The 72,089-nt window shown below is 43.8% G+C and overlaps 1 protein-coding gene across 7 annotated transcripts; it reads left to right on the forward strand.

Moving 5' to 3' along the window:
- The first annotated feature begins 1,482 nt into the window (after positions 1 to 1,482).
- Positions 1,483 to 50,435, forward strand: GABRG2 (gamma-aminobutyric acid type A receptor subunit gamma2). Of its 7 annotated transcripts, none has more exons than XM_066613360.1 (10): positions 1,483 to 1,657; positions 3,260 to 3,327; positions 4,911 to 5,131; positions 7,495 to 7,577; positions 9,990 to 10,127; positions 27,485 to 27,500; positions 41,712 to 41,905; positions 46,412 to 46,617; positions 48,720 to 48,743; positions 50,160 to 50,435. In XM_066613360.1, exons 2-10 carry the CDS (start codon positions 3,286 to 3,288, stop codon positions 50,433 to 50,435), a joined length of 1,200 nt encoding a protein of 399 aa, XP_066469457.1. In that variant the 5' UTR covers positions 1,483 to 1,657; positions 3,260 to 3,285. The 7 variants fall into 7 exon arrangements, with proteins under 7 accessions (XP_066469457.1, XP_066469458.1, XP_066469459.1 ...); XM_066613361.1 differs by lacking the exon at positions 27,485 to 27,500 and adding an exon at positions 49,631 to 49,681 and having other exon boundaries at positions 41,753 to 41,905; XM_066613362.1 differs by lacking the exon at positions 27,485 to 27,500 and having other exon boundaries at positions 41,753 to 41,905.
- Positions 50,436 to 72,089: the final 21,654 nt, after the last annotated feature.

Raw genomic sequence — 72,089 nt, forward strand, 5'->3', positions numbered from 1 at the left:
TGACACTCCTTTGCACAGTATCAAATCTGGGAGGAAACCCACCTGCTGCAGTAGTTCTTTGCTGTGTGGAACCCCCTACCATGAAGGAGTGTATAGGAGCTTGGGGACACAGCTGTGAGACTACATCTGCTGCGGAAGTAAGTTTTGATACCCAGAAATTTCTTGGAATCTCAGCTGGCCTTGTGTGAGTCAAAGATCAACACTGGACTGACTGGGAGACTTTTCTGCCTGTCGCCACGCTCCTTGAACCCTGCAGATCACCATGCAGAAGAGGCCCATGTGCTGATGTGAATCAGAAGAGGATGGGTGGAGCATCTGGACAGATGGTGGGCTGGGGAAAGCAGTCACAGGGTACAAGACATCCCTCTACTAGTGTGCCATCTCCCCCAACCTTCTGCTCAAAGCAGCCACCTCACCCTGTCTCATAGATAGGTTGACCCTGACTGGTAGGGAAAGTAAGGTTACACAAAAACCAAAAACACTGGCATTCTAATGGCTTTTTGGTTCCTCAGTTATTCCACTGATTTTAAGTTATCACTGAGATAATTTGGTTATAGGTTATAATGGAAGACAGGCATTTATAATTGTGTTGATTTTGTAAAGCAGAAGTCCCATACCAAAGCAATGTGAATTCAATGAAGAGCATCGCACTGAGGCACCCAGGTTGACTCAGGTTCACACACTCATTTTAATTACTGTATGTCAGGTATTCATCATGCCACAAGTTGCTCTGCAACACTTCAAGAACAATACTTTTTAAATAGTTAATACATTTGACTATAAAGTGATCATGTGAGAACGTGTTAATAATATATTCTGAGTGATGGGCAGGAATGTGTGAATCAGTCCTTGACTCAACAGAGTCCTGGGGCATGTCATCTTTTGTTTTCTGTCTGTAAAATGATGTTGTAGACAGGTCAAACAGGGTTGTTGTGAATAAAAATACCTCATGAATCAAAGGCACATTAGAAATTAATGATATTTAATCCAGAGTTTTCCAACACATTGAATACAGTACTACACAACAAATTAAGGCTAAACAGTTCCATTTTCTACAAAGCAGTAGAACATTCTTGGTTGTGAACGTAAGGCATTTAACTTTATAGTATTTTCTCTTTGGCAAGGGCTGTTCTAAACATCTTTCTGTTCTAACGCACTACCATATTGGTGATGTTCTGCTTTTCTTTGAAATCTTTAATTTGAACCAGCAAAACAAATAGCTATGTTTAAAAGAGTCACTGACTCATCACACAGAAGAGAGAATATATGTCTATTCAGCTACCTTGAAAACTCACTAAAATGAAGCTGTAAACATCAGTCAATAAATAATATTTCCCCCATCATTTCTTTCTCTAAAGCCATTTCAGTGTTTTCTACAGAACTATCATTATTTTAAAGGGGGTTATCCAGCCATCATGTTCTCTAATGGAGCTGTCTCTGAATGTAATTGCCACATTGACCAGCCATTTTATGACTCTGTTGCTCTCTGCTTTTTCTTTTTCAAACAGTTCTAGCCAAAAAAGTGATGATGATTATGAAGATTACACAACCAACAAAACCTGGGTTCTGACCCCCAAAGTCCATGAGAGTGATGTTACACTAATTTTAAATGGCCTGCTGGAGGGATATGACAACAAACTAAGGCCAGATATAGGAGGTGAGGTTGTTTTCTTATGTTTTTCATAGAAAGCAGCTGGAAGGGGAAAATAGCATCCCATTATTTCACTTAATGGAAAGAAAAAGCCACATGAACAAAGTGTGATGTATACTGTACTTAACCATCAGGGATTAGAATTTCTCTATTAACTATCTTTAAACAGTGAAAGGTTTAAAGGTTTACCTTTCACTGTTTACCTTCTACAATATTCTTAATAAACACACCATATTGAAAAAAGCAAACTATCTTTAAAGGAAGTTTTCTGAAGGTTTTAAAAAGGGATAGTTCACTCATAATAGTTATTAAAATATATCATAGTTTCTTTAAAATGATGACGATGATGACGATTATTCTATCAGTGTACATGATGCTTTACACAGAGTAAAGATGAGCCCTGCCTTAAGGCACTTACAGTCTAGTTATTGACACACCAGTCCTATCCAAATGGAATTGGATGAACTGTTTCTACTTGATAATGACAGGAATTATAAAATAACATGAGTCCTAGTTATTCTCTCTCTCTCTCTCTGCTCCTGCTTGCACAGTTTATACAGTATAGGCCTATTAATGGCATCATGGATCATGGCTGCGGCCACACAGACCCACAAAGTATGGAATGCATCAGTTCCATTGTGGGTCCACCAAGTGCACCTGGATTGAAAATAGAAGCCATGTAGTTGTATACACTTGCTAGCAACTTGGGTCACTTGTGGGAATCCTAAGAAACTGATCTAATATTAAAAGAGGATAGTCTTTTTAATATTCTGGTATGTATTATCAGAATACATGGTATCGCGCTTTCAGAGCGCGATACCATAGTCTTTCGAGACTGAAGGTTGCCAATACAAAAAATTATCAGAAGTACCTTGTGCCATTTTATCAAACGCACACCTATTTGTGTATGTAAATATGGAAGCAAGATTTCAAGATCAATCAAGCTCAGAATTTTTTTAGCTTGTGCACAGTAGTCCTTCAAATGTTACTGCTGTTATTGTAAGCTCCTGAAATGGGAACATTATACATCTCAGTTCCTCCTTCAGACAGTGTCTCTTGTTTGCATTCATCATTATAATATGACATAGCTGATACAACATATTACGAGACTTTAAAAACACAAGACAGTATCCTTTAAAAAACACAATGCTAGTTTTATTACCTACACCTCCTCACACAAAAACAGGCTTGGTTCTAGACGAGACCTTAATAATACAGAAGTTAAAAATAGGTTCAAATACAGCCCTTTGTCTAATGCAGTAATTCAAGCAGCGGTGCAAGTTTAAGCCATTTCTGCCCAACGTTGCATATATGCAACAGGGACCAAATGTGTACACCTGTGGGCCGGGCAAAAAAGGGTTAACTTTGTGATTTGCTTATAGCAAACAAGATCATGTACCCTTCCTTCCTTCAAAAATAAGCATGGGACCTTTTCTAGATTTCTAGATCACTTCTGATCCCTCTGACTTTAGAGCAACTGAAGGCTCTATCCAACAGAAAGTGAAATAAGGCTTTCTATACAATATATGCTGTAAATGTGGAGTTTTATTTCAGTTCAAGATGTTTTCCTTCGGTAATATTAGCAGTGATTATTTGTTTCTGTTACAGTGCAACCAACAGTGATTCACACTGACATGTATGTCAATAGCATTGGTCCAGTGAATGCTATCAATATGGTACGTAATACCTATAATGCCATTGTTGGATGCCATTGCCGAAAACTTATATATTACCATTTTTTTTTTAAAAAAGTTTTAGTATCCATTCTATAACAGACAGTAGTAAAGGCCTGGTATTCTAACAAAGATATGCAATATCTTTTAAACCTGTTCTGTGCCAGAGGACTGGAAAGGAGCAAACTAAACACCAATAATTAAAAAGGGATTCAGGGGGATCTGGGAAATTACAGATCAGTTGATTTGACATCTCTTCTGGGTAAACAGGTAGAAAGCATAATTAGAGATAAAGTTAATGTATTGAAGAAGGGGAACCCATCCCTATCCTCCACCAGCCTTCAGGACTCCTAATGACCCCAAACATGGAATTCGCATTCTTCACAGCTGCAAACATTGGGTTAATATTTCCAGTGAACTACCCACCGCGAGTGTAAGATTGCAAACAGCTTGGATCCTAACAGCATACATATGAAGTTGGGATTTTTTTTTTTTACGAGATGCAATGGCACCAGCAGAGTGCACCCTGCCTGCTTTGGTGGTGGTGGGGGCAACCAGATGGCATGGGAGAGGTAAGGAAAAAGCATTTTTACTTCTCTGTAAGCCTCAAGGTCAACAACAGGTCTCTTGAACCTATGCTAGCTATTTAGCTGGTGTAAGTTTGAGGACCCTCAGAGGCATGTTGGGCCAGGAAAAGGGGTTAGAATCTTGGTGTGAGTGACCAGAGACCCCTCAAACATGCCAACAATACACCCAGACTGTTGGAACAGGTAAGGTGGCCACAGGGGCAGATCATGAGTGATTTGGGGAAGGATCAGGATGGCGAGTGGACTAGGCAGGAGGCAGTTCAGGGTAGTACGGGTTGGATCTTGGCAGCAGTTGTGAATGCTGGGATCCTATTTCAGTTTCCTGGCCCAGACCTGTCCTCTGATGTAAGAGGCCAGGAGGACTAACTGGAGATAAATTAAAAAAAATTTCCTTACCTCTCCCAGGCTTTGTGGTCACACTATAGGATGCAGGGCAGTGCTACATTGTATGACATGGTGGTGGGGGAATAGAATTGGGGCCTAAATGATCACCTCAAGTTTGTGAGTACTAAACTCTTAATTCTTCATTTTGCTATGAAACTCTTCCATCAGTAATATTCTTCTTTTGTATATACCAGAGAGGATACAACAGGTGTTAAGTTTGAGTAGCCCCAATAACAGTTATGGAGACACTGACCAGGCAGCTTGATCCACAGTCCAGTTAAGGGAAAATATTTTGATTTGTAGCCCAGTGCTGAGAGTTGATGCCCCAAAACACGAATGTATAGGGAAACAGTGTACCAAGAGCTAAGTCAATCAGATCATTATGTATGGCATTTTGTTAGCATTGTAGGCATGTCTCAATAACACACAGGCAAAGACACCCGATAATATCAGAAGCCCAGTACTAGTGTGGAGCAGCTTACTAATGTGACTTGTTCAGCCTTCTGTGTGAAATGGCCATGAAATTGTTGTCAGGCAAAATTGCAAAGATGATGAAAATGAGACCTGCTCAAGATCTTATAGAGATCTGATTGATGTATTTTCTTTACACTGCAGGAATATACAATAGACATATTTTTTGCCCAAACCTGGTATGACAGGCGGCTAAGATTCAACAGCACTATTAAAGTGCTGAGGCTGAACAGCAACATGGTTGGGAAGATCTGGATACCGGACACATTCTTCCGCAACTCCAAAAAAGCTGATGCTCACTGGATAACGACACCTAATCGAATGCTTCGGATCTGGAATGATGGCCGGGTACTATATACATTAAGGTACTTATACCTCTCCTTTGTAGAAGTGAAATGCAATCTATGCCTACTGTAAATAAAACAGGTATCTTAGAGCACAATCCTGGAGTTGTGCTGGGCCTGCAAAAGTCCCCTGCGCCAGCCCTAGAGTGTTACAAATGTGATGTAAAGCTCATTTGTGACTATTCTTTAGCCAGGGCTACGACTTGCACTGGCTTCCCTGCACCAGATTCAGATATGGAGGGGTTAAGTAAGCACTGGCCGAAGCAGGCCAGCACAGGGGGTGGGAGAGGATGGCAGAAGGGTGGCAGGTAGGGTAGTTCAAGAGGCAAATTGGGCTCAGGAGAGGGGCAGGATCAGTCATGGCACTGTAGGCCGAATCCTAATCCCCACTCCCAGCCCAGTCAGTCTTACACAGGCTGCTCAAATGTGCCCACAGAATGACTGCTGCAGATCCGGGTAATCCGTAAGAGTGGCTGGGGCGCGACATGAGGCAAGGGGGAAAATATGTGCTCCAGAAGGCACCTACCTTGCACTGGAGTGCAGGCCTGCCTGTTCCAGTGCAAGTTAGGATTGGGTTGCCTGGTCTATCTAACTCCGTTTTGTTGGCTATGACTGGAAGCAGCTCTCCAAGGGATTTTTTCTGACCGTCCAGCCACTTCAGGTGGATGGGCTGGTCCTGAAAGGAGTTGTCATTTTTTTGGGAAGCTGCTAGCGGTTCATTGAATGAGGAATGCAATCCCAAAATAACTTCAGAAGATAACCAAGTCAACTTAGGGCCCAATACAGTACTATGCATGCTGGCTTACCGCTGGTGTGCACTGTCACAAACATGTGACTTACCGCAGGCCCAGAGCTGGAGCTAGCCCTGTGCAAGTCTGCACTGGGCCAGCTCTGGCACTGGGCCTGCAGTCTGCTGCTTGGTGTTCTGTGCAAAGCACTGGGCAGCAGGGTGATAAGACAGGGCAAAGGGGGAGGCAGGGGAGGTGTTTCAGGGTGGGGGAGGGCAGGGAGGAGGCAGGGTGGGGGAGAGAGCAGGGCGGGACTGGTAGAGCTCAGCTCCACCTTATCCAGAACGCCATGTTGTTCCTCGCTGCCTGACACAAGGCTTCCTGATTCTGTGCCGGCTAAAGAGTAGCCCCATTGCAGCCCCATTGCCTTACTTGAGGGAAGGGGACAAATGCCCCCTTCTCCCGAGGAGCTGCCACCAGCTGCCTGGCGCAGTCAGGATGTTGCAGCAGCCATTTTGCTGCCGTGGTAACCTTGCTCAGGCAGCTCAGAATTGGGCTGCTAGCTGGTGTAAGCTGTGGGTCTTCTTTGGCTCACTTTTGTGGGTCTAAGACAGTGGTTCCCAAATTGTGAGCTGTGGCTCCCCGGGGAGCTGCAGAAAGCAGCTAGGGGAACTGCTGAGTCCTCGTGAAAAATCTGCCACACTATACAGTGTAAAGAATTGTAGCCATAATGGGGAACCGCAGCCAATGGCCCAGTAGGTCAAGGGAACCGAAAAAGTTCAGCCGGAAAAGTTTGGGAACCACTGCTCTAAGACAATATGACAAAGGGGCGGGGGCAGGCAAAACCATGACACTTTTAAGGTATTTCATTGTAAAGATCCCAGAAACTGATACAGATATTTTTATAGACCCCTAATGTTGGAGGAATCTCTTACAACCGTTTTCCTCCGTTAAGGGGGGGATCAGAGTCGCTACAGCAGCAGAACCCCCCCTTGCTGGGAATCAACCCGAGGAGCCTCCCACACCCGGCTGACTGCTAGTCAATAAAACACAAACAACATTGGCTGGTTGAAGTTGCAAAGTAGTTTGATTTTCTCACGGTTCCTTTGGAGCATGGTTACAACATCTGATTGAGATCAGAGGTACTCTAACTTTGACAACAAGGCCCTATAGCTGCCTCGTCCTGCATGCCATGTGCTCTCAAAATGACGTCGCCAGCAGAGCCCTGCTGCGAGCCATGTCCGATCAGTGAAGGAAGGAAGAGGTAAGAGAGAGGGAGGAGAGCGTGCTCAGGAGTTATATAGGGTCTGGGTCACGCCCCTCCCACATAGGTCATTAGAAGTGGACAGGTAGAGGTCGCCTGGGTTTAACCCTTTTTTTAGGACAGTCTCCTGCCACCCTTTGAGAGCATACGGAGTTGCACCAATTCCAACACCTAACGCTAGCAGCAAGGAACACCACAACACAAGGAAGATAGCACACACAGGAACATTAGAGTACGTTGCCATTTTGCCTCACGTCCTGATCAAGAAGAGAAGCAGAAGAATTTTGTGCATTCTCTGGGAACGCATACTTAGCCCTTTCACAGCTGCAGATTTAGAGTGATGAATATTACAACTTTCAATTGAAATCATGTTAATCTTTGTTATTTCTTAGATTGACAATAGATGCTGAGTGTCAGCTACAGCTACACAACTTTCCAATGGATGAACATTCTTGTCCACTGGCATTTTCAAGCTGTAAGTAGTAATCTCTTAACAATGGGCTTCTTTTAGAAAGAAATAAAGAATATACAATTAAAAATAAACTGATCAAAAGATGTACTGCACTCAGCCAACGTGAGTTTGCTGAGGCAGTACTGGAATAGTAATACTGGGAAAGTGTGCCAATAACAGGCAATACTGATGGATAGATATTTAACTTGGATCAATCATTGCTTCACAGATTCATTTACAATTGTTTATGAGCTGTCCTAATATCATAATGCATATATTGTGGGTTGTGACAGGTAAATCCGCAAGAGGGAATTCCTGGTATGCAGAGGTGGGCAAGAGGCCAGATTCAACCAGTATTGTCCTGTGATTCATACTTGCCTTTTAGAGTATATTTATAGAACTTGGTGCTCAGTTCTCACTCAATCTGCATTGTTGCACAAGTCTATCATTATTGAAAAATCCTGAGGATGGAAACTGAAGGAAAAGCCACTAGAAAAACCCAGGTTTGCTTTGATTTTCTCTAAAAATCTGCCATTAGAGCAAACTGCTTTACTTTTAACATAAAGAATTCAATAATAATTATATTATTATTATTCAGATGTATAGCAATAGGTTGTGATATGGCAAACAACTCCACGCTAATGCTCTTGCACAGTGGATCTCAAAGTTTTTAGCACCAGGACCCACTTTTTAGCATGAAAATCCATTGGGATCCACCAGAAGTGATGCCATTAACCTGGAAGTGATATCACAGCCGGAAGTGAAATTATTAGTTTAGGCTTCAACCCTAAGCTGCGATCAGCCTAAGGTCCCATTACACAGTGCGCTCATGCTGTTATTTTGCATAGCTCAGAATTAAAACAGTCCAGCTTGGGAGTCAAAGCAGAATGCAGACTTAGACCGTTCTCCAATCACAGCCCTCCCCCTTTCTAGCATCCCATCTTCCCACCTATTCAGGGCAAAGCACCATGCCTCTCTCCCATCAGGAGCCTGACCTGTCCAGCAGCTCTGTACACTATATTTTCAGTTCTGTATTTTCAATTGCAGCTGAACTAGGTGCTATGTGACTAAAGGTGCAATCCTAACCCACTTTCTAGCACCGACATAAGGGTAATGCAACCCCTAAGTAAGGGAACAAACATTCTCTTACTTTGAGGAGGCCTCCATGAGTACCACCCAACTGCAGGGTGCAACACACTTCCCATTGGCCCAGCTATGCCAGTGCTGGAAAGTTGGTTAGGATTTGGGCCTAACCTAGTGGGTCCTGACCCACAATTTGAGAAACGCTGCTCTTGTGGATATATATGGCTTAGGCAGGCATTTTGTTTTGCTCGTGGTTTGCAGGAGGAATCTAGTGCATTTCTCACTAACAGCCCAATCCTACGCACATCTACTCAGAAGTGAGTTCCTTTATAGACAATGGGGCTTATTCCCAGGAAAGTATGCACAGGATTGCAGCCCAAGTATACAGTGCCAGCTAAATTATAGCTAATTTGGAAAAAGAGAAGGTTCCAGGAGGTATCTGCACAATGAGAATAGAGAATAGCCTATTGACCCAGAATTGGTGTATCATTGATTGCATTTGAATCCCAACCTGCTCCTAAACAGAGCATGGTACACGGAGGATTATCCCAGTTTATTCTAACAACCCATGAAATGAATTAGACAGGGATAGTAACTTGTCCAAGGTGACTCAGGCTGCAATCCTGTCCACACTTACCTGGGAGTAAGCTCCATCGACTATAATGGGACTTTCATCTGAGTAGAAATGCTTAGGATTGGGCTGTCAGTGAGCTTCATGGCTGCCTGGGGAAGTATTTCCCCATTCCAAATGTCATATTCTGTCCATTACGCCACAGCTGTACTTTTTTACTTACTTCTGCATAGGACTTTAGGCTGCCTAGTGTTCTCCTTAGACCCACACCAGCTATAAATGATGTGAGTCTGAAGAGAAGAAGGAAACGGGACGAAGTGAGAAAGACGGGATAGGATTTTAGCTCAAGTCACTAGAGCTGGGATCCACCCCTTCCCTCCCCCAAACTTCCCCTCCCCTTCCCTTCTCACCTTGAAACTGCCTCTGTCCCCCATCTCCACGTATGATGCCCCTGATGCAAACAGCCTAGAATCTGTGGTGGTAGGTGTGTGGGAGCTGCCACCTCCTTGTGGCAGTGGTTACCCAGGGTAAGGGGTAGAGTTTCCCTTTGCCTCTGGCTGAGCCAATTCAGGCCCCAGTCTAATGCTGAATACAGCACAGGCCTCCTGGGCTGCCTGTTCCTGCGTAAGATAGGATTGCGCTGCAATTTATATTAAAACAATAATGACAGCTTCTTGCTTTTCAAGAAGGAAACTCAAACCATAACAAAAGTGCAGGGCTACAATCTGTCATCCTAATGTGCCAACTTTCTTAATCAAAGTGTGATCTCTGTTGTTTTAAAGATGGCTACCCAAAGGAAGAAATTATCTACATGTGGAAGCGCAGTTCAGTGGAAGTGGGAGACACGAGGTCCTGGAGGCTCTATCAGTTTTCATTTATTGGTCTCAGAAATACAACTGAAGTGGTGCCAACAACTTCTGGTGGGTGAAGCTCGTTTAATTCATTGTCTCACTGTGTCATAAAGGCTCCTATCAAACGTTGAAGCCAATATAGTACTTGCTGTGGAACTGGAACACACAATCATCAATCCCCTGAGGTACCATCTATGGGAAGCTAGGCTGTAGCATTACAGACATGGAACAAATGTGCAGCTGCGCTTTCATATTCACAACTCCCAAAACATTCAAAAATATGGCTAGCCTGCTCCCTGATATTATAGTTTTGTACATGTGTATGTGGGAATTATGATTATTATTAACTTATATACCACTATTAATGTACATGGCACTGGGCCTCCATGCTTGTTGAAGAGGCCCTAGGAGCTGACAACAGTGAGTTTGCTGCTGAGCAGCATGGAGGCGTTCCAGGGTGGGGGAAGGTGGGGAAGGGGTGAAATTGGAGGGGGGAGATTGACACAGGTGTAGGGGCTGGGCAGACCAGGCCTGGGAGAGGATGGGGATGGCAGCAGAGGCTTTCCCCTCCAGGCCTGAAAGCCCTACATGGGGCTACTTGGGGCTAATCAACCAGTAATTTAGCTGGTGTGGATCAGAGAAGACACCATAGCGGCTGCTGGGGTGTGACATATTTACCTCGACATAGGTACCGCCAGCTGCCCCTATGCTCATGTGGGATACAATGGCAGCCTTTTCTGCACTGCTGTATCATGGCATGGGCAGTCCAGTTAGGATTGGACTGCAGCATTATGCCAGAAGCTTCACAGAGTAGGTGAGTATTAAGAAGGGATTTGAAGGAAGTAAGGAGTCGTTGCACAGGTGTTCTGGAAGGCAGTTTCAGGAGTACTGGGCAGAAAGAGAGGAAGGGTGGAGTTGTTTGAGACAGCAGGAGAACATTGGATGACAGAGGGTTGCCAAGCTGAAGAAGCAAAGGATATTGCAGGATGCTGCAGGGTATGTGACACATGGGATCAAGAAGAATAAGGCCATGTATATGGGGAAGCAGTCAAACCTTTATTCCTCCACCGATAGTCTGAAATGGTATAGTTCAGCCACAGGTGTGTCGTTCAGGCTGTTTACCATGCTGACTAAAGCATGGATGGGCAGGACTAAAGGGAGGTACATTCATGGTCTTGGCTGCTGTGTCATCAGATATCAAATTAGTTCAAGCTTCAGGATAAGAGCAATTTGAGGGTAGAAGTTGTGACCCAGTATCACAATTTCTTCTGTCGGTTGCTTCTGGAGTCACAGTGCTCCATTTTGCCTTTGCCTCAGGGTTAGCAGTCAGTGCAGTACTAAATGGTGATCACTTCTCTGTGCTGACTGGGCTATATGTCTTACAGTGACATCTTTCCCTTCTGCCTATTTGTATTGCCCTCAGTGTACACAGATAACAGAATCTGTAGTGAGAACCAATTAGTGCCTCAGGGCAGCAGTGCCACCTCAATACTTGGCAAAAACATTTAAGTTTTGGTTAAAGAAACAATTGCCTGACTGAAAAATTAGTAAATACTGAAACATATGTGGCATTATTATATTATTTAATGTGTCATAAGTCCTTTGAATTCATGTTTTAAAGTGGAATTATGGAAAGAAAGCGATTGTGCCCTTCCACTTTTGATACTGCAGCATGTTATATTAAAAAACACACAGCTGTGCTGGAAAAACTTTTCTTTACGTTTTACTTTAGTTTAGATTTTATTTACATATTATGTGAAGGAAAAAAGAAATGAAGAATTGATGCAGAAAGATTATCACACTTATCAGTGTTTGAAAAAGCAACTACATTTGCCTGGTTATCATAGCCCAGGAGACTCCTAGCTCTAGGATTTGGGCACAGGGTGGGGCTCGGATAAGGTTTCCTCAGAAGGCCTCCTTAATCAGGAAGAGATGGGGTGTGCATGCCAAACATATCTTATGTGCTTCAGAGAATGGTGGACGCTTTGTCAGCATTGATGCCACAGAAACGCCCAAACCTGGTCCCTTGTGGTGTGATAGCTGGTCTAGATTAGACACAGTAGATTTGGATACTATGTAAGTTCATGGAAAGTGATGTCGCTGTGGTTCAGGTATATGATTACTGACTGACAAAGGGTGAGGAAAATGGGAAGCAAGTGAATCCTTGGAGATCTATAACCATTCTGCACTCATTAAGTAAATGTTTTCTCTTTGATTGCCTTTGTGGAGGAAAGCTTAGTGGATCTGAAATATGAATTCAGAAACAAGCAACTATATAAAAGAGCACCCTGTGTGAAAATACTGTTTTTTTGTTTGTTTTTTATTTTTGTTTTTGCTTCTGTACCAGCAAGATTAATGGAAAATCTCACAGAAACTTCAGTAAGAGCTAGATTCCATCTGGGATACAACTGACATATTTTCTGACTCCTTTCACCTCCCTCCCCTCCTTTTGATTAGAGATTTTTTTTCCCCTGTTTGCTAGAAAAGAGGAATGTGTAATGTGTAGTAATGTGAAAATGCGGCAAGCTTCATTTCCCCTGTTTCAGAGCTTTCTCTGTATTTTTTTTTGGTTAATCAATTTTATGAGGTTCTGTGCAACATTAAAAGAGAGTGCTCATTGAAGGAAATGATCCATTCGCATTAAGCTTGCGCTGCCTTCCTAAGGGACCATTAATCTCATTTCAGAAACCACAGTAGTGGTCTAACAGTGCCGATGTAATTGAAAGATCATACTTGTTATTAATGCACTGGTGCACCTGTCCACTTGCTTAAACAAATAGAGTGATCAATATTAAATGTGCATTTGTACACAATAAAAGCTCACTTTTGCCAAGATTTTTATCAGTCACAAGATATGCTTTCCAAAGATGATTTAGGTCTGTCGAATTTAGCCTGCTGGAAGGACTGGTCATCTCCCTTTGTTGATTTCTTTTGCTTGGAAAACAAGTACTTGAACCTGTTACAGATGCATAGATATGTGAAGTGGGAAAAGAAGTCAGTGGCCCCACCAAAAGCCACGGGGAACTTCTTAACTCTCTTTCTTTGTGGTCAGAAAAGTGATAAGTTATCACATCTTAAACTTCCTTCAGACTACAAGTAAGAAGTTGCTGGCATTCTCCTGGTTTGGTGCTGTTGGGTTTGGCAAGCAACTGTGTAAGTTTGTGTTCCAGGTGTTCCAGGAGGCAGGCAGGGATCAGGAAGCAGGGCTGGAACCCAGCTGTTATGCCGGATCCCAGCCCCGTTCACTGAGCAGCGCAGAGTGACTTGAAGCCGCTCCATTCTCCTCGAACTTGTACCACCTCCTGAGGTGGTGCAAGTCGAAGGAGACTCATTGTGGCTGTGGTAGCTTACCTGGGAATAAGGGAAAGAGTTTCCCCTTGCCTCTGGCTGAGCCACTTCTGGCCCCAAATTTGCACCAGATATAGCGCAGGCTCTTGGACTGCCTGATCAAGCACAAGATAGGATTGTGCTGTAATTTAAGTGAAACATATGAAAACATCTGAAAGGATTGATCTTCTTTATTTATTATCAGGGTTGCCATTTCAGTTAAGAAATCTTTCTCATGGGAATTACTATAGGAAAAATAAATACAAAATTACAAAAATAACAGTCCAAAACAAGCTATTTTAAAAAAGAATTGTGTTTTTTATCCATTCAGTTGTATCCGGGCGACTTTATAGGCAAGAGCTCTCCTTGCTACCCTGTCAAGCATGGCTTCTTTCAATTGTTGGACATTCATCTTTGTATCTGTTTTTATGGTATCAAGCCAGCAGGTTCTTTGCCTGCCCCTTCTTCTTGTTCCACTAACAATTCCTAACATCATTGACTTCTCTAATGAATTTGTATGCAAAAACAAAGAAGAAATTATCACATACAAACGTATACCATGCTAAAATCTTAATGGATAAGCCATCCCTCAGTCTCCCCATGTAGAGCATATGTCTGTAGCGACAAATGATGCCTGTAGGGAGAACAGGGGGAGGGGTTATTGACCCAGGTTCAAGAAAGGGGGGAACCCCCCACATACCAGACATCAAAAACAGTCCAACCCTATCTAACTTTCCAGTTCTGATGCAGCTGTGCCAATGGAGGTGCACTGCATCCTGCAGTGGAGGGGGGCAGTCACAGATGCCTTCTCAAGGGCCTTCTCAAGGAAACTTTGGGGCTGGATCCGTGCTGGAAAGTTGGATAGAACTGGACTTGTATTTTCTCTTCTTCAACCTATGATCATCTTTCTTTTTATTTGATTTCCCTGCCTTTGTGGCATGTGACTTAGCTCACTTGCTTGAGTCATCTATTGGTGTTTGGGAACATAGCTGTGCCGTGTGCTGCTTTCTGTCTCTGGTGCATTCTGATCTGGATGAGATTGTCTCAGTGCTGTGACTCTATGATCTTGGAAATGAGACTAATTAAACGTCTCATTTCATAAAAAGTCTTTAAATGACTTTTAAAAAGTTCCCTTCTCCCTCTTTTTCTCCTGATCTCATTATTTTTGCTTTCTAACAATTAGGCTGCAAACCTATTCACACTCAGCTCCATTGACTATAATGGGATTTACATCTGGGTAATCCAATGCATAGGATTGGGCTTTTAGTTTTGTGTCTCTGAGGTGCATTTTGGCTTCTGCCCATATCTTCAGGACACTGGCTAGAAAGCATATTAGTTCTAGACCTCTAATGAACCCAATCTGATCATAAGGGATCTTGAATTAGATTGCTTTGGCATTAGCCATTTTTTTTTCCTAGAATGAACATTTGGTCACTTTTCTGTCACTGAAAGCCCTGATGGCATTTTTATCAAATGGATTCAGTTCAGTGTTTTTCCCATGTTGTTCTCCTGTTTTATTTTTTTAAGAACTGGTTTGTGGCATTTTTTTTTTCTGACTTGGAACAGAATTGCTGTTCTACTTTACTGTGGACCGGCAAACAGCTGCACAGCCACCTGACAGGAGTGGTTCATCAAGCAGATGTCAGTGTATTGGTGAAAACTTGCCTTACTGTCCTGATTCCTCTTCATTTCCTCTTTGCACTGCCATTCTAGGACCTATGATGTGGTTCCTTCCTCTGGACTTGGAATGCTGCCTTTTTGCTAGAAGGAAATGAAAAATCAGTAATTACAGGACCCATTTCAATAAGGGTAGTGGCTGGATGGAACAGGGAATGTTTAATTATAGGACTGATTTCAGTAATTCCAGAAGTAATGTGAGTGGAACTTACTTCAGAGTAAACCTATTTATGATTCCCCCCCTTCCCAGAAAATGATTATTACAGGACTGTCATGGGGGATGTAGAGTTATATTAGCACCATATGGAACTACAATTCTAAATCTGCATTTGGCTGATTGTGGATGACCAGGTGCTGTCATTAAGCCAACTAGGTAGCTGCCTAGGGGGCAGACCTCAGAGGGATGCAGTACTGACTTTTAAGGAGCATAGTTCAGTTTTTAGTTTAGGAGCATAGTTTAGATTAGTTTTTTTTTTTTTCTTCATTTTTTACCCATGTAAAAATGCAACTGATGATTTATATTTTTTAATTTAAGATAAATGCCACAACAGTGCTATGGAATATAAGTAATTAAAAAAATATCTTATAATATTTATATGTGGGAGTGCAAGTAATTAGCCTAGGGTGCAAAATAGTCTGGCACTGGCCCTGTGGACAACCAATGTCTTTCAGTGCTAATAGAGCCTTATGTGAACAGGACAAAAGAGAAAAGGGAGTAAAAAAAACAACAAATATATTTGTAAGATTCTATATATATATATATATATATATATATATATATATATATATATATATATATATATATATATATATATATATATATAGAGAGAGAGAGAGAGAGAGAGAGAGAGAGAGAGAGAGAGATCCACTCAAATTACATTCATTCATACATTTATCTCATCCATAAAAGACAACATTTTATCTACATAGATGAAGGTGGTGACAGAAGTGGGCAGGAGAGGTAAGCAGAAAGTAACTAGTTACATAAGGAGATTTAAAAAATTTTTCTGAAAGGACAATGAGTTTTTTGGGAACAGATTTTGTAAAATTGCTCGTGAGAAATCACTAGAGGTGACTTGTAATGATCTGGAGGGAAAGTAATTTATAAGGTATATTTCTATGGACAATGGAGGAGACTGCATCTTGTGAGAAAGTGAGATGAAAACATTGTAGGGTTGCAGTCAATATGATGGAAACATAACAGATTGGGGAGTTGTAGGACCTGGATTGTAGGAAAGCTGATGGAGGAAAATCAACCTTCCTAGCTTTATCCTATGAGCCTGTATGCACCATTGGTTTTCTGTGCATCTCTCATTTGTCTTATATACCCAAGTCAAACTCAGTCTAATATTTGAGCATTTGGCTCAAGAGAGAAAGCATGTGTGTGGATGGTTTGGTCAAGATGATATACCCCTTGCTAACTGAGGAGATGTATAATTAAATATTTAGTTTTTTACTTGTTAAATCATGTACCTGTGTGGTGGCCAATATGCAGAAGTCAGAACACAAAAATCAATCGGTTTTAAGAATGTCTTTAAAACAAAACAAATAATTCCTAATGTAAATACAAGAATCCAATTGCTTCTTTCCCTTCTGCAGTTTGCCAACCGAGAGCCCAATTCTGGGCTCAATGCACCGGCTTACCACCAGCATGCACTGTTGCAAACATGCTGTAAGCCTTGCTGCCGGGGGAGCTCCCATGCTAGTCCAGCGCTAGCCGGCACTGGGCTAGCGCCGAGTGGGTGCCCAGCCTCTGCGGGGTGGGGGGGTAGGCAAGGGTGGGGGGTAGGCGGGGAGGAGGCATTCCGGGGAGGGGGGAGGCAGGTGGAAGACAGAGAGAGGGCAGGGAGGAGGAGTGATGGAGAGGCGGGAGGTGGGGAAAGGGTGGGTGGGAGGTGTGCTGGGGGAGGGAGCGGAGAGGGAGGGAGGTGGCTGCGGCCATTTTTGGTGCTGCCGAAGCTTCATGCCAAGGGAGCTCAGGATTGGGCTGTAAGTCATTATTGGTTGCGAGCTTCTTTCTGTCAGCACTGAACTTTTCAAACAATTTTTTAATTTGCTGGGGCTAGCGACAATGTGAATTTCATTGTGAAAATGTGAAATGAATGGATGCTGTTACCCTTTAGGTATTGCAGGGTTTCTTATTCTCAATAATATTAACCCTGAAGCTGCTGTGTTGCTTTTGTGCACTGATTTCATTTTAGTGAAATCAGAGCAGCAACATATTTTTTAATTTGCATACTATTCCTATTGGGTCCCTTCAAGCAGTTAGTGAATTTCGCAAATGATTTCACTGCTCTGCATTTCAGCATTTAATATGGAAGCAAGAATAATTGTGTATACTTATGACAAATATTCTTCCCTGTAGTTTTAGTTGAACTGAATGTCTTTGTCTTCTGTTTCTGAAAAGTTGTTGGTTTTCTAACTCTTCTGCTGCTTCTTTGAGTGGTTATTTAATTATTATTAACAGTTATTTATCTACATCTGGGGTTTCTTAGAATAGGTCCCTGATCTAAGGGGTTCACTGTTAAGGTTATGTTTGTGGGATGATTGGTGTAGGACCCCTGTTTTGTCCCAATGTGAGCAGGTTGCAAGAAAAACAGCAAATACAGCAGAGTACTTTCAGCAGATGTATTTGAGCAAGGGATATCACAAGTAGAGTAGTCAGTTAGCAGTCCAAGAGTCAGCACAAAGAGCAGTCAGTCCAAGTATAACAAATCCAAATCAGTTTCCAACAATACACAGTCAAAGGTTCAGTCCATAAGTCAGTAATAACATATACATACAGTATCCAGCCTCCTCAGTCACTGGCGGCAGCTCCACAGTTATCTCCAACACCCCTGCTGCTACACTGGAAGCTCCAGCAGACTAACCTTATGTAGTCAGCTTAGCCAATCAGTGCTGGCTTGGTCACACCCAGGGTGTGTCAGTCCCAGGTGCCTGCTGCTTCTGCTGACTCAGCAATCTACACCTGCTCCCTGAACCAACTTGTAAGCTGTGGTTCTGCTTCCCTCAGAACTCAAAGCTAACATTCACAATCGAAGATAGACACACAAGAGATAATAGAGAAAGAAGAGGGGAGTGGTGCCAGGGATGAAGGCAAAGATTATGTGATTATTTCCTTAGACCAGGGGTCTCCAAGCTTTTTGGCTAGAGGGCCGCATCAAATATCTGGTGTGGTGTTGAGGGCCGGGGAAAAAATTTAAATATGAAGTTTTAATAAATAATAATAATAATAATAATAATAATAATAATAATAATAATAATAATAATAATAATAATAATTAACTTTAACAGATTAAAACATAACGACATATCATAAAAACAGTAGTCAGATAAAAAAGTAGTCAGGTAGCATAGCGCAGCAAATTATAAAAGGATCAGGCCTGTAACCAGATGTTAAAAAAGATATTAAAAGATTTTAAAAAGATGTTAAAAAGGCCAGGAACTCAGAAGGCTTATCTAAACAGAAGGGTCTTCAGGCCTCGCCAAAAAGTTTCAAGAGAAGGAGCAGTTCTTAAGTCAAGGGGAAGGAAATTCCATAGCGTTGGTGCCACTACTGAGAAGACCCTATTTCTTGCCGCCGCCCCAAGTACCTCCCTAGGCGGTGGCACTTGTAAAAATGCCTTCTCTGATGACCTAAAAGGACAAGCCGGATTGTACGGGAGTAGGCGATCTCTAAGATACCCTGGCCCAGAGCAGTATAGGGCTTTAAAGGTCAATACCAGCAGCTTGAATTGGGCCCAGAAACGAATGGGCAGCCAGTGCAGCCGCTGGAGAAGCGGACTGACAGAGTCAAACCGCCTACCTCCAGTAACTACACGGGCTGCCGCATTCTGCACTAGTTTCAGTTTCCAAACTGTCTTCAAGAGCAGCCGCACATGGAGTGTAATCTAGCCTCAATGTCACCGTGGCATGGATCACTGTGGCCAAGTCTGCACGATCCAAGTACGGCCGCAGCTGGCACACCAGCCGAAGCTGAGCGAAGGCCCCTCTAGCCACAGCCGCCACCTGGGAATCCAGGAGCAGCTGCAAGTCCAGGCGGACTCCCAAGCTGCAGACCTGCTCCTTCAGGGGGAGTACAACCCCATTCAGTGCAAGCTGATACTCCAGCACCTGCATCAAGGATTTCCGAACCAGGAGAGCCTCTGTCTTATTCGGATTTAATTTCAGCTTGTTAGCCCCCATCCAGATCCTTACTGCCTCTAGACAGCGCTCCAGGACCTCAACCACCACCCTGGAGTCTGGAGGAAAGGAGAGATAGAGCTGGGTATCATCAGCATATTGATGGCACCCCACTCCAAACCCCCGGATGGCCTCTCCCAGTGGTTTCATGTAGATGTTAAATAGCATGGGACAGAAACTCCCAACTTGGCCAATTGGCCCAGAAGGATACCATGGTCAATGGTATTGAAAGCCGCTGAGAGGTCCAGCAGGACCAACAAGGACGCACTCCCCCTGTCCAGTCCCCAGCATAGGTCATCCACCAAGGCGACCAAGGTGGTTTCCATCCCAAAGCCTGGTCTGAAACCAGATTGAAAAGGATCCAGATAATCTGCTTCATCCAAGACCCTCTGGAGTTGAGACACCACTACCCGCTCAATTAACTTGCCCAGAAATGGGATGTTGGAGACTGGCCGGTAGTTGTCTAATACAGTAGAATCCAGGGAGGGCCTCTTCAGGAAGGGGTGAACCACCGCCTATTTCAAAGCACATGGTAACGTCCCCTCCATCAGGGAAGAGTTGACCACAATCCCTGTTCACTCAGCCAGTCCACCCTGGGCAGCTCTTATCAGCCAAACTGGGCAAGGGTCAAGCAGGCAGGCAGGTGGCCTCACACTCCAAAGGAGTCTGTCTACATCCTCAGGCTGTACAAGCTGAAAAGAATCCCACAACACCGGACAAGCAGTTGCCAAGGGGACATAGTTTAGGGACACAACAGCTGCTCCGTTTTTTGGCCTGCCCATAAGGCCTGCCCCTTCTCTCCTTGGACTTACCCCAGCTATATAGCTGGTGTGGGTACAAGGAGATGCATAGACTATCAGGGGTCTGGCATCATAGGCCATCAGGGGGCCTACATAAAATAAAAATAAATAAATAAAAAATACCTCGGGGAGGCCTCTTGGTTGCCCTCCCCCCATTGTATTCAATGCACACTCCACCTGTGCAGCTGCGTTGGCCCCAATGATGGGGATTATAGGTTTCCCTCCTGTGATGGGGGGGGGACGTTCCAGCATAATTAACAACATGGGAGAAAGAACAGGGCAATCTGAAGGAGTGGGAGACCTTAGGAGGGCTGAGGGGTGGTAGAGCTGGAGTAAAGATCACAAACTCAAGAGATAAGAAGGAACAAGGCCATGGAGGCCTTTGGTGAAAAAGACCAGGAGCTTGTGCTGTATTCAGGTGCAGACAGAAAGGATTTAAGGAGAGGGGCATGACATGAGCGATAAATGGTTTTGACAGCACAGTGCCAGATGGATATGAGGGACCTGGGTGAGACAAAGGAAGACCAGCAAGGAGAAGGTTGCAGTAGTTGAGGAGATATTATAGACAGGAAGGGGTGTATTTTTGTAATGTTGTAGAAGAAGTGACATAAATTGGTGGCAGACTGTGTATGGGGAGGGAAAGACATTAAAGATAAAGCCAAGTTCTCAAGCCTGCAAAACAGGGTGGATGGTGACATTGTCAATGGGGAGGGGGAGAGTACAAGGAGAAGAGCGTTTGCGGGCACAGATGAGGAGTTCTGTCTTGTATGTACCTAGTTTGAAACAATGATGAAGCATTCAAGCAGAAATGTCAGACAGGCAGAAATGCAGGATTAGATGGAGGGAGAAAGATTTGGAGCAGAGAGAGAGAGAGAGAGAGAGAAAGAGAAAGAGCTGGATATCATCAAATTGAATGCCGTTAAAACAATGTATTTGATGTAATGTATTGGTTGCCGCGACTGTAGCAATTTTCCTCCATGGAGAGAGGGTATCCATGAATATACAATATGTGAAGAATTTCATATCTGAATCCAAATCCAAGTGGGCTTTTCAGGATAAATTGGGGAGCAAGAGTAGAGCATGATGGATGGCTCATTTTGACTACCAATATAGAACAAAATAAAAGCAATAAAATAGCTTTAAAACAATTTAAGAGAGGGCAGCCCAATCCTGAGCTGCCTGGAGCTCCCGGACCCGGCGGCTTCATGGAGGGCTGCCGCCAGATCCTGCGCCTCCCGTGTTACCACGGGAGGCTCCTTGGGAGAAGGGGACATTCGTCCCCTTCCCCCGAGTAAGGGAAGCAGCTCTGCAATGGAGCTACTCACTTTAGTGGCAACCAAAAGGTCACTGCTAAAGTAAAGGCACTCGTGTAGGGCGAGCAGCCCTGCATGAGCACCTAGGATCCTGTGGAGCTCAGCTCCGTGGATCCGCCTCTCCCCCACCCCCCGACACTTCTCCCCCATGCCTCCGGCCATGCCTCCCCCCTCCCCAGAAGGCTTCCCCATGCCCCCGGCCACGCCCCTGCCTCCTTTTCCGCAGCCCAGTGGTCCGAGGGTCCATGAAGGTGCAGAATCCAGGCGACCCCCGGGCACTAGCCCAGTGCCAGCCAGCGCTGGGCTAGTTCTGGTGGGAGCCCGGTGGTAAGCCCCGCAAACATGCCTTATGGCACGTTTGCAACTGAGGTCTGCGGCGCAGAGCCCAATCCTATCCACTCTTAGAGCCCAATCCTATCCACACTTTCCTGGGAGTAAGCCAATTTAATTTAATGGGACTTACGTCTGAGTAGACATGCATTGGATTGCACTGATAAATAGAGCTAATTAACTCTAAAATGCATTGTATAATTTATTTAACCTACAGGCATGTCCCCACCATGTGCCTGAAAGCCAGCTGTGAGAGGGTTTTGCAGGGTGTGTCTGGTGAGAAAGAGCCAATGTGAGAGGAGCCATCCCAGAAGTGTAACCATAGGAGGGTTGGGATATTATGGCTGCAAACCTAAGCACACTTACTCCAGATTCAGTCCACTGGACTTTTTTTACAGGTATTAAGTCATAAAAGAGATATAAGATTGTTTCGTTTGGTCATTTTTCCGGTGCTACACCCTTCTCACACAAACATTCACAAGAACCTGGACTGATGCAGATGTTGCCTTTCAGGCAAGCATGGCAACGTGTCATTTACAGCTCTGGAAACCTGTAGAGGTTAGCTTGCTCTTTGAACTTGGAGACTTTCTATAAATTGTACGCTATGAATTTTAATGTTTGTACTAAAATAACTCTCCTTGGCATTCTCAAAGTCACACGCTAAATTGAAAGGGCTTTTGTTGTGGCCTTTTTCATTAAGCGGTATACTGTGTACACCTATTAATGGGAGAAAAAAAGAGATGCAGTACCATTTACTGCAGTAGAGAAAGGAAAAATATTACCCCCTGTGCCTGAGTCACAGCAGAAAGATAAGCTAAATTCAGACTCAATCCTCTTGAAATCTTTTCAGTCTGCTTCCGCTTCTGTCTTCATGTCTGCAAAATGTGCCAAACATAACCAAATCTACCCATGATTCTCTTCGCAAATTATGTTTCCCTTCCACTTCCATCTTGTGCCTTCTACCCCAGAGTTGTATTTTATGAGAACTTTGTAAGACAGCATGTAATATTTTACACCGTGATAAACCATGGTGATCATTGGATGGCTTCAATATTTCATGAATCTGAAATGATGGCCATTTGTCCCATACATTATCCTCTTTCTCTACTAAGCTGATGTGATGTGAGAGCAATCTGTGATAGTGGTTTAGCTCACCATGTAAGCAGGTTATTGTGTGGAAATCTGAGTTTGTGGAACAGCTCTCTGTAAACCTGTAAAGTTATTTGTTGTGTACACAGTAAGAGTGAGCTTGGAAAAAAGCATGATTGTGTCTTCATTTTGGATGCTTCTGGCATAGTCAGAGGGCACAGTTATTCATAGCAGATTTCATGCTGCACATAAACATATTGGTTAATATATTAGATCTGGAAACCTTTCACAAAAAAGGTGATTTGATTCATTACCATATTTGCTCCTGATTGTTTAGATATCTTTCAACAAAAGGATCACCACATTCAACGATTTATATTATGAACAGGGTGTTGCATTTATTTTGCAAAGAGCATGCGCATTATTTGCATCTTAGAGTCTTATAGTGGACTCTGAGAATCAGATACATAATGGCATGGGTTTCCATATTTTTCAAACAGGTAAGCAAGGGGCAGCCCAATCCTGAGCTGCCCGGTGCCCAGGGCTGCAGCGGTGCTAAAAATGGCTTCCACTGCATCCAGCGTGCAAACTGGGCAGTGCTGGTGGCTCCTTGGGAAAAGGGTCGCCGTAGAATCAAGAGCCTCCATGTCGGACCAGCAACCAAACATGGAGGCTCAGGATTTGGTGGAGCAAAGCTCCACTGGTTCCACTTCCCTCCCACCCCGCTCCCTCTCCCCAGCAAACCTCCTCCCTGCTTTCTTCCCATCCTCCCTCCTCCTCACCCCACCCTGGAACACCTCCTCCTCACCTACCTCTCTGCTGCTCGGTGGTCCTCGTGGCCACCGAGCCGCAGACCAAGGCCTTCTGCTGGCACTAGCCCAGCACCGGCTGGCGCTGAACTAGCACCGGTGCTGAGGGCCGCAATTATGCTGGCAGTGTGAGCTCAGGATTGGGCAGGATAGGCAGGAGGGGGTGGGGGAGGGCAGAATGGGGGGTCAGGAAGGACAAACTGGGCAGGGAGAGGTATGGGTGAATCAGATCTGGGAAGGTTTGGTGGCAGCAGCTGCATACTGAGAGTCATTCTGGTAGGTGCCAGTGATGAAGCTATGGGTGTGGGGTTTGTGTGAGTGTGGCTGGATGGGGAGGCTGCTGCAGTAGGCACCCTGTGTCACATGCCAGCCCATGCAGTGCTCCCTCTAATAAGTCCATGTGCTACAGCCTCCCAGCCAGGTGTGCCTGTTTGCAGTGATGCAAGGTGTTAAATGCCAGATGAGATGCTCTTTGCCTGTCTTTTGCTGTGGCTGGATGGTTAGCCAGCAGCTTTGTGGAGTGGCCAATGTGGGTTCTAAACCTACTTTCCTGTTTTCTTTTGTCCCTACCATGGGTGTTGCTGACCAATCATGCAAAAGGCGAATGCCTTTCTGGTGAAGGGCAAGTCCCTTGTGTGGGATTGAAGCCCTCTTACCTGGATTCCAGCATGTGCCTTCGTGGAGCAAGCCATCAGCTCCCTGCTTTCCTTGAGTCCTGTTGAGATTCTGTCCCCATGTGACTCATCCCAGTCCTTCCCTTGGCAAAAGGGTTTCTTCCAACTGGCAGATGCCCCGCATGGGGCCTCTTCTTGCCACAGAGAGGCTTGTGTATTTGTTTCTCGTGGCTGCCCTCTTCTACCTGTGTTGTTTTCTATTCAAAAATTATTGCTTGGATATATGTATACATAGGGTGGGACGAGGGAAACTCCCTAGCAGTTCTTAGCGTTTGTCTTTTTGCTGCTGATGCCGCTGTGACCCCTGTAGAGTGGGAGGTGTGCTGTGGCATCCTTGTGCCCTGTTGTATGTATGTTGAATGTGGTGTCCTCGGGGCATCTTTCCATGAGATGGGACTTGAGGGACTACCTGTGGCTGGGTTATTCATTGGCTGCTCATTGGCTTTGCCCCTGCCTCCCCCCCCCCCAAACTGCTCAGTTCATCCTGGGAGTGTTTTTCTAGCTACCAGTGTTGGGATCAATTGAAAACTCAAACATCACATGTATGACAAATGGATGTCACATAGATGACGCACCAACTTTACGGTGATGACACATGGATGGATGTCACAGTGATAATGCACTGCTATCAGGACACCATTTCATGGATTACAGGCTGTGTTGATGTTTTCATGTACACTGGTATATAACTGGGAAGGGCTGCACCAGCATTGCTTCACCAGGTTTGGCATTTGGCCGTTGTTCTGCCAGGATCTGTGCACTATTGTCATGGTATTGCTGGATGGGTTCAAGATATGACGGATGTAGCATCGGCATCTGTGTGACGTCAGTGTCCAGGTAGGATTGTGCTAAAAATGATTCAGTGGTCTGAGGTATCATTTTATCTTATAAAAATAGAACATTTTAGTTGTAACAACATATAATGATAAAAGCATCTCTGTCTAGATTATTTTGTATTTAATACCACATAACCTTGCTGCCTAAACCTGCATTAAGAATGATTTACCAATTCAAAGGGCTTTGAACTTTTTAGTTGTTCTGGTTCAACAGAATATGTATTTCTGTAAATACAACTGACACTTAGGGTGCAATCCTAACCAACTTTCCAGCACTGGCATAGCTGTGCCAGTGGGGCATGTGCTGCATCCTGCAGTTGGGCAATAACGGAGGCCTCCTCAAGGTAAGGCAATGTTTGTTCTCTTACCTCAGAGTTGCATTGCCCTGATGTCAGTGCTGGAACGTTGGTTAGGATTGCGGCCTTAGTGACATATTCTGCAAGTTGCATATTAGGCAGTTATAGTCCCTCATAGCCACATTCCTGTTCATATTGAAATTTCAAAATTGAATCTAATGAGTGGTTTATTAATCTGTTGTGGTACCGCCAGAGAAGCACTGTAATTTAATTACTAGAATTTGCAACTGGAGTCAGGTGCAACTAAAACAAATTCCAATGGAACATCTTAGATTCAAAAATTCTGATGGAATGTCTTTGATTCAGATTTAAGGGGCTAAAGAAAATGTATAATCATCACTAGTGGTAAACGGTTACAACAAGCATTTCTTCAGCAAATGCTTCATGCAATTTTATACTGAATCAATGATCTCCTATCAATATTACTTTTTTGCCCGCTATTTCTAGCTGCCAGCAATGATTCTGTACGGCTATCACAATAAACTATGGAGCGGTTGGTTTAAGGTGTGATGAGTCATGGCTTGAGAGCTTCCAAACATATTGACCTATCCATGGTTTATACGAGGTCATAAGGGGTGCGGAAGGAAGAAGGCAGTGACGTAATCCACAGGATCACGTCACTGCTGGGCTCACAGGGGCTTTTTAAAAAATTACCACTGCCTGCAGCAGACTGCTGGGGGTGTAGGGAGCCTTTGGGGTTGTGTGGAGTATCACGGAGTCTTCTGTAAAGCTCCCCGCATCTTGAAATAATAAGAAAATGCAATCACAACCCGCTTTTGGGTTGCAATCGCAAAACTGGAAGTGGGTTGCAATCTCATTATTTTTTATTATTTTGAGGTGCAGGGAGCCTTGCAAAAGGCTCTGCAGTGCTCCCCGCACCTCCAGGAGGCTGCTATGGGCAGGGGTGAGTTTTAAAAAAGCCCCTGCGAGCCTGGTGGCGATGTAGTCCTGTAAATCGCGTCATAGCCTTCCCCCCTTCCCCACTCCTTAAAGTGCCGAAGCATTCATTCTCAAGCTGGTGAGTCATGACCCACCAGTTTGAGAACCACTGAGCTAAGAATTTCCAGTTCTGGTGCTGGTTGTCCTTAACAATGTTCTTTGAATGACTCAATAGGTCTTAGGCTGTAGCTGAAAAATCATAATTCACAACATAAAATTATTTGGGATATTCGTAGAGTGAGGCTGTTCAAATGAAGGGGGGAAAAAAGCATTGGCTTCTGGCATATATATGTCCTCAATAATAAACACAGATGCCTCCCAGGCTGTTCTTGCCCAATTAAATCCCTTCACAATGTAACTGCAGTTGCTGGCTTCTTAACTACATGTGGTTATGTAGCATTTTTGTAACCTACTTTTCAAATGTGCTGAGGTCTCCTTCCGCCTCCTGCCCATTGGGCTGATTGGACAGCAGTGACACAAGGATGCTCAGTCACACCAGCAACCCAGCCCCCAATCTAGTTAGATCCAGATCTTTAGCTTCATTGATGTCCATGGAATGGCAATGGTTTAAATGCTTTAAAGGCTTTCATGGAACTGGTTAGTGGATCTAGCGCAGGGGTGGGCAAACTTTCAACTTTAAGGATCCTGGACCTTTAACAACTGTGTAGGAGAGAGAATTTCAGCAGGGTCCAGGATCCCTGAAGCTGAATCTTTGTCCACCCCTGATCTCGTGGTTGATCACGCTATGTCATTACCAGGGGTAAGAACACAGGTAAATAGGCAAAACAGCATGCCTTAAAAATCACTTGTCATGAATCTGAGATCTTCAAGAACTGCTGCACATTGCTACAGCTTAAATGGGCCTTTTAATTTTTTTAAGAAGAAAATAATGGAAGCACTAATTTTAACAGAAATGGATATATTGTGTGCCCACTTACTGTATTCCCAGTAGTTTACCTTCACTGCAGGTATGCCCTTCACCTGCTGTTTCCTTCTATTATTTCAGGATGTGTTGTGAAATTCCATACAAGAACTTGCTTTGCTTCAGTAACATTTTAATCTGCAAACTTTTAAAAAAATCATTTATCATGCAGAAGATGCTCTGCATTTGTGTGTGTGTGCTATTCTCACCCGACATTTAAAAGGCTATTGCTGACTTCCCTTCTTGCTTTGCTTAAATGAATCATGTTTTGCGAGTAGCACCTTCCCTGAAGCAATCATAAAAAGACTTTTTCATTTGATATCTTTCAGACTGCTGTAGAAGATGTGAGCCATTCAGTGAGATGTTTTCTGTGATCCTAGGCAAGGAACATAGCAATTAGAGTCAAGTGGCAACTATAGAAGGTTGTTATAAGTCCTTGAAGAGTTTTGAGCATTAATAACCTTTTTACCTATTTATGATAAACTGAAAAGAGAAGGTTATAAAATGTGTTGTCAGAGAGTTTGCAATTTCATACTGCCTACATTTTTTCTTTCTTAGTTTTCGGAATAACTGACCCATTTACATTTCAGAAAGTCTCTGTGAGCTTTGCCCTACACAACTGTGGAAGCTGGAATGGTGGAACTCTCCAATCCACGTTGTTAAGTGAATCTGCTGTTAAGCAAAGGGAGCAGCACCACCGGTTTCTCAGTTTTCTCCTGGGAAGCTGCAGCATGACGCTTCCCCTCTCTAACACCCACACAGCTTGGAGTTTCCTGCAGTGGTTGTCTTTTCCTCCTCTTGATCGCTGACGTGAAACCGTTGAACTCCTGCTTGCCTAGATCGCCCTGCTGAGCATGATCCTTTGATCTCTGAGATATTATTATTAATTATTAACAGTATTTATATACCGCTTTTCAACGGAAAGTTCACAAAGCAGTTTACAGAGAAAAATCAAATAACGAAATGTCTCCCTGTCCCAAAAGGGCTCACAATCTAAAAGGATGCAAAAGAACACCAGCAGACAGTCACTAGAAAAGACAATGCTGGGGTGAGGGGGGCCAGTTACTCTCCTCCCGCTAAATAAAAGAAAAGCACTTAAAAATTGCCTCTTACCCAGTTAGCAGGGGTACAGAAGATATGCAGAAGATTTGTGCTGAAGAGCAACAAGAGTTCACACATGTCTCACTTCTATATATCGAGGTAGAGATCGGGGCAGGGAAGAGTACAGATCAAAGCCAGAAAGAAAGTAGTAATGCTGCCAATATCCTAACCTTGTTTTGATCTACCTTCCTGGTTCCACTCAGATTTGGCAGGGGTGGGGGAGGGTGGATTGGGCCTGTGAATGAGGCAGGTTCGGTAGCAGAAGTGGCCGCCAAATCCTACCTCCCTTCTTGGACCTGATCCTGTTGCACGGGTTCACACAGACTTGTTTCAACAAATTTGCTGGCGCAGGTCTCAATAGATCCCTCCCCACTGAGGCAGCTTTTGCCCAGGTAAGGGAACGTTTGTTCCCTTTCACATTACATCTGCCCCCCCCCCCCCCAGTATGCAACTATAGCTTTTCTGGCAGCATTGCTTTGGTGGGAGGGGAGGAATCGATACAATTGGGCTCTGAATTTTGTATACATTTTGTCTGAAACTTAACTAAAAGGGCCTGAATTGCTTGACACTTGCCTAGTAGATCATACTGAGCTTCTGAGAAAGCTGTTTTGAGCTCCACTGCATTTGTTTTGCCCTCCAGAATCTTGTACCGAGATAAGTTTTACTCCTTGCTTACTTGCTTAGTTTGTTTTCCTAGAGGGATTTGAAATAAAATGTTCCAGCAAAAATGGTGTTGCAGTCCTCAGAAATATTTAAAAGCAGGAAGTAAAAAATACATGGAATTGAGATTGTGAGAAAAAAGAATACTAGGGGAACTTGAACACGAAAACAGCTTTTCATCTTGTCTGCATCCCAGAATCCCTCTGGCGTTTTGCCTATGAGACCTTCTTACCAACTTGGTGCTTATGTGTTTCCTAATGACACTTCCCTGTATATCTTTTGCCTGATGTGGACCCTGGCAGAATTAATCTGTTAAGATCTATGGCCAATCTGTGGAGCAGATTCCTGAACCAGAAGGAAAAATTCTCATTTTCTTATGTAATCCTGTATCTTGACTTTGAAAGTAGCTGGCAATACAAAACATCAATGATTAAATGTGCAGTAACTGCATTTTCTTGCTCTCTGGGAATGGAAGGCTTTTAGAGGCATTTTCAGGTGGCTTTTACCCTACCTCAGGCAGTCTAGAGAGACTTAGAGAGCGTTGACACTGCAACATTCTGCGAGTTAACCTGCTTGTGCAATTTACGTCTCTGCCCCTGGCATTTGCATGGCTCTCCTCACAGTGGCATTAATTTGAAGGCTCTTCGCTGTCATAAACCGAATATAGAAGCTGAAGCTTGTGCATTTCATCACATGTGGTGTTAATAGCATTATCAACAGCAGCTGATCTTGAGTGTTCAGTATATATGATTTGATGCTGCATCTTGCCAGGATGCTCAAAATCATATTCCATCAAGAAGAACTTCCTTACGGTTTGTGTCAAGATTCCCTAGAATACAGAGCTGTAGCTGTTAGCTCACTAACATGAAAAACAGAAATTAGACCAATTCCTGTCTTCTGACCAGAACTCTAAGTGGCATGAAGCTAGTGCTGAGCTGAATATTCTCATTGAATAATTTTCTGCTTTGAATTTGGGGTGGTGAGCAAAATTCAGCAAGGTGACTTCAGGTGGGGCCAGATAAATTTTGAGAATGTTTCCATAGTAGCTCACCATTGGTTGGTGGCAGGGTGGTTGTAGGAGATGGTGGATCTGGCTGGTTAGCTTCCCTGCCTCCTTTCTGGGACTAGCAGAAAGTTCAAGGAGACCCATTGTGGAGGGGGAGGCTTATGAAAGGGATTTAAATCAGTTTTTTCCTTGGAAACCTCCTGATCCGCCCCCTCCCCCTCTGAATACAGCTCTTGCCTTTTCAGGGCAGTGGATGGGGGAAAGGATAGGATTGGGCTGGAAGAAAGTGTTTTAAAAAACCAAGCTGACATATTCCTTTATAAAAATTATAAGAATCAGAAGACTAAAATAATTGTCAGGACATTGGTTCTAGTTTTGGAAGATGCTTTTGTTTTCCTGATTTTGTGGACTGGAAATGTCAGTGCCTAAAATTTTATTTATTTTACAACTGCAAAGCCATTACCTTGCATATTATTAGTACTGTGTAATGGTGAACTGAACAGGTTAAGTGGAAAGTTAAATCTTTCAAGCAGTCTGCACAGCTGAGAAGAAATAAAATATTGCCGATCTCTTTCCTAGTGGTAGCTTACTGGGAAGCAAAGCCAATACTTATTCAGGTACAGATTGTTTACACATTGATGCACAATGGTACCTTGGTAGTGGCTTTAGCCTGTTACATCGGTGCTTTTTTTTTTTTTTTTTCTTCTTCACATGGATGATAATCCCAAGCACCAAAATCTTCCTAACAAGTATTTGCTAATACTCAGGCAGGCACTGTGCTGCTTTCCTAAATGAAAGGGCTCACTTGTTTTTAATTATGTCCCACACAGCCTGCCTACATAATATGGTGACAGTTTTGGTCAAATATAGAAGCTGTATTTTGTACAGCAGCCAGCGCTGATGGCTCAACCTTTCAGAACTGAAATGTGAAGGCACACACATAGACAAACACATCCCACTCCTATTGTGAGGGACTATAAGCATACTGTCCACATTCCAGAACTCTACAGGTGCTCCATCACACACCCACAGATCTCGGGCATGGAAGCTTTCCAGCTCATATCTATGACTTCATATTCTGGGAACAGTTTCCCTTTGCAAACAGAAGCCCGGAATTCCCTCAACTGAACTGAGCAGAGAAGCTGTTATAGACTCTTAGGGCACAATCCTAACCCCTTATGTCAGTGCATTGGTGCCAATGGGACATGTGCTGCATCCTGTAGTTGGGTATCACTCATGGAGGCCTCCTCAAAGTAAGGGAATGTTTGTTTCCGTAACTCAGAGCTGCATTGCCCTTATGTCAGTGCCTGAATCACTGACATAAGGGGTTAGGATTGCGCCTTTAGGCACAATCCTAACCATGTCTACTCAGAAGTAAGTCCTATTGTGTTCAATTGGTCTTACTCCCAGGAAAGCGAGGTTAGGATTGCAGCCTTAGCAACTTCATAGATAGAGCTCCTGTGCATGCAAAGAGTGAGCATACTGTATTCTTTGCTAGCTGGATGTAAGTCTCAAGCCAAAGATTACTGAGTAATACTTAGCATTTGTATAATGCTTTTTGAGTGTGCCAAGAACTTCACATGCATTATCTTGAAATTATCCCTACAGCAACCCTGTAGGGTTAGTATTAGCCCCATACGGCAACAGAGGACCTGAGATTGAGAAAGAGAGAGAGGTTTATCTAAGGCGCCTGGTGACTTCATGGCAGTGGCAAAGGGGTAGACAATGAGTAGTCTGAAAGTCCTCCTACAGCAAGAGTGGTGGTGTCATCTTCAGGAGCTGACAGATGCTGCCTCTGAAACAGTGGCATACCAAGGTCATTAGGCACCCAGGGCCCATAAATTTTGGCAGCTCCCATGACATGGCATGGCAGCTCCTTATGTTCTTATGTTCTTATGACAAAATTATTTTCAGTAATAGTCATGATATGAAAGAAATAATAATAATAGCCAGAAAACAGTGCAGATGGTGGACATTTTCTTTTTCTGAACTTTATTAAATATATATATATATATATATATATATATATATATATATATATATATATATATATATATATATTTATTTATTTATTTATAATTTTGTGACTTTGTATATATAATCATACCAATAACATAAGGCCCAGGAGGGGGACAGGTGTGACACAAAATCTGATCCACTTTCATGGGTCAACGTGGACTTGCGCCACTCATTGAACTGGCGCAGGTTTGAGTTGGTGGATGCTGGGGCTTACCCCAGGATAAGGGGACAAATGTCCACTTACCCTGGGGAGACCTGCAGCAGTCAAAAGTCTCTCATGAGATGCAACAGAAGCCGTGCCGACACTGCTACATCAGTGCGCAGGGTGTTAGGTAGGTTTGGGCTGCCTGTGGGGTGTGGCTATGAGGGGGGTATCATGACAAGCTCCTGCATTTCAAAACTTATCACTACACCACTGGGCTGAGGCAAAATAAGTCCTGATGTGCAGCAAATTCTCTTAAAGCCCAATCATCACCTTGCTGCCCACAACAGTGCTGAGTGCTGTAAAGCAGTCAGCACCTGATGCAAAAAGGTGCTCTGACAGTGCACAAGTTAGCACACTGCCAGGAGTGCTGACGGAAAGACCTGTGCCTTCCCTCCCACACCATGGCGGACGTCCCCGCTCACTGGAGCAGATAAGATGGGAGAAGTGTGAGGGGGTGGTGGAGGGCGGAACAGGGGTGGGGAGGAGATGTAACGGGGGTGGGGAGGCTGTGGGAGGGAAAGGATCTGTCGTGGACAGCCCACGCAGGGCTTCCCTGTCCTCTTTTCTCCTTGGACTAGTGCTGGCAAACTTGCTGGTGCAGGACCGAGGAGACCCATTGTGGGCTGGGAGGCTTGCGCAGGGGTAAGGGGATTTAAAATCCCTTTTCCTGCTGAAGCCCTCACCCCCCCCCCCCATGGAATGCAGCATTTGCCAGTTTGGCACCGCTGCAATAGTGGAGGGGGAAAAGAATAAGATTGGGCTGTTAGCCACTATGCCACACCAGCTTTACGTCTAAAGAATGCAAAGCAGTAAATGAAACTTTAATAGGGAATGATTACAGCATAATGTAGGAACAAATAGCACTTACTCTGGAAGCAAATGTCTCAAAAATAAATTGATCCTTAATTTAAATGGGGTAGAGTTACAACAGGGATTTTGGGAAATGCCTAATTGCACTTAGGCGGGGGTAATAGAAGTTCTGTTATATTCAGTAATGGAAATAACATTTCAAATCAAAGAGATTCACTTTTTTAAAAAGTCCACCTACAATGCACCAAGTCTAACGTACAAAGGTCTCTCAGCTGGCTTTGACAGCCATTTGAGGTATGATTCAGTGGCTATACAAATCAGCCAAAATTTTGTTATGCATACAGGAAGTTTTCCTATTGTGAATGTTGTAGATAATCTCTTTTATTCTCACACATATACTGTATGGGGGGTATTCACGGGGTATCCATATCTGCAGATTCACTTATCTTTGGATCGGGTCCATGCTCCCCCCACCTGCGCTGCTCTATTCGCCTCTGGAAGGTCATCTGAGCCCAGAAGGCGCCTTGTATGTCCATCCGCGGCTTCTGCCAGGCTCAGACTGAGCCTTACAGTGAAAAACAAGTGATTTCAGTTTCTTTTTTCAAAAAACTGAAAGTGATTTTTTAATGCCTTAGAAGGCATTTGGGAGGCCTGGGGAAACCCCAAGTTCCCCTTGGCTCTGGAGGGTGCAGCGGGGGGGGGGGGGTTTGCCCATTTCTGCGGTTTGGAACCCCCAGGGATATGAGGGCACGCCTGTATACACAGAGTTCATCACAGAACATAACTGAGATCACTCTGATAATTAGAAAACCTTGGTAGCTGAAACACAAAGATAATCTTATATAAATGGACTTGGGTGTACATGTTGTCAAAGATGTGACATTGTTTTCCTTCATTACATAATTAAGCTCTAATTGTAGCTTAGAAATGGATGTTTGGAAGGAATGGAGCACACAGATGCAACTTCTACAGTACAGATGCCATGTGGTGGCTGTGCTAATTGTGGACAGCTTTCCCCCTTACATAACTGACAGACAGACTGTGCACCAATCCTCAGCTATACGATTTCAGGGGTGTTGGATGCTTTGCAAGAAGCAAGGCTTTATATAAAGCTCCATGGCAGATTCAAATGCTGCTAAATATGTTTCATCTCAAAACCATATTTGTTCCATTCCTTTATGGATGCAAGGAAGGCACAATAATGCAAAGCGGGGGGATGGATGCAGTATTTTCTCTAAGAGGCCACACCAAAGTATGTTTTACTTCAGTGTGCAATTAACAGCTAAAGGAGGGAGTGAAATGAAATCTGAATGTCTACACTGGCTTGTGGACCTTTCAAGTAATAGGAGTGCAGTAATATGGGGTTGTATCCATATCTGATCTTGTGTGAACCCTTCATTGTGCTTGCATAAGAGGGGGAGGGGTTCAATTCTCAGTGATGCTTGCATCTCTCTCCAGCCCCCATACCACATGCTCTCTTGCTCTTTGGGGTCCCCCAACCATCAGGAACAGATGGTGGGCAGGCAGGAGGCTGGTGAAGGAAGAGAGGCCGTGTAGAAATCACATCACTTTCCTTCTTGTGCAACACAGTGCTCGTTCAAGATCAAATTTAAATGCAACCCATTACCAGCGATCTATTTGCAACTGTTTAAAGGTGTCACTGCCCATGTACAATACTTTTTTTGGGGGGGGAGTCCATACATACTTCTTAAATCTTCCCCCTCCAAACAAAAATAGGGCTATGCATGTGTAAATGGCTGGCCTAACCAGGAAGCCATGTGATATGGCGGCTGATGGAAGGAGCAGTGGATTTGGGGTGCCCTTCACCCTGGTTCTACTACTGCCTTCCTCCAGTTCACCATGGATGCAGGAATCAGATAATCACATCATCCATTTCCTTCCCCATACTCCATCTTCACATGGTAGTTTAAGGGGGATGTGATCCTTTAAACCATTGGTACCCAAATTGTGAGCCATGGCTCCATGGGAGGCCATGGAAACCAGCCAGGAGAGCTGCAGAATCCTCATGAAAAGTCTGCTGCCCTATACAATGTATAGGTTGTAGTCCTAAGGGGAAGCTGCAGCCAAGATTGGGCCCAGTGAGTCAAGGGAGCCACCAGTCAAAAAAAAAAAATGGAAACAACTGCTTTAAACTTTGAATGCTGTGCAAGGAAGGAACGCTTTGCGTCCCCTTCTTCTTGCTCCTTATTTGTGCAGCTTTTCAAGTTTAAAAGGATGCATTCCCTTTAAACCCCATGTGAAGATGGAGCACAGTAAAGGTGTAAGGAGCTTTTGTTCTGTTCTCCTGCCAGCACTGCTGAAAAAAGAAGAGGGGGGATTGCTGCACTCCAGTTAACTTCTCCCTGCCTACTTGGGCAAAACCTAATGTGGAGTCCTAAACTAACACATCCTCAAGGACAAAAAGGTCTTTAGCTGCAACAAGAGAAAGATAGCAATGAAAATCCTTCTCAACCCTAATTCAGCTGAACCTGAATTTAACTATATGTCCATAATTGTCTATCCTCTAAATCAGGGACCTCCAAACTAGGGCCCATGGTGCGCCTATGTAACTATCTTGGGTGTGGTGGTGGCCAAGCCTTACCATTCCGCACTGCAGTTTCCCATCTCCGCACTCAGTCTTTGCAGAAATGTGCACTGGGCAGCCACTTCTGCTACACATTGCCCCAGAAGCACATCACTGCACATCGCCCCGCTGCATTCTGCTGCACATCACCCTCATCTGTGCCCCAATTTCCTGGGGCAAGTGGCTGCCTGGCACACATCAGCTGCCCTGTGCAAAAATAGGAAGCTGTGGTGCGAAACAGCAAGGCTTTGCCACTTGCCACAATGGGTGCCAAGACCATTACGTAGATCTGGCCTGCGTTTGCAGCCCTTGTTCTAAATCCTCCCTTTTTCTTGCATACTTTTCTTTCCTGCTTATAGCTTAATTCAGAGAGTTAAAAAAAAAAAAAAAGACCAATTAGCTGTTTGTTGGGACAGCTGGTGTATATCTGGGATTCTTGATGCCATGTGGCCATTGTCAGTTGTGCCATTAAGTTGTGCCTACTGGTTATCTTCTGAACAGTGACCCATGTTTACTCCAGCTGTTAACCATTTGATCAGTCCTTAAGGAACAGTTGATAACCCTCATGGAAAAGTTTGAACCAATTTGGGTCATGCATCATAGATTTTTCTTCATTTCTTTCTCCATCCATCTGTTCTTCTGGCACCAATCATTAATGAAACAAACAAGGAGAATTTCTGAACCCACGAAAAATAATGCAGAGCACATTGTACAATCTCCTGTTGCCTTTAACCAAGTCTTTTTAATTTGATTGACTTCAGGCTTTTACTTGTATTCCGGCACAATAAATGAAAGAGCGTAATCTCGTTATACAAGAGAAATGGTTTGGCTAATGGCAAAATTCCTAGGAGTTCTGAACTTGTGGAGAAACTCTTCATGTATGTATGGTCACGTGATCATTGCAACTCTAATAAAATATTGGGCTGAACACTGTATACATGAGATGCAGGGCTCAACCCAATATTTTATCTGAGTTGTCTAATCCAGTGGTTCTTAAACTGGAGCATCGCGACGCCCCAGCCAGAGAGCCCAGGCCTCTGCCCCAGAGAGCCATGTCCTGCTGCCAGAATGCTACTGTAGTTCCAGTGGTTGCAATGCCACATTGGATTGGGCTGTGGCTTAATTCTGATCAATTTAATAGGAATAGAGCATGTCTGAATCTTGCCATCTGAATCTGAATCTGGTATCTGATTCAGATATGGTATCTGAATCTGGCCATACTTTTTGTATCTCTTGCACTCACATAAATTAACAGTTCTTTGGATGATACCTACTGGTGGAAAACCAATGTAAAAGTTTTTTTAAAAAAAATAATAAAATACCATGGCACTGAGATGCACTGAAAAAGTTAAACAAAAATATTTTGTTGCTGTTAATTTGAACTGCAATTGCTACAGTGTATAATCATCTTCTGTGTTGTTTCTGCGGTGAACAAAAGACAAGCCTAACCTTGATGTCAAAAACTGGGGGGGGGGGGGGAGAGATTATTTTTTTAAAAATGCAGTTAACATTTTGCTATGTTTTCTGACATGGGGTGAGCATGTTGCTTCATTGTGCTGTCTTGTCTCAGGAATGGGTTTTTTTTCTGTTGTATCTATAACAGAAACATCATAATTTGGTGTTTAAATAGTGGCAGACAGGATTGTTTCGGAGTAAATGAACACAGCACAGAGCAGATGGCAAAGAGCCTTCAAAAATACTGAATAGCATGGCCAGGATCATGAACTGATCCTTGGTATGAGAATCATTGAATTACAAGTGTGTTCCTCTTTTTGCCTGTTGGTGGGTATGTTAGTTGCATATAGCAAATATTTATGTAAACAGTTTCACATCCATCCTCTTCCCTCTAGTCAGAACTCAGCCACCATAACAATAATTCATTGCTCTTGCCATTCAGCCCTTCAACACCCATTCCTAAATTAGCTTTCCATCCCCTTCTATATCCCTCACGGATTCAAACTTGTTAAGCTTCAACACAGAGCTTCAGCTACAAGCTGAGTAAAGCTTAATCAGATCACTAGTCTACTTAGCCCAGTATTGTCCAGTACTAATTGACAGCAACTCTCCAGGATTTCAGATGGGGCCTTTTCCCATCCCTCCCTGGAGATTTCAGGGGTTGAACTTGGAACTTTCGGCATGCCTTCTGTCACTAATCTTCAGCCCTTCACCAACCCAGCTTCAGTGCAGGGAAGATACATTTTACAATAAGTCTGCTTGTGTTTCACAGATTCACGGACCAGTCCTATCCACATGGTATACAGTGGTAGATCCCAAGGTTCGCCAGCATTCCATGTAGTCTGCCATTGTGGCTGCCTCTCTGATGGTCCGAGGCACGTGGCTGCCAGTCGAAAGGCCTCACACAGCCAGTGACACAATCGGCATGGTTGTGAGAGCAGATTGTAGCAGGGATTGGTCTGGGCTGGGGTTGGATTGGGGTAAGGATTGGGCTAGGCCAGAGGCAGATTGGGGTGGCAATGGTAGCCACAGAATCTTATCCTCCCCTGACATGTCTAACAGATCTATGCCAGAGTAAGAGCTGGCATACATCTGAGTAGGCCCATAGGGGACATGGCAGCAGCCAGAGTGGTAAGTAACATTTTTATTTACTGACCTCTCCCAGCCAGCTTGACGTCCTGTTGGTGCACAGGATATTTTGAAGGATGCACTGGCAGCCCTAAATCTTGTGGCCATCTGGGAATAGAATTTGGCCATCAATCATATACAACTTCAGAAAAGTTACACAGATCACTGAGCTTAACCTGGGGTGCCTCTTGGGGCATGATGCAGCAAAGGTTCATTACTGCTGTTTTTGCACAGTTGCAGTTGCATCTGATTTCTTTTAACTGATTGTATATTGTTATATATTATAATAATTTAATCATGTTTTTATTTCTGTAAATGGAAGCCATCTCCGACATGCTTGAATGTAGGATAGAAATTATGATAAATGAAATAAATGGAGTCCTGCCAGACAAAAAGTTGATTACGCTGATGCCTAGAAAACCCCAATTGCTGAATTTCTGCTTGTCATACAACTGAAAAAAAGTGTGGGAGCCTTTCTGGGGAAGAAGACTAGCAACCTTTTCAGTGCTGAATTAGGAATTTCAGCAGAGTGAAGTTTCCTACACACCACACCAAAAACATGAACGAAACGCCTAGGACTTTAGAACTTTGCTTCTATTTTTTTTATCATTTTTATTATCTCTTCTATGTAGCTATCTTTTTTTTTCCATTTTGCTTGTGTGATGGCAATTGAACTGTAACTGTTCACAGGTCTAGATGTGATAGATTCGGAACGATGCTTCTGTTGCTGCAAGCTTACAGTAATTCTTCTGTTGCGTTCAACAAAATGTGTTGAGCTCAGGAATCTGCAAAGATCTTTGTGAAAGGGACATCCAAACCAGGCAGATCTGCATGTGGTCCCAGCAAATTGGGTGACAAGGATATTGCTTTTGCAGATGCTGCCAGCTCAAATCTAGCAGCACAAAAGCATGAAAAGCTTCTGTTAAATTGAACCAAAGGCAGTCTTGTTCTTTCAAAGCTGGGAGGCAATCTTTTAAACGTTGCAGTGGGAAGCTGTAATTTTCTATTAAATCAGCAATTTTCCAAATGCCTTCAGCCTATTACCCATTTGTTTTTTGCAATATGGCTGCAGCATTGCAGCATTTTTTTTTTTCAGGTGCTTTTCTGGTAACTTGCAATGCACATATTTCATTTAATGCAGTTATAACAGATGTCTGCCATTTTAGAAGCATAAAAATACAGGTAAAAATATCCTTTAACTTAAATCACACTGTGTAAAGAAATTTACCATTCAGCCAATTGACTTTTAGCTGTTTTTAACATTTACAAACATCTGTGAAATTTTAATTTGCTCTATGAAAACAAAGGGGGGGATGAACTTTACATGTAGTACCTGCCTGGTAATTATGTAATAACCTTGCCTCTTCAAAATTGATCTTTTAGTTCATATTTATTGTTGTCAGTCATATTGTGCCCACACTCTGAGATAAGAAACAAAACAACTGTGCGTTGAGCCACAAGTTTAATAAAGTTATTTAGTTTAACAGAGACCCACAACTTCAAAAATCTAATTACCGGCGCACCCCCGCAAATAAATGCACCAGACTGTGGCTTGGGTTTAAAACTGGGCCACTTTATTGATAATTAAATTACAGCAGGGTGATTGGGGTAGTTGACTGAACTCCCAGTCCTAAGTTGTGCAGGGTCGTTAACAGGGGGAAACAAACCTATCCGTCTACCTCCCCCAAGGTCAAAGGGCGAAACCGTCCGACTCGAGGCTGTCACCAGACCTGCGGCCTAGGACAACCTGTCAACGTCGTCTAAATGGTTAAAACAGCTGGACTGGTGGCCCTCAGGTCAAGCCTTGCCAGGCGTGCCAGTCCAGTCAAAGGGGCTTGCCAGCCAGCCTCTTCAAGCCAGGAAAGCATCATGTGAGTGGTACTGACTCACCCCTTGACCTTGCTGTCTTAGACGGACACAGGGATGTGCCTACCTACCCTGACCCCGCACGCTTCATGCTAAAGCAACCAAATGCACGATAACCATGGAAAAAACCCTAGCCACGACAGTCCGGGGTAGGCGAAAAAACTGACAGCCAAAGGCCAATCAGGATGTCAGCAAAAAATTCCTACCCAGCCCCAACGGTGGCCAGCTAAGCTCAGACTGATGAGTGGGCGGGAGGGCAGGGTCACCGCTGGCTCCCGGACTGAGGCTGGGTTGCCCGACTCCAGCCTGTATGGCCCGCCCCCAAGAGCAGGTAGGCCAATGGGGAACAAAGCCCCAGCCTGTCTGCATCAGGCGGGGGCGGGGATAACCACCGTTAGTGCTGAATGCGCTGAAGGCGCTAACGGTCATTTATGGTGCAACTACATGTCTAGGATGCAATTCCCACCAAAGCAAACCTCGTTGGGTGAGCCAACCAGGCTCAGAAATCAACAGCAGTCATGTAACTACACCTGCCTCCTCAATACACACAACTACACATAAATACACAATACACACAACTACACCTCCTCAATGCCACACAACTGACTGTGCTAAGGAAGGCTCTTTCCTGAATCACCACCCTTTGAGCCCCAGAACTCTGGTTAAATCCTGCATTTCCCCCAAGAGTTTCCAATCCTAGATATTCCTGGGCCCAAAAGCCCTAGGAGGTAGTTCCATGATATCCCTTTTTCACCATAACAATGTATTTAGATGTTCACTTCCTTCACCCCCATGGTTGCCTCCTCCTTCACCCACCACAATTTCTCATAGCTTTCTGCTTTCTGAGTGTCATATTTAGCAAACTCCTACTGTTAGTTAACAAAGCCAAAAAAAAAAAAATATACAAATGCTAATTGTTCTATAACTAGCAACAATTATGACTGGCTATGCTTGTGGCATTCATTTTCTGGGTCACAGCCCCTAATCCTTGGCATTGATTTCCAGCACATAGAAATAGAATGCCTGGTGGGCATAAGGGTGACTTCTCGCTTTCAATATCTTTCACCAATGATTAATGATGCAAATAGTATTCTTCGATGCAATGAACAGTAAATGTGAGCAAGATAGGACAAATATTAGTCCATCTTCAGGAAGTAGAATAAGAACTGCCACTAAAAAACTGAGTTAGATCAAGTGAGAGTAACAACTTGACAAGGATGTCTGGGCTGAAAAGTAATAGGCAGATATGGAATGACACATTCAGTGTCCATATCCAGCATCTGGTGGACAGAAGGTTAATTGCAAATTCCCCCCCCCCCAATTATATTGGCTCATGTAATTGTGGACCAATCCTCTTGAATTTAGGTGCACCAATCATGGGAGCACTTTTTGTTCAACTGCCAATTACCTAACTGGTCCATCTGTACGAAACAAAGGTCTAGAGAAGCAGGACAGGAGAAAAGTGTCTCTTATGCTAGCCAGAGAGATTAATTTCTCCTACTGATACCCTCAGGAGAGAGTTTATTTGTAAACTTGGGAATGTCAGCACTACATAGTAAAGTCAGTGAACTGTATAATGTTGTCTTGTATAAAATATATTTTATAGGAGATTATGTGGTCATGGCAGTCTACTTTGATCTGAGCAGAAGGATGGGCTACTTCACCATTCAGACGTACATCCCCTGCACACTCATTGTTGTGCTCTCCTGGGTCTCCTTCTGGATTAATAAGGATGCTGTTCCCGCCAGAACATCTTTGGGTAGGTTATTGCACCCTTCTAATTCTTTCCTAGTTGCTAAAGTCAACATCTAAAGCATACTTAAATCAGCATGGAGCTGTAGCCATGGTCTGCACATATATACTGATTGGCATCCAGAAGTGTCTTCTGCCTGTGGAAATGCATTAGCCAAAGGACATGGCTGTTATCCAGAGAATGTTGTCTCTGTTCCACAGTAGCTCTGGCACTAAAGGAAGATGTTGTGCAGGGCATTCTTGCACAAGCTGAAAAGTTCCTCATCTACTCATGGTTCCACAACACTGCAACTCACTTTTGCCATTAAGACATCTTTGGTAAGTGTCACTGTGGACGCCATGCAACTTCAGGACTAAAGTCAGGATGTGGATGAAATCTTAAGTTTAGAAAACTATTCAAATATGTTTTTCTATAGAAGTTTCTAATTTAATGAGGGTCCCTGCTACAGAACAATACTCCACTGTGACTGGAACACCTATTTTATAGTATATATGTCACTGGTTCCCAACCTGTGGTCCATGGACCACAGGAGATCCATGAGATCCTCAGAAGTGGTTCGCGAGACCCTCAAATAAAACAAGATCACCTTTGATCACTTCCAGTGTCTCACTGAGTACGCATTCCCCCATGGACCACCAGAGAGGGCTAAAGAGTTGGCTGTAGGCAGTCCACCATCTCCACCATCTCTTGTAGTCCAAAGGGCAGTGCTCACACAGGAGATGCTCTCCCACGGACCACCAGAGAAGGCAGAGAATGAACAACCTGCAGCCTCAGCCAACAACAAAATCTTTTCAATAAATAATAAATTTAACACATCTCTAATACATATTCTGTAATTGTTACAAATTTAATTGTACTTCTGTGTGTGCAGGGGATGGGAGTGTTGCATGTGGTCCACAAGTTTTGCCTTAGTGGTCGACAGGCCACTAAAGGTTGGGAACCACTGATATATGTTTACTTTGCCTTATCAACAAAATTATTTGCAAGGCAGCTAGACACTGGTGTAATGTTTTAGTAGAATGAAAATGACCTTTGGAAAATCCCATCATGCCTCTGTGTCTTGATTTTCTCATTCATGAAATTGTGTCATTCTGTTAACGGACACAGTCGTGCCACCAGGGCATGAAAGCACAGCCAACACTTGGCATTTGACAGGAGTACTGAAACAGTTGACGCTGAAGCTCTAGATTCTGAACTCAGCTAAAATGGAAAACGCAGCTCTTTTAGTTGAGACACCACTGAGTGTAATGCTGCCTGGTGTGTGCGAACATTACCATTTCCAGTATTGTGACATTTCTTAGACACTGGAGCAGACTCAAGTGAGAGGTTTACACGGACCAGCAGTCATGCTCAGATCTTAAGTTAAGGAGGACTATTTGGAAGCTCAGTTAATCAATAGTTGTGAATGCTTTCGAGAGGCTTGGAGGGGGAGAGGGGCAGCCCTTTCAAAGACCATAGTAGTGTCATGATGATGATGATGAATTGCATGCCTTGTCCTGAGGTGCCAAGACCCCTGCATATATTTCTCACAGGAATCGGAGAAACAGGAATGCTGTCACAGGAATTTCACAGATATATCACAGCTTACAAGATGCTCTTGCCAGTCTTTGTCAGGCTGGATTGTGTTACACATTATAATAACTCCCACAGATCCAAGGAACATTTAATAGGCAGTGGCACATTAGGGTGGAACTATGCTTTATGTATGAGAAAATCAGAGGGTCCCCAACTCCATCTTTCCCTTGCAAGATAAATGCATGAACAGGAATTACAGTCCTTGTTCCTGGTGAAGAAGGCATAGTAAGGTAAAACTTGGTGGGACACCAGCAGGTTGTTTCTTCATTCTACTCTCACAGCCCAATCCAACATAAATCCCCACACAGTGATGCAGAATTTCTGGCTGCTGGAGGTCTCCTCGGGGTAAGTGAACATTTGTCCCCTTGCCCAGGGATAATCCCCCAGCAGCTGCAGTGGGTCAAACTGGACATGCATCAGCGATATCACTGGCTCGAGTCTGCGTTAATCCGTGCAGGTGGATTGGACTCTCCCAGGCCTGGTCCACCCACCCTCTGCCTCCATTGCCACCTTGTTGCACCCTCTCCCACCCTGTTCAACTTCCTCTCTGTCCTCTCCCACCCCCTGTACTGGACCTACCTGCTTCAGCAGATCTGTCAATGACTGCCAGCACCAGCTGGCTGGAGGGAATGGATCTCAGTGGCATCATATCCTCGATTTTCATGCCTGACACACCTTGGACTCACCAGCGTGTCTTTCCTTGGACTCACCAGCAAAATACCTGGTGTATGTCTGAGGAGACCCATTGGTAATTGGTGGCTTACTGGGAGATAAGTAAAAAATATTTTTACTTGCCTCTCACAGGTCTGATCACCGCCTCACCATTGCATGCAGTGCACGCTCTGTCAGTGCAGCTGCATGGTGGAAGCTTAGTGGGGGATGGCACTGGGCTGTTAATCACCCTTCCTTCCAACCCGTCTCTGGAAGCTGTCCACTGCCCCGCATTTACATTGTTGTAGCAAGTGAAAGCTTTGGAATTCATGTTTGCTGAGCTAACAGGCCCTTCCAGCCTTAGTGACTGGGACAAGGAATAGCTAATTAGGACTCAAATATATAATGTATACAAGCGCATGCCTGACCTATTTTTCCTAGAGCAAAACAGCTTTGGAACAGGGATTTGGAGCAGGGAAGAAGTGCGTGTTTGTGTCTCTCTCTGTGTTTAGCCATTTCTCAGAGTGTTGCCATCACCCTTCAATAACCCCTAAACACTTGCTGGCCTTGCCATTTTCAATTTTTGACTTTTTTGGAAAGCCGCACAGGCAGCAGTGTCGTGCTGAGAAGTAGGCCGGGAAAAGGGGTTCCTCAATCCCTCCCCTCACTACATTGCCACTCAGATCCCCTGCTTTTTCCTATGTTTTTGTAATACATCTTTGCCTGGAGCATGTAGTGAGACACCTTGACTGGCATTACCAAAATCAGATTTCAGTTGCTACATCATTTCTTCCTTGATCTAAGTCCTGCCTTGTGACAGACTTCAGAAACTGGCTTTCTTCAGACAGCACAGAGCAGAGAACACTGACTCAGAGAGAAGAGGGGTCTGGAAAAATCAGAAGAATTTATCAGAATGATTATGTTAATTGCCCTCAGATGTTGTCACGACATTCTAGCAAGTGATTTGGTGAATCCATCAATCATGTTTATATATTCCAAGTGTAAGTGGCATCATAACAGTTCCGAGCTGTTTGTGATAGAGCTTGTTCTTCAAAAGCAGTTAAGGACACACAATATTTTTCATGGCCAGGGCTGGCGCCAGAGGTCAACCAGGCTGGGCACTGGACAAGGGCCCACATCCACTAGAGGTCAGGGCAAGTCCTGAACCCTTAATACTAGTGTCAGTGGTCGTGTCTGGTATGTCGTCAGCAGGCTGGTGGAGGTACCATGGGGGGCTGCAGAGCAGAGCTTTGCCCCACGACCCTGAGCAACCAGTACCAGCACTGTACATAGGTATGGATAGGTTTTTTACAACTTTGAACTCTGAATTTTCATCCTTAATAAATTATTATTATTTATTAATATGATGATTTAAATACTTTTCAATAAAAAGTAGTTCACAAAGCAGTTTTAAAGCAGTAATAATTCAATAAATGGTTCCCTGTCTCCAAAAAGCTCACAGTTTAAAGAGATTCAGTAGAAACACCAGCAACAACCACTAGAAAAGACACCATGTTGGAGTAAAGAGGGCACCACTTTAAAAGACGCCTCTTTGCCCAAACGGAAATAATGGCAGGGAGATTCCAACCATTTTATTTTTTTTGCCTAATAGATAAATTGTATTTCCCCTTTTTTCACCACTCAAAGCACTCACAAATTGACAGTGACATCCACACATGCATAGCACATACATATGGTGTTATGTATTTACAGGTGGAGCCTGTTTATCCACAAATTTTACATCTGAAGATCCATGTCCCCTGCACCTGCATTGAGCCAGACTCAGGCCCCACCTGAACCCTCTGAAGGTGATCAAAAGTATCATTTCCCTCAGGAAACTGGAAGTCACATTTTTTTGGCCTGAAATGGCCATTCTGAAGCCTGCAGAGGCCATGGGCAGACACACACAGCCTCTATGAGCTTCAACAACCAATGGTGCCAACACAGTTCCTGCTGTATCCTGTGGGAGAGTTTTGGCCTCTGGAAGCCTCCTTGGGGTAAGGGAACATTTGATCCCTTGCCCTAGTGTAAGCTTCTGCCAGTCCACCAAGTCTACTCGACCTGCACCAGTGATACTGCTGGTTCAAGTCCATGTAGACCCAGGTCAGGGGATTGAGGCCAGGAAAAGGGCCTGCGGTGCCCTTGTGGTGTACGCCACCACTGCAAAACCCACCCCCATTCTGCTAACAGGAAATGTTTTGTGTCTTTATGCCGGGGATGTGGAAAAGGAGGATTTTCACATGATGTACTAACGTATTTCCTGTCCATTTTTTGTCCACTTGCTAGGTATCACAACCGTCTTGACAATGACCACCCTCAGTACAATCGCTCGCAAGTCCCTCCCCAAAGTCTCTTATGTGACAGCAATGGATCTCTTTGTATCGGTTTGCTTCATCTTTGTTTTCTCTGCGCTGGTGGAGTACGGAACTCTTCATTACTTTGTCAGTAACAGAAAACCAAGCAAGGATAAAGACAAAAAGAAGAAAAATCCTGTATGTATTTGGTTGCTGTGCAAGTTGGTACCCCTAATTAAGCTTTCTGGGAGAAAATATTGTGCTGTTTTGTTAAACATGCCATGGATGGAAACCTTGAAAGATTTGCTGGGTGTGTTGCATCTGGGCTCTACAGGCTCCACCCCTCAAAAGCACACCTGAAGGCTGGCAGACCCTCCAGAGTGGCACTTGATGTGGTCTGAAGTGCCACAAAAAGAAAAACAAAGCATGTCTTTGGGCAACTGCCTTAGCTGTGCATAAGGAGCTCTTTGTGTCTCACCCATATATACAACTGATGGAAATATTCATCAGGCAGCCCAATCCTCACCTGTGCTGGCACAACTGGGCTGAGTGGCCTACGCTATATCCAGTGCAGGTTAGGAGCAGGATGGAGGTCTTCTTGGGGTAAGGCGATATTCTGCCCAATGGGACTACTTGGATCTGCGCCAGCTAATTTGCCAGTGCTGCTTCTGAGCAGCCTTGGGTAGGGGGCGGGATCAGGCCTACTCCACTGATCCCACCCCCTGATGTGCCTGATCCACCCCCGTTCTGCTCTCCCCATCTCAAAACACCCTCTCCTATCTCCTTCCCAAGCCCCTGTACCGCTTGATACTTTTCTTACCTGCACTGGTGGCCAGGGGCTCAGATGCAGCACCAGCGGGTCAGCACAGGCCTTCCCATCAACACTGCTTACTCTAGTGTTGTCACAAACATGCTTTATGGCATGTTTGTGACACTCTAGGCTAGTGTAGCAGCTGCTGCACTGTCAGAACTAGGATTTAGGATTTTTCTGTGACTTGCATTGTGTTTTAAGATGTAGAGGAAACTCACTCTAAACAAATGATCTTATAGACTATCTCCATTTTACAGTTGGATGATTTCTGGTTAATCTCTATACCTTTAGAAAAATTCCAAAAAATAAGGAAACTTTTGGCAATGGCATATTTAGAAGACCTTTCAATTAACAAGCAAATGGTCATTTTTATCATTCTTGCTTATAGATAATATTTTGCTCTGTTTAATACTGTCAGAGTAACTAACTAGCAGGCCGTTCTGAACTGAATCTGAACCCTGGACATGCTGCATCCAGGAAGGGGGGCAATCCCAGAGGTCTCCTGTCTGTACAGTGGCAAGCCTCCACTGTAGCCCTTTAGAACCTACAAATGCAGCACTGGCCTGTGATCATCTACTCAGAACCAAATCTTACTGAGTTCAGTGGACTTTACTTCCAAGAAAGGGTGCATAGAATTGTAACCTTGGTTGGTAAAAATAATTTTAAAAAGATTAGAAAGTATGCAGTTGCTAATTTTAATTTCAAAATACGTCAAGTGTGTTCCTATGCATCCCTTTCCCCCCTTTACTCTCCTCTCCACACACTTTTATTTTACTGACTGTACTGTCTCCCTTCTCTCTTTTCCTGGCCTACCATTTGAAAACACAGAGCACTGTATTAACACATCAGATAGTGAGTTAGTATGGGTTTTCTGTCTAAACAAGGGATCATTATAGTTTAATAATTGCCCCAAATTGGCAACAAGTTGTTGATCCAAGAAAATTACAACCAGAACAAAGAAATGAGCGCAATAGTTGCTTCCGAATTCTACAATCCAAATGAAGCAGCCATGTAGTGAACTGGGGTAGAGGAAGAATAGGAACAGTCTGAGCATGGATAGCAAGGCTATCAGAAGGAACATAGGCACTGAAGAGGGAGGAATGGCATCTCTTTAAGGCTACTGGAAGAGCTTTCCACTAGTAGGAGCCAAGAAACCCAGAGCATTTGATTATCTGTTTGAAGATGTATTTTGTTTAACCCTGGAGATGCCTCAGGACAAACTAGGATTCATAGTTTGGATTCATAGCTATCAACATATTTTCAACCACAGTTCAACGGTTGACAACTTAGCTTTCTTTACATGCTGATCACTGAAATAAGTTCATATTTAGAATTCTGTACTCCTTTTTCTATTTCTATTTTTTTTTCTTGCTATAGGTTGGAAAAGTATCTTTAATTTATGCTACGTTTTTTGTCTCCCTTTCCCCCTTTTCTTCCTTTCTTTAATTTAAAAACTCTGATTCTTTTTTTTCTGTCTACAAAACCAAAGCTTCTTCGGATGTTTTCATTCAAGGTATAATATTTTTGGTATAGAAATCCACTGCATGTGACCTGCTGAATTGAACAATTAGAGCTTCACTAAAGGCATATGAAATATTTATGCATTCTACTTGGGGCAGCCTTGCGGTGAAGTAGAATGGCTACCATTGAGAAAAATATAAGTTGAGTAGTTGATTCAGCAGCCCTAACACAAGTTTCCTACCATTTGAACTTGGGATAAGTTCAAAGGATATTAACATTTTTGGATCGCATGCCTGAAGAGAGCACAATAGTATATCCAAACATCTGTATTGCTCTCTTTCTTTTAGTTAACCATGGGATCCAATCCAGTTCCACCAGCCACACTGAAAATCCACAATTAACCCTTTTAGAACTCAATTCTGTTCTCTAATGATCTCATTTGAAGGAATATAAACTACAAATCTATCAATGATCTGTACTAAACAACTAGCCACCATTGGAATGATACCAATATTGTTCTGACACAAATGGTTAAGAGTTTTGAAAGGGTATAAAATGCTTGTGTTTTAATGCTGTCACTAGCTCTGCAGACATTTGTTACTCAAAGTGGCAAATACAGGAAGCTGTATAATACCATTTCATAATGTTGCTCATGCTGAAATGCAGATATTTAGTCCTGGGTGGAAAATGTCTAAATCCACAATTAATTAAAGTGGAAATTTTAATTAATTTTCTGTTTCCAGCCTTAATTTTAAACACTCTTTCAATCAGTCGCGCATCAGCAGCTTTTTAAAGCAGCACGTTCATGAAAGGATTGAAAGAGTTTGTCAGTATGACAGATTTCAAGTGATGATATATGTATAGCTACTGTATACTGTGCTGGCATCATAAAGCTTTTAGCTGGTGAACAGTTGTAAATCCAGACGTGCAAGATGTCAGGAATGCCTAGTTCCGGAGATCATTATAGAGACCCATCTAACCTATGTTTCAGTAATTCATCTGGTATCCTTTCCCCCTCAACTAGTTTTAGATCCTCACCATTGCAGAAACATAAAGCATCACTTTTAAAATTCTGCGTTAACCACTAATTGTTTCCACCTATAATAACTTGAGAAAAAATTATGATTGTTCTTGTGTATCTGTCTGTCATTTAAAAGCCAAGAGGGACAAAGAAAGCAGAGTGCTTTTTTATTCATTAAATGAATCATACTCAGCTAATGTCATTAAGGAAAACTGAACCTTGTATTTACCTCTGAATAGAAAGTATTGGATTGTTGCTTTGAATAAGTTCAGAATTAAGATCTTATCATTCTTAGAGCACTTTAAAGGGATTCCCTCATTCAACCAGTATGTAGTAGAGCAACAGATTTCCATAGACCAAACATTAGTTTAAATAGATACTACTTTGGTACAAAAAGCAAAACACTCATTCTTTCCTCTTCCCCTTCTTGCCACCCATGTATCCTAGGCTCCTACAATTGACATCCGTCCAAGGTCAGCGACTATTCAAATGAACAATGCCACACACCTCCAAGAACGGGATGAAGAATATGGATATGAGTGTCTGGATGGCAAGGACTGTGCCAGCTTTTTCTGCTGCTTTGAAGACTGCCGAACGGGAGCATGGCGACATGGAAGAATACATATCCGCATTGCCAAAATGGACTCATATGCGCGCATATTTTTCCCAACAGCCTTCTGTTTGTTTAATCTGGTCTATTGGGTGTCCTATCTTTACCTTTAAATGAGCAGAAATAGGTGAAATGAGCCTTATTCTTGAAATGTATTAAAAAGATGGCTTCCTGTATAAATCAACCTAAACACCATGATCGGAGGCTCCAACAGACACATGGAATCCCCTGCAAGCAGGAACCTCCCCATCCTCTTTAGTGCCAGGGAATACTCTGCACATGCACTGGTATGCACCTGGAGCATTCTGTGCAATGTGAAGGGAGTGGGCCCCCCCCACCACCACTCAGTTAAGCTTCATTGAGTATCAGTTAAGCTTCATGGAAGATTGGACTTTAAAACACATTTTACAGTGGTCTGAATTCTTTAGTGCCATAACCCAGTAAATATCAACAACCATGTCATTCGCCTGACAGCTGAAAAGTGATTGTGATTTGGATGCGACCATTCTGTACTTTACGCAGTCTGAAATGGAACAAAATCCAGTGTCATATAGAGACCTCCCAATGAATTGAGAGTCACAAGTGAGGAAAAGACTCCCTGATTATCCTTAAAGTGCGGGTGTTACCATTTCAACTTTGAACAATGGCGGTTAAAGAAAAATACTGTATAGTTTGTTAGCATTGACTATAAATATGTGATATCTTTGTCCTCTGTGGGCTTTTCTTTTTGGAAGAGTCATCTCTCACTTCAGATCAGTGTAACTAGTCTAGAAAAAAAGTAGCTTTCCTCACACTCAAATGAAAATAGATTTTTGGATGCTTCCCTAAGAGCACATGTACAAACGCTGTAAATATTTCACTACCTTGTAGTACTTGGGTCTAGTACATGAAGATTTTGGGGGGGTCCAAAATAAATGGAGCAAAGGTACCATAAACAATATTGTCTTTTATTTTGTATCCCTAACTTTGCCATGGTAGCAGAAAAATATTGATTGAAAACATTCCTTTCTTTTCTGGAAGAAATGCCTTCTCCCTCATACATGGAAGATCTGAACAAACTCTGTAAGACATTAGACAAGCCTTAAGAAATTGAACAAATATCATATGTAGACGAAGCAAATCAGTAAGGCCAATAAATAATACCATAGCCTATAGATTAGCTTCAGGTGTTTGCTGCTGCTTTCTTCCTCACTTTCTATAGCAACTGAAATTGCAGTTACACATTGCAAGATTGGCTGTGGTTTTTTGAAACATTTGTTTGTGGTGAACCGATCCTTCCCTACTCTGTACGACTATCATACTTTTGCTGCATCCATCTGAATGAAGCAGGAGTCTGAATATAGCTCTTGCTTTCCACAAATGTGGCAACTGTTAATTTTAATTTTTGCCCATGTATGAACCTGCAAGCCCCCTTACATTTATATGTTGTCAGTGCTTTTTCCTCCTTCAGTACCCTATACTATTATGTAGAAGCCATCCATGAGCTAGCACACAAGTTAGAGGTAATTGTGAAATAGGCAGATAAAAGGAAGGTGGGGGCAGGGGGAGAGAGTGTCTCTGCTAATAAACCATATCCATGTACTATACATGTATTCAAATAATAAAACCCACTTGGGTGAGTCTTGGAATTCATTTAGCTTCCTATTGCTTTAAAAACACCTATAGATTGCTCAGTTATGCAACCTTAAGCACATGTAAATATTACTGACATTTTTTATTGTCACAGACAACACCAGTTCATATCAAGCAGGTTTGCAACTGGTAATGAGGAACCTATATACATATATATTATCATTGCAGAATTAATGGCAGCCAGGACAGGTACCTAAGGAAGGTTTTCCAATGTCTGTATAGTTTTGAAGGTAAAAATGTACAGAAAGGTATAACTAATTCCTGATCATCAATTGCTCCATGTCTAATGTATTTTAAAGAAGGAAATGCACACACCCATAGATTTTTTTTCAATAAAATTGCTGCACTCAATCTGACAGTATTTTTGTGCCTGACTTCATTAAGGGGCTTTTTTATCCATACTGCATCTGAAGTCTAAGTGCTTCTAAATAATTTCACGTTTAGTTAAAGACCATTCGTCTTTTTAGTTGCCTGTTTTAAAATGCCAGTGATTAAATGCCATAGCTTTAATCCACATTTTGGGGCCCATACCTGACCTCATGCATGTGAGATTTCCTGTTAAAATCACAGGAGAATTCCTTATGTGTACAAGTGCTTGTGGGACCGATATCCAGCCAATATCACTGCCTAACTGAGGTACTTGTTGAAAACACAACACTTACAGGAGCAGATGGTGTTGGTAAAGGAAGTGAACAGAGTAAAAACACAGCCAAGGTCTAATTTAAGGTAAAGAGAATGAGCACTGGGGGATTTGACATGTAGCTTTCTATTATCGCCCTCAACTGTTGACCATCAGTTTTCTTGTTCAACAGTCCACCACGTGCTCAAATTTTCTAAAATGTATGGTAACCTGCCCCACCCAATTTCTCTGAGAGGAAATATGTTCTAAGGCAGTTCTGTAGAAAGGGAGCAGGTGAGGCTCACTGTGTTTGTATAGCGCTTGGTAAATATCTTTGTAAGTAATAGTAGAAGATAATGAGAGGCAGGCAGTATGCAATTGTTTCAGGGAGCAGATCTGCTGCTCTTCATCAGATTCCTAGACAGAGACCCTGAATCCCAAGGCCTGTGTTTGTGTGTGTGTTTTAACTACTAAATCCTGTTTCTTCACTCTCAACCACCTTGCATTAACCCTTCCCCTTATGGGGGGAGGGGTCACATCCTTCAAGCTCTGATGGCTTCTCACATTCTCTGTGATCACTGAACCCAGAGACTATCCCTCAACAATTAACTCCCTATAAAGGAATATCTACCGACCACCAAGGAACAATTTTTCTTTTTTGTCAAACCTCAAACTGAAATCCTGCATAACTTTAAGGCAGAAACATTCAGTTATCAGAAAGTAAACTCAATAGAAGTGTTTGAAAAAAGGTGACATTTGTTTTACTTAGAAGTAAACCATTATGTTCAGTAAGCCTTAGGCTGTAATCCAAACTTACTGGAGACAACACCTCTATGGAGTAGAGCAGTAGTTCTCGAACTGGTGGGTCATGACCCACCAGCTGGAGAACCACTGCCCCTTTCCCTTTAAGGGGCAGGGAGAAGGCAGTGACACAATCTTCAGGATTCTGCAGCTGGCTTTTAAAAAATGTAACTTACTTGCTGCTGGGGTCTGAGTAGTGCAGAGAGCCCTACCGAGCCCTCTGCAGGGCTCCTGCAACTTGTAGAAAGGAAAAAATGCAATTGCATGCCACATCAGGTTGAGATCACAAAACTGGGAGTGGGTCATTATTGCTTTTTTCGCTCTCTACAAGCAGCAAAGAGCCCTCAGAGGGCTTCACGGGGCTCTTTGCACCCTTCAGACTCCGGTAGCAGGTAAGTTATGTTTAAAAAATCCCCTTCTTCCCCTGCAACAGTGCGATCCTGAGGGGCATGTTGCTGCCATTCTTCCCACTCCCACAAAGACTTGACTTTGGCCCACAAAGACTTACCTTCTGAGTTAATTTGAGAACCAGTGGGTTAGACTAAGATGCCAATTACATAGGCCTACAAAATTGAGGGTCAGAAAAGTTTCTCCCAAATTTTATGGTGGTTTGATATGAATTTGGGGTGCTGATTCCAAAAATGGCACCTGTTTTGCCCTATCACATCTAGTTTGGGAGATATAGTATAGCCTCATTAGTGAATGGTTCAAGCAGCTTCCTCATGAGGAAGGCCTCCCCTTCCCAGGTCTGATTATCTCTCTGTTGCTCTCTCCCCATGCCGAGAAATGACCCCTTCCTCCCAAACTCCACACTGCCATTCCGCCATGCTCCCCACCCCCCACACTGCCCTGTGCACATCTGTGTCTGTCGGTGCAAGGACTGAATCTAGTGCAAATGTGCTTCATGGCACATTTGTGACACTTGGAGTCAGTACAGGGAGGTCTGCGTTGGCTGAAGGGATTGTTAGGATTGAGTTGCCCATTCTATATTTGCTTTCATTGTGATCTGGAGTCATCTTGGTATTAACTGTGGAAGGGGGACATACACATGGAATAAATAAATAATTTCAGCCAGTGTTACTTTTGCCATCACAGCACTCCATTCTGGGGGAAAAAAGTCTTTACTTACCACAAGATATTAAAATGTCTCTGTGCTTATAACAAGTCCCAAAGCTCCTGCAATCTTGTTTATTACAAGCCAAAATTGCATATAATCAAAACTCCCTTAAAGCCACCAAATATACTGTCTCTTTAAGAACTAAAAGCACAATAGGAGATACACACAATCACGCAAACAGCAGCTTCATTCTCCTGTTTCAGGCTTATTCCAGGGTATGAACAGAGTAAGTAGAATGCTGTGCAGAGTCGCCTGCACTATTTAAACTGTCTTTTTTGGGGGGAGGGCAAGCACGTGTACTTGAATTTGTGCAAATTCAGTTTGTGCGCAAGATACAGGCTGACTGTATTTATAGTGTTCTGTAGTGTCAGCGGATTGCACTCCCCCACTGAGTTTTGTTGGAGGCTTCAGTGATTCTTCAAAGGTATTTATCAGAACAGACTATATACCCGCAAGGCTCTCAAGGGACTTCAGATTGTTAACATCCTGGTTGTTGGCAGGCTAAGCATAAATGGATCTTAAATGCTAGAAATTCAGCCTTTTGACAGGTGATAGAAAGTCATATTAGTAACAGAACTTTTGCTAAAATGTTATAGTGATGCAATAATGTTCTTCTCCTCCACCCATGGTAATGGGAATTGACGTAAATGTGACTTCATGATAAGAGCCTCAGGGTATGAAACAATTCTGAAACTAGTTATTAAGAAGAGCACACTGTCACATATAGAAGATCCCTGCTCAGGAAATAGGGCAGGACAGACAACTGATACTTTTTCCACTTCATTTGCAAACAATATGAGTTCTTTCATTCCATCTTATATGAATCCTATATGAATCTTATTGGAGCAGGCCAAAGGCCCATCTTGTTTTGCATCCTGCTCCCCACAATGGCCAGGTGGGTGCCTCTGGGAAACGCACAAGAAGGAGAGGAAGGTGTACGCCTCTCCTGCCACTCTTCCTCCACAACTGGTCTTCAGAGGCATACTGCCCCTGAACCTGGAGGTATCATATAGTCATCATGACTAGTAGCCAGTAATGACTTGTCCTCTTTGGGGAGGACTTGCATACAATGAGAATGGATTCTACAAATCAAAAGTCTTCTTCGAGTACTTTCAAATATCTGCTGTCTTAAGGTAGCAATCTTGTTGGTATATTCTTGGGAATAAGGCTCCCAGTACAGCAGTATTTGCTTCTGAATATACAAGCTTAGGAAAGACATTAGCTAGGGTTGCGTGATCTAAAGACATGGGATGATATTATTCATCTTCATGCCATGCCATGTGAGAGTTCACCTTCAGTTTTGGCCAATCAAGCTGCTGTTAAATGCACAGAAGAAACCAGTCCAAGTTTTTTCCAGGTCATTTGTCAATCCAAATTTAATTAGTCTTGTAATGCTGCTTACCAGAAGGAGTTGGGGGAGGAGGGTTTTTCTACTAAAAACTTTGCTACACTTCAATGACATTATGGCACCGGAATAATCAAGCATGTCTACACAGAGTGAGTGAGAACACACAGTCATGTGCTTAGAAGTTATTTGTACTTCCTGAAAGCCTTGCAAAGCCAACTCAGACCCTTACTATTTTTCAGTTGTGTCAAATAAAAAACAGTTGTTAACGTTTATAGGGCTGTTTACTAGCTTATGAGATGGCTGCGCTACAACAGATAGCTGTTCCGTTTATAACGATATATCAGAATTCATATGCTGCTGAATTATACGTGCAAGTATAATTTACTTTCAACAGTAAAACAAGAACGCTGTAAGTAATTGTGCTGTATACACAAGGGCACAAGTGTACTCTGGGTAATATCAACTGGATTTCATTTGCCATTTTGTTTGCCATTCACTCAGTTTGGAGAAGTACTTTTGGAGCATTTTATTGGCTGCTTAGGTTTTTCCCATATTGAATCATTTGGCATCATCTGAAAACTGGGGGAACACCCTCTTCACACCTTCCAGGGAGTAAGTCTCATTAACTACGTATAAAGGGACTGACTTCTGAGTAGAACGGCAGGCAGGGTGCTGAGGGGATATTTTTGTATGGTATATTTTTGTAAACGAATGACTGTGGATTGTTGTATTTAAAAATAAAAAAGACCTACCCCCAAAATAAGACCTAGTGCGTTTTTTTGAGCCAAAAAAATATAAGACAGTGTCTTATTTTTGGGGAAACACGGTATGAACAAGTTTAAAAGTACAGTACAGTACAGATCCCTAGGTCACCCTACTCTTTACTTTCCTCCATTGTAAGAACAGTTCATACATTTCTACTCTCTGCCAGTGCTGGCTGGCGCATAGGGCAGGGCTCATGTGATGACACTGTCATGTCACCCCCTGTGTCATTGTGTCACCCCCGACATCAGCACATCATAACCCCCTATGTCTGGAATGACTCCAATTTGGAGATAAATGGACATAGGGGTAGGCGGGAGGGCCCATCTGTGCTCCAATAGCTGCTCCAAATACTTGGGCAGCAACTGCTGTGCACCCCTCCCCCCTGCAGACTGTGCAGCAAACCCATGCAGGGGGCCACAATGGACCAGCCCACCCCCTTGCACTGGGCTCACTATGCTACCGCTCTCTGCTTCTTGTTCTTTAACTTAGGACCAGTCTGCCTTTTGTATTTTCTCATTGTGCCATTTTTTTCCAGCCCAAATTGGGAAGCTCTCTCTCTCTCTCTCTCTCTCTCTCTCTCTCTCTCTCTCCACACACACACACCCATCTTGCAGCTGAGGCTGCAAAGGAGTGTTCACACCACAAGTTCATAGCAGAGATGAGTCAAGGAAATCCTGATTTCATAGCTCAGTCTCTTAACCTCTATGCTACACCAGCTTAAGAATTATTTAAATGTGCAACACGATGCTCAGAACTTAAAAGAAAGGATGGCATAGAATGAAGTGGGCAATTTATGTCCATGTCCCTTTAACCTCCCCCCACCCTCTTCTCAGGTTATGTTGCTACCTTTCTTCTTGGTATCTACCTACCTGCTTTCTACTGCTGCCATCTCTTGTTAAACACACAGAGAGAAATCTCTTCTGACAGACAGAGGTGAGGAATGTTAGGCTGCTCCATTGTGCATTGCAATATATATTTTGTTTTCTCCGAATATACCACACTGTCTTTAATTGACTAGGACATTCATAAACATCCTACACATCCCAGTGTTGTTCTTATCAGTGAGTCTTCCTCAGTCCTCTGCAGTGCACCTATTTCAGAGAGGATGTTAATCTAAAAATAGAGGGCAGAGAGCCAAAGGGAGCAACTTGCTTGCTCTATTTAGTTCAACCTTATTTGCAAGGCCGAATTTGAAGGCTCTGCACAGAATCCTTCTTTTAAAATGTCACTAAGTTGCATTCATAGACAGGCAGGTAGGCATATGTGGCTATTCCCTTTATAAATTGACTGGGAAGAGCTTTTACCCCTGCTAACTAGGTAAGAGGCACTTTTTCAAGTGGGTGCTCCTTTTTTTTTTTTTTAGCAGGGGGAGAGTAACTGGCCCACCTCACCCCAGCACTGTCTGTTCTAGTGGCTGTCTGCTGGTGTTCTTTGGCATCTTTTAGATTGTGAGCCCTTTAGGGACAGGGAGCCATTTAGTTATTTGATTTTTCTCTGTAAACCGCTTTGTGAACTTTTGTTGAAAAGCGGTATATAAATACTGTAAAAATAATAATAATTTGAATTATTTTTAACCAAAAGTTCTTTGCTTATGTGAGGAATTCATATTACGAAGACATGACATGGTTTAGTAAGATTTGGTTGTCCATAGTCTATGTATGTCCACTTAGAAGTAAGTCCCATTAAAGCCAATGAAACCTACTACCAGGTAAGCATGTATAGGATTACAATCCCAGTCACTGTGCTATGGGGAGAGTGTGGCAACAAAGAGCAGGAACAAACAGCCCTTTGTTTGTACTAAATGTACTAAAACACATTTTCACAATTTATGGCTGCTTGGTGCAATTTCACGTGGATATTTTTACCATGGACAGACTCACCCCTGCTCCTCCCCTAGTTTCAATCTTTTCCACTTGGTTCAATAAATATTTGGAAGAGAATTCATGTGTAATGTGTATGCGTGTATTAAAAATAGACTGGAATACCTTCAAAAGAAAATTTATTAAGACAGGTGTAGGGTCTGACTTCCCATGAGATTTCCCATGGGTGAACAAGTTTGGTGATGTTTTCAAGTGCAAAACAACCGCAGAACATATACCAAGTGAGAAAATCTTGCACAATATAGAATGCTTCTTTGGGCTTTTTCATATGAACCAGAAATGCTCTTCAGATCATTAGCATGAACTTTCTCATAGGCATCAAAGTTATTGAATGATACCTGTTCCTGCATTCCTGGCTTTCACCTGATTCAGGAATTACAATTACCAGCACATGTGTGAATCAAGCCTTCAAAGCTTGCTAAATGGACATCCTTCCCCTGCTGCCTGATGTGCTTGTCCAAACATAGAATGCGCATATCAGGGGAAATCGATTGTGCACACTGGGACTGTGTGAAATGGCCAATGGCAGAGCTCAATGGTTTGGTGGGGGAGACAAGGTGCAACAGCAATATTATGGGAATAATAATAGAATTGTAGGAAAGGAGAATTACAAATAAAAAGCAATTTACTGTTCCTTAGCCATTCATACAAGTAGGTACTAAATGCAACCAGTTCCTCTGTAAAGAGAAAGAAAAGAAGTGGAAGTCTGTAAAAGGGAAAGGCAGTGCATAATGGCACAAACATGGAGGAGAGAAGGGAGGTTGAAAGGGATAAAGGGAAATAAGTAATCCAGAGGGAACTGGAGCTGGAGAACGAGAGCTCTTGTGATAGCAAATAAGGAGGGGGAGACTCATAAGAACATAAGAACAGCCCCACTGGATCAGGCCATAGGCCCATCTAGTCCAGCTTCCTGTATCTCACAGCGGCCCACCAAATGCCCCAGGGAGCACACCTGATAACAAGAGACCTCATCCTGGTGCCCTCCCCTGCATCTGGCATTTTGACATAGCCCATTTCTAAAATCAGGAGGTTGTGCATACACATCATGGCTTGTAACCCGCAATGGATTTTTCCTCCAGAAACTTGATAAGAACATAACTCTGTAACCTATATTTCCTCTAAGAGGTCCACACCAGCATGGGGATCACTACTTCTAGCATGCAGCATTGCAACTGTGTCATGATGCCATTTCCAGATGTTCGACAATGACATCGCTCATCATTGCAGAACTTCCAGGTTGCCCAGTTCCATGCTGCACAGAGCTCAGTTCAGCGATGCGCAGTCGTATGGCCATGCAGTTATAGGGAACACAGTCTGTAACTGCATGCAAGATACAAGGGGACTTTGAGGGTCAATGGTTAGGCTTTTCCAAGGAACAAGGATACTTATTTGTTTCTATTGACTTGTGTGCAAAGCACTGCAGAAATGGTGGAGCTAGGTTGCCAAGATCAAATAATTTTCTGGGTTGAAACTGGGATGCATAATGTGAGAAGAGCTTGAAAAATGCACCCAGAGCTGGTTTAGCCATAGTTGGTTGTAGGGGGGAAACAGGGCAAAAGAGCCAACGCTACTTTCTAAGGATAAAGGGGTGCATTGCAAGGAATCCCACAAAAAGGCTAGCTGCCCAGCAGTGGCCTTCAGTTATGCTTGAGGAAGGAAAGCAAGGAGGAAGCTGCACACAGGGGTGGTCAGTTACTAGTCCTGGTGCTGGCTTGGCACAGTGATTCTTGGATAGCACCTGGAGTGGGAGTGCTTCACAAAGCACCGGCAGGTCAGTGAACAATGTACCAACAGCAAGGTAGGATGTGGAAGATCAAAGACTGAAGACATGAGGGGTCATATGGCCAAAACATTTTTGATCTTTTTCACCAGCGGAACCCTATGGTACTTTTGAGGGCTGAGCTAAGCTTCTTTTGTGACTTGATGGCCTTTGGTGCTCATCCCCAACCCAAAATGGGGACTTCTCTTCTCCCCCCCCCCCCACCAAGGAGACCAGTGGCCTCAGGAACATGAATTCCTTGATTGAAATGAGCCATGGAATGCCTCACTGACCAATGGCAGCAGGCTACAGAGACTTTATGACCATGGAGGAGCATTGCCCCACAGATTCCACAGAATAAGGATGCTGCAGACCTTGGGAGCAGAGAAGCAGCTCTCCCTGCAGATTCCCATCCTGAGGCTACCTGAGGGAAGAAACAACTAGGCTAGGAAGAAGGGATCCCTATCTAACAAAGAAACAAGAAGTGTGATGCAGTCAAAGGTTTTATTGGACTGTATCAGTGATAGAGCAGCATCTGAAAGAGAAACACAGGTGGGATTGCCAGCCATATCTTCGCAGAGCTCTTGTGCCATTGCAAGTTATCCAATAGAAGACCAAGTAAGAGAGGTCAGTGAGATTGGGCTGAAGTAATTATATCATGTGTCACAAAATGCCACCGAATACAAAATTTCCACTCTTAATGGGATTGTGCTGAGTGTGTAGATTGCAAAGTAACCAGAAACTGTCCATAGAAAGATGCATGTTATCATTATGGGAAAGGTGGGGGTATAATAAATAAATAAATAAATAAATAAATAAATAAATAAATAAATATCTCTGCAGAGCAGACTAACAGCCCAATCCTATCCACATTTCCTGGGAGTAAGCCCCATTGACTCTAATGGGACTTACTTCTGAGTAGACATGCATAGGATTGGGCTGTTTATTGGCTACCCATAATGGCATCTGCCACATAGCTTTATTATTTTATTGCAGGCAGGCCTTTGTTTCTCTGTTCATGGATAACCTATTCTCTCTGAGGAAGGACAGTCGCTTGATAACTCACATTCTTAATAAATCAAACGACTGAGTACAGTTGAGGAAGAATGCCCTTTTTCATAGTGTCAGGATGATTTAAAGCTGCATGTCAGATGCCCATGAATGAACTCTGCTACCCTGAGAAAGGAAGATGATCCTATTAAGACTGAAGTGGAGTACCTGAGGAGGAAAAAATAGCCATCTGGAACTAATAGGTCCCATTTGATACCATGTTCATTTTCCAAAAATGGCAACGCAATCACCTTGTTTCGCTGTTCGTCATTTTAAGCATATGTCGGTCAGATATTTGCCCCAACTTGTAGATTCCTTTGTCCCGTATCTCTGTGTTACAACTACACATGCCAAGAGATGGTTGCATCAGCTGAGTAATGGGGTCCTCTCATGGCACAGACATGAGCAACAGCTCATTTGTTATACGACCTCGTTCAAAGGAGTGAGATGGGAAAGCCCGAGCTGCTCAAATAGGAACCTATTGGCTTCTTGTTCATTAACCTGAAACAGTGTCCTCTGGAACACCATCTAACCAGAAGCGGTTAAAACCTCCAATATATATATCAACAGATATGGAAGACAACAGGCTGAACTGAAGCTGAGGGACTGAGAGTAGAGGAGGTTGGTGAAGTGATAGTTCCCTGCTGTTGGGCAGATGGGAAAAGAAGAAGGTTGAGGGCAGCTATGAAGAGACTATAGGAAAATGAATGAAAGCAATATTATAGGTAGACAACATATAAAGGAATTTATATAATCTAATCCAGGACCTAGGAGAGGGAGCGTAAAGGGAGTAATTTGTACCCAGGCCCAGGGTCGGAGAGGGGACAAAGGAAGGGGCGCAGAAAGTTCCTGGGATCTTACATTTTCCTATCGCACCTGAACTTGCTACCTGCACATGATGCTCAGGGCACAACCACAGGCATGCAGTGCCAACTGCTCTGCAAGCCATACACACCGGACCTAGGAATGCTTCCATGACCCTCTTTGTGTCAAATCCGGGAGGAAACTGGCCTGCTACAGCAGCTTTTTGGTGTATAGATCCGCTTGCCATGAAGGAGTGTAGAGGAACTCAGGGACAGAGGTGCAGGGCTACAGCTGTTGCAGGAGTTCACTTTGGTGCACACAATACATTGTCCATTCTCGGGTAAACCCAAATATGAAGATGCTAATTTTCTTCAGTGGATTTTCTATATTTCAAAGATGTTTTCTAAGTTTCACATATTTCAAAGAGACTTAAGGAGTGTGTTTGGTTTTCCATATTACTTTATCTAGCTGCCAATGCCACATGGTTGGGTAGACCTGGGCTCCACATCAAGAAGCCTGGTAGATCTGGGCTCCAAGGCACCCATAGGCATGCAGTGCCAACTGCTCTTAGGATGGCTGTTAGCATCCCTCTCTTTCCTATTTTGCCTCCTAACATAAGAACATAAGAAGAGCCCCACTGGGTCAGGCCATAGGCCCATCTAGTCCAGCTTCCTGTATCTCACAGCGGCCCACCAAATACCCCAGGGAGCACACCAGATAACAAGAGACCTCATCCTGGTGCCCTGCCTTGCATCCTGTTCTGCATGACTCCATTGCTCTCCTCCCCCTTTGGGAAGGGGCCCAAAGGAAATCTTCTACCTCCTGATAAAATTCCTCTCAGTGGCTCTGATCTAATCAGCGGTGTTCCAACCTTGGAAGAATCATCTTACGGAGCAGAGACAACTGAGAAGTCATTCTCTGAATAAATGTATATCTGTGCTGACTCTCCAAAATCACCTGCTATACCGGCACAGTTGCTAGCCTGCCCAACCCAGAAGAAAGCTCTACTAATGTTATACTTGTTGAACATTGGATCAAATCTCTTGTCATCACTAGATCACTGTTTTGTCCTATGTATTTGAAGGGCTATGGACAAAGAGGGAAAGACTTGAGCAACTATTAGAATCTAGCAGTCCAATTCTGACTAAATGCCTGTGCAGTGCTGCAGCGGGGCTGGTAGATAAACATATCTATACCAGCTCTCTGATTAGACTCCAACCTGGCTCAGGGCACTCTCTAGATGGCCAATTGTCTTGGCTCCTGCTTCTTTTCATTTGTACTTTATATTCCTTGGCCATGAATCTGGTTTATAATGATAAAAGGAAAAGTGAAGTGAGAGAACATAGTTCTTTAGCAATGCTGAATAAAACAAATCTGTGAATAATATGTCATCCTCAACAAAAACTGAATTCATATTTAAAAGAGCAAGCATAGGTAGGAGAAAGTACATTGTCTAATGCATCGGGCAATATACTGAAATCACCTTGAACACTGAACTTATTTGTGATGTCAGAGGTCAGCACCAAAATTTATAGCAGAATAATAGTGTAGCCAAATAAAGGTGGACTTCTGCCAAAAAGAAATGCTAGAGGTCTGCATTTGGAATTATCTGTCAGTCTGTTCAGTCTATCAGTACATAGTTGGATGGCAGAAGAAGCCTTCTGGGAAAACCACCAGATTCTTCCGCTGCTAGAAACAAGCTTGAGCTGACCACTTGCCTGGCACTACAACAGACCTCTCCTTTGGCACTCAGTGCTGCCGACACCCCCAGGTGAAGAGGTTAGTGCAGCAGGCAGAAACTGGGGCCTTCTCTCCAATAGCTGCCTCCTTATCCTCTAATGGCTGGCAGAAAGAATACTGGATCTCTCAGTATCCTGCACCACCACCGTCCATCATTGCCACCTCCTTGTCCTCCTCTAATGACTGGCACACAAGCCAGCGTTGCAGTCTTTGGAGGAAGCAGCAGAAATAGCCATGCTGGATGAATTGGAAAGAGGTCATTGAGGCAGGGCCAGGGGGCTTAGCTCTCTTCCTTAGCTTCCACTGCTACCTTCTCCTCCTCTAGTGGCCAGTTGAGAGAAATAATGATGTCCCATTATTATTTTCTTATTATTATTTCTCAAAGGGTGGGGGGAAGAAAAAGAAGAGCAAGCAGGGGTAGGGTGGAAAAACCTAAATATCCAGGTATGGTCCCTCTATGGAGAACTTGTGCAAGGAAAGTGCCCTACAGGTAGACCACAGCTGCGATACAAGGACATCTACAAGAGGGATCTGAAGGCCTTAGGAGTGGACCTCAACAGGTGGGAAACCCTGGCCTCTGAGCGGCCCGCTTGGAGGCAGGCTGTGCAGCATGGCCTTTCCCAGTTTGAAGAGACACTTGGCCAACAGTCTGAGGCAAAGAGGCAAAGAAGGAAGGCCCATAGCCAGGGAGACAGACCAGGGACAGACTGCACTTGCTCCCAGTGTGGAAGGGATTGTCACTCCCAAATCGGCCTTTTCAGTCACACTAGACGCTGTGCCAGAACCACCTTTCAGAGCGCGATACCATAGTCTTTCGAGACTGAAGGTTGCCAACATTACCCTCTAATTGCTTGGAGGAGAATGAAGAGCATGCAGGCATGGCAATAAATGGCAGTAAAGGATGGGGAATTTTTACACACAGTTCCTCCAAACATTGGGAACTTAAATGCAGAACAACATATCAATGGGGAGACTTATAATGCGGACCACCTGGACTGTTATTTGTGCTACAGATCCCAGGCATTAGCAGCACAATTTCACCAAACAGATTTGCAGTAGCTGTCAATCATACATGACCACTGAAAGTCACACATTCTGACAGTTGCCAGCTGTCATTTATGGTCACCTGTGGTTGCTACCAGCCCCTCGTCATAGTCTTGCATGCATGCTGACAACCTGGGGGATGAGAGATGCTTTCCTTCTCATTTTGCATTGCTGTAATGAGGCATTGCCTATCGTAGTAAAGCAGACAAGACGATAAAGGTGCAGAAGCTGAGGCCGAGCTGAAAATGGAAGCTGCTAGAAAGAAATGGAAGCCTTCTCCAGAAGGCAGTTTCCTCAGATGCTCTGGAAAAAAAAAACAGGAGAAGCAGTAGCAGCCAAGACAATTGTCTGTGGCTGCAATCCTATCTGCATTTCCCTTATGTGCTGTATATTGCCTAGAGTTCCACTGCAGAAGAATAGTGGGATATAAATGCATAGAACAAAATTAATGTGTGAAGAACTTGAGAGAAGGGGGTCAGTGTGCTGGGTCTCCAGAGGGAGACAGGCCGTTGGTCCTGGTAATATGAGGCAGTGAGAGGATGTGAATCCTGGGACTGGGAAGTAATAGGGGAATATTCATATGTGCTAGAGACTGCCTTAAAACTAGGAATATATTATGAATAACATCAGAACCAGCCATAAAAGAATGATGGAGCATGGGAGGCGTTGGAGCTGCAATCTGCATTCGTGCAGAAAACGTTCTCATTTCTTTCCACATGTCACGAGCAACGACGAAAGAAACGGTAATAAAAAAATTACAAATTCATAATAACGCACCATTAAACTGTGCCGTTGAAAGGAAGCAATTCCCAAGTACAATTAAAGTGTTCAGTCTTGAAAAGAAAACACAGCAAAGAAGATTCATGAGTCACTTTTGGACTGTTCACACACACGTAAATAACAGCATTATTTCTCACTTTTCTGCAAGGAAGATCAGGCTCGGGGCTGCCATGCTAGAATATCTCTGTAGCAGCTACTCTGGCTTTCTTAAGTGCAGTTACTGTACGAACCAAGCGGTGGTATATTTGGTCCTCATGAACAAAACCGAAGATTAGATTTCCTATGAACGCAATATTGCAGGAGCAAAAACAAATGCACTTCTAGCACCAGCTACATATCTCAGTTGGAAGTTGTACGTGCATGGGAGCTTGCAAATCACCCAGGAGGTCGTCATTCTCTCGCACAGCTCCTGTGTAGCAGGTAAGACTCACTAGAGTCAGAGCTCAATCCTGTCCTCCCTCCCATGTAGCTGTGCCAAAAACACACACTGTATACACATAGTGTGTACACACACACTGTATCCAGCTACATGGGGGGGGAAGGATAGGATTGGGCTCTGACTCTAGTGTATCCAGCGGGGGGGGGGGGTAGATCAGAAGGCTCAGGAAGGAAAAGGGGAAATGTTCCCTTACCCCTCCATAAGCCCCTTGACCACCAATGGGTCTCCTTGGAACTGTGCCAGTTAAGCACCAGTCCCTATCACTTTTTTCTATCAAAGTCTTTAGCTGACGCTAGTCCAGGGAGAAGAAAGGGGCAGGCAGCCTTGAAAAGGAGGGCATCGGTTCTAGCATGTGCCACTGCAGCTGGATCCACCCCCTCCCTTCTCCTCCCTGCACCATTTCTTTCCCCTCCCTCCCCAATTTCACCCCCTCCCTGGTCCTTCCTTGCCACAGTTGCTTACTTATCATCCGCAGCAGCCACTTCAGATGCCACTGCCATGCAGAACCCTTCCGCAGGCTCTCCAGCAGCAGGACGGAAGCGTGCCATTCCACTCTTTTTGTTGAGAAGGGGTATATAAATGCTGCTAATAAAAACATGAATCTGACCTGGGTCATGTATTTTCTTATTATGCATCCATGACCATGTGCACATGTTGACATGCATGTGTTTAAGGTCAAGCTTCTTCAGATTCCTTTTATGTGGTCAGACGCTGAGGAATTCCTGGGCCCCATGAAGATGGTTTAACGTACACCTATTAGGTCAGCGTGAGGATCTGCTCACTATGATGTTACTGCTTAGTAATATTCTCAGAGCTATCCATGGAGAGTGTGGTGTCACTGTGTCTTGAACACTTCTCTCACATTCACAGTCATGCAGGGAGATAAAATCATCACATTTTTTTCCTTACTGTTGTGCTATGAATGGCAGATGTTATTAGCAATGCTAGATAATATCAACCAGCTCCAGAACTGCTGCATACATTGAGAGGTTCATTGACTCTGGGCATTGTACAAACCCACCATGCAAAAGCTTTCAAGCTTATTGGGCTGTACTGTTTTTAGAGAACTTTTCCCATTTCCAACAACTTTGTAATGTGTCACTTTCAATAATGCATAATAATCTCTGGCATTATGTTCCACTTAATGTATTCATACCTGTTCAAACATTCCATTCTGTGTTTTGTTGCTTCTTTCAGAAACCGCTGGTGTCCTTTTTTAGGATCAAAAAGTATTTCTGTCTTTTTGGTGATGCAGCCCAAACTGAATTACAAATGAAGAGCTATTGACCAATCTCAACCCTTTATTAATGTTGGTAAAAAGTCTATTTTTCTGAGCAGCAAGCTGTAAAATGGAAAGTTATTCAGTGTGTGAGTCCACCTGCCAGGTGCATGCCTTTTGGCACCAAATTCTGTACCCAACTCATGCTTGTTCTGACTAGATTATGTAAATGAAGGGAGCCTTATTTGCAGCAGAATTAAAATTGGATGTGTTCAGTCAACAACTGTGTACTGTGACAAAGTTGCAAGTTTAACATTTCTAGGCTTCTCGGTGCTATTTGGGACTGACATTGGCATATTGCTAAGTGTAGCAGCTGCTCTTGAAAAAGCAACATTTACAGATGGGCAGCCCAATCCAAACTAAATCCTCCCATGTTGATGCAACAGCACAGACTCCACTGCATCCTCTGGAGTAATTTCGGCTACTTGAGGTGTCCTTAAGGCAGCAGTTTTCAAACTCTCCAGGAGTTTTGAAAACTGCTGCAAGTACTTGTGGGGCGGGGGGAGGCAAAGGGTGCTGGGGGAAGGCAGCGGCGTGATCCCCAGAATCGCACCACTCAGGGGGCTGCAGGGGTTTGGGTGCACTTACCCGAGCCTCCTGCATCCTCCCAGGGGTGCAGGAAGCCCTGCGCGAACTTCTGCAGGGCTCCCTGCAGCTTCAAAAGTGAAAGTGGAGCGCTTGCACCCCACCTGCGCTAAACCGGAAGTGGAGCAGGATTGCTCCACTTTCACATTTGAAGCTGCAGGGAGCCCTGCAGAAGGTTGCGCAGGGCTCCCTGCACCCCCAGGAGGCTGCAGGAGGCTTGGGTAAGTGCACCCAAGCCCCTGCAGCTTCCCTGAGAGGAGCAATCATGGGGATCGTGCCGCTGCCTCCTCCCTGCCTCCTGACTGCCCCCGCCCCTTAAGGGGGCAGAGGCCAGGGCCCCCAGGCTGGGGCATCAGGACACCCCAGTCTGAAAAGCCTTGCCTTAAGGTAAGGGACATTTGTCTCGGCAGCCACAATGGGTAAACTCTGAGCTGTGCCAGTGAACCCATGCCCCAGTAGCCGCACTGAGTCAACTTGAACCAGTGCCAGCGATATTGGTGGTACATGCCCGCAACGATCTGTGCAGGTGGATCAGGCCTGAGATGGGGGTTTGGATATGGCATGCACCAGGGCTGCCAAACCCACCCCCTCCTGGGCTTGATTTACCTACCCCGCCCCCATTACTGCCCTGTTCTGCCCTCCCCTGCCCTGTTCAACTTTCTCTCTGTCCTCCCCCTCCCCTCCCACATCCCTGTGATGAATTTACTTGCTCTGGCAGGCCTCCCGAAAATCATTGGCACTAGTAGGAAGGCTCTGGCTCTTTGCATTGCCACAAAATGCTTCACAGCACTTTTGCAACAGCACATGCTGGTGGAACATGCATTCTACAGGTGCAGGCCCACATTAGAATTGGGCTTTTATACTCCATTTTTCAAGGTGTCCATCTCCACAAGGAAGCTACCATCATCAAAATTATAATTAAATAACATTTTAAAAGAAAAGCCTAAAATCATATAAAAACAGTGAGCACAGAACTAAAATAGAATATGCCGTGAGCAATATGAAAGACCTTGCAAAAGCAGTGTTCCATTTATGTCCATGTAATTCCCCACACAGTTGGGAATACATGCATGTGTGACCGCCAGTTATATCAGAGCAAATATTTTGGATACGTATTCCATCAAGATTGTATTCCTTTATGGTAAAACATTGCTTTAAGCATGTACAAAAAGGTCCAGGTAAATACATTTGTGTCCAGTGAAAGACAAATAGTTATTTTATTTATAATAGATGAGAATCATTAGGCTGAAACGGAATCTAGACAAGACAAAAATGAGTCTGGTAGGGAATCTAACTACTCTGCATGAAGCCAGCTCACCTTTGATTCTGTCAGAGTTGTTGAATCTTGGAGAGTTTAATTATTTGCTTTACCCATAGGCCATAACAAATCAATCATAGATATTAAAAGACTGTTAAATAATGCAAAATTACAGTAGATATATCCATGATATATGGCAAGTACACATTTCAGTCCTATCCATCACACTGTTAAAAACATTAAAATAATCTCCATATAATCTTCTCAGAATTATTAACAATTAATTTAGAACACCGTCTGCTTTCACAAGTTGTTTCTTGTTTTGCTAGCAGCTCAGACAAAGGATGCTGCAGGTCAAACAGTTTGAGAATATTTGCCTCCTAGCAACGATTCCAATTTCTGAGATGGAGTGACATACAATGGAGATGTTGGTGGCCGTATTCTTGGGAGAGATTGCTTTAATATGCATGGAGCATATTGCTCATGAGTGAACTACTTGGAGCAAACTCGACTGCACCGAGGAGTGTGTGTGTGTGTGTGTGTGTGTGTGTGTGTGTGTGTGTGTGTGTGTGTTAAGTCCTTCCCTCATTTTGGTCCTGAACTGAACCAGCTGTCTACTCCGAGCTGGTGAGGGAAATGAGGAAGAATGAGGGAAGGGACTGCATACTCCACACCAGCTGCTTTTCCCTTGCAGATGTGTTTCCATCCTCACTTGTTGGAGCACAGGCTTTGGAATCCCATGTTGACTATATAACATGTGGTTCCTACCTAATCCATTCTATATAACTGGTGTAGAAGATCTTCCATGTGATAGAGGCAGACCAGATATTAGATGTGTGGCTGAGTCCCATGGATCACCCTTCCAAGTGCATTGTAGGCATGGTTTGAACCTTTGGGGTTAAAGGTCCTCAATGAATAAAGTCAGAAGGACAGTTTTCAAAATTATGAGTTGATTTTCCGTAAGGGGAAAGCTAGGAACAGGATGCACTGCCAACGACAGCTGATTTATGGCTGGAAGCACCCCTACTTCAATTGCGTTTATACAGCAAGCAATCCCCAAGTGCATTTTAAACGACTACAGTAGTTTACAGCACTGTGGGGAGTAATTGGCTTTGGGACAGAAGCCAAAGTGATTCCCAGAGTAAAGCTAGTGGTGAATTCTTGGCAGCTCCTCAGCAAAATGAAACAGTTCTGGGCTGCCCACAGTCCAGTACACCCAGGCCAGATTTCTCTCCTCGTGTTCCAGATGACATTAGGAAGAGGTGAGTGTAGACTTCCAGTACTCACCACAAGCAACAGGTCTCCCTGAAAGGTGGAGGCCAGCATTTGCCCTGAGAGATGCCTCCTGCCTGCCTGCCCATGCTGCAACATCACAGTAGTATGCAAGGTGTTTTTAGGAAAAATAGGCACCTGAGGAGAACCTCACATGTCCACTGGCCACCCTCCTGAACTTTGCATCAGGGGGTGAAGAGGGAGGCCAGTAGTCTCATCAGACAACATTGAGCACAGCCTGTACATTGAAGGGAAATCTACAACAGCTTTGATGGTGCGAGAAAGCTGTAGGCTTCCTTTGGCTTCCAGCAGTGAAGACAAGCTACCACTGTGATCAATCCCTGCATTTTCCTAGGGGATATTTCTGTGCTTCAGATACTTTGAGAAACAGAGAAGAAAAGCAAAGGTAATCCACACAGCTGCCTGTCCAGTCTATAGGAAACAGAAAGCCAGTGGAATTTCCCCCTTATAAATAGGTGTATAGAATCCAGTTAAAAACTGAGGTGGGGGCTAAGACTAAAGTCCCCCACTGCTGTAGTTTCAGGCTGTTTTGCTTTCCTGTCCCCGTTCTATTCAAGAAAATAAAGGGTCAGAAGCACACATTCAAATGCTTGTCAGATTAGGGCCCAGACCCGAGCCTCGTGCACCAGTAAGGCACATTTGTGAGCCTTATCACAGGTCCAGCACTGGAGCTGGCCCAGCACATGCCCAGTCCACCACCCAGCAGCTCACCCAGACCACTGAGCATCAGAGAGATGAGTGTGGGGGAGGTGGGGAGGACATGTTCCAGGGTGGGGGGAGAGTGGGGAGAGAGTGGGGAGAAGGGTGGTGGGGGAGGGAGCAGGGTGGCAGGGAGTGGGACCAGTGGAGCTCTAGGTCGAGCAAACCCCAATCTGAGACTATGTGCATTTGCTGCCAACTGCTGCCAACACAGAAACATACACACCCATCCTCAGTAGCCAATCCATAACTGGAATGGTGTTTGTCAGGTGTCCACTTTGCCCTGTTCTGATCTTTGCCTCAATGTTTCAGTGAAGAGCTCTCAACAAATCTAATATTCTCCCATCAACAAGACAGCTTTTAACAATTTCATCCACAGGTAATCCCTGTCAATGGAATGAAACGTGGGTCTTAAATCTACAAAGTCTGTGTAACATTTTCCCTCGCACTCAATAAGTTGTATTTATGGGTCCAGTGCAGGAACAAAAAACTCTCAACCCTGGAGCACCCCTGACTGAAACTGGCTTATTCCTTAACAGAAATATTACTGGTTCCAGCGTAAATCTCCAATTTTCTCACTCAATGTCTAGTACTATTACTAGACAATATTTATAGAAAAATTGTATAATAATGTTAGTGCCCAGCCTTGGGGGGGGGGGGAGAATCTTGTGCTGCCAGAGTGAAGACAGCTTGTCAGCAGAATGGGTTTTATGCTCCCCTGCATGTATGCAGCCTTTCCTGGAGCTTTATTAATATTTGGGGAATTGGCATTTTAACTCCCTATGGGGCAAGTGAAGGCCAAACTAAGTATACTGCCAGATGCGGAAAGAATCCCTTTGAAATAGAGCAGCCTGTTGGGCCGGAAGAAAACAACA

The sequence above is a fragment of the Tiliqua scincoides genome, chromosome 2 (assembly GCF_035046505.1).
Source record: "Tiliqua scincoides isolate rTilSci1 chromosome 2, rTilSci1.hap2, whole genome shotgun sequence".
NCBI classification, from domain to species: Eukaryota; Metazoa; Chordata; class Lepidosauria; order Squamata; family Scincidae; genus Tiliqua; species Tiliqua scincoides.

What these genes read in the sequence shown, in the direction of transcription:
- GABRG2 (XM_066613360.1), top strand. Translation starts at nt 3,286, where the DNA reads ATGTATGTCAATAGCATTGGTCCAGTGAATGCTATCAATATG. An exon ending in TCCACTGGCATTTTCAAGCT is followed by an intron (nt 7,578 to 9,989) that starts GTAAGTAGTAAT and finishes GTTGTTTTAAAG; the next exon opens with ATGGCTACCCAAAGGAAGAA. An exon ending in ACAAAAAGAAGAAAAATCCT is followed by an intron (nt 46,618 to 48,719) that starts GTATGTATTTGG and finishes ACAAAACCAAAG; the next exon opens with CTTCTTCGGATGTTTTCATT.